We start from the raw sequence: 72,089 nt of genomic DNA, 5'->3' as shown, positions 1-72,089 counted from the left end.
ACATATTCTCGAACTCTAGACAGTACTGGATCTTTACCTGTCCATGTTCTTACTTGCTCTGCAGTCACAAGTGCCGTGTCAGTGTCCTCCAACATCAAAACTCTGTCCTCTGGAGCTGCACGGATAGGTGTGCCTGGCAGTGGAAGACGGCTCAAGGCATCTGCGTTCCCATGGTACTTGTCTGCCTTGTAGACGATGACATACTCATATGCCCTCAACGTCACTGCCCACCTCTGGATCCGGGGTGACACCATCTGTGGAACTGCTTTCATTTCATTGAAAAGAGAGAGAAGAGGTTTATGATCGGTGCATATGGTGAACTTCCTGCCATATGTGTACTTGTGGAACCTCTGTAACCCAAACATTACTGCTAACCCCTCTTTGTCTAACTGGGAATAGTTTTTTTCCGCTGGTGTTAGAGTTCGGGACATAAACCCTATTGGTCTTTCAGTTCCATCTTCCATGCAGTGTGAAAGAACTGCTCCCACCCCATAAGGTGAAGCGTCACAAGAGAGAATGATGTCTTTCTCTGCATTGTAGTGAACCTGCACATCCGACGACAGCATCAGTTTCTTGGACTGTTCAAATGAAACCCCCTGCTCCTCTCCCCACTGCCACTGTGTCTCCTTGCGCAGTAGTTTGTGAAGAGGTGCTAACACTGTTGACAAGTTTGGTAAAAACCTGTTATAATAGTTCAACAGTCCCAGGTAAGCTTTTAACTCAGCCACATTTGTAGGAGCAGGGGCGTCCTGCAGTGCTTGTACCTTCTCCTTGAGTGGATGGAGCCCGGTGGCGTCCACTCTGTGTCCCAGGAACACTGCCTCATTCCCCAGGAAAGTGCACTTACTCCTCTTGAGCCAGAACCCTGCCCTCTCCAATCTCTGTAGTACCTCTCTCAGAGTGCTCAGATGCTCCTGGTCGGTTCTTCCCGTCACCAGAATGTCATCCAGATAGATGGAAACATGTGGAATCCCTTGCAGTACACCTTCGATTGTCCTCTGGAAGATAGCTGGACTAGATGAGCCACCAAACGGTAAGCGGTTATATGTAAACAAGCCCTTGTGTGTATTTATGGTGACATACTTCTTTGATTTGTCATCCAGTGTAATCTGCAAGTAGGCATGACTCATATCCAACTTTGTGATTTTTTTTCCTCCAGCCAGGTTTGCAAAGAGATCCTCTGTTTTGGGAATAGGATACTGCTCTAGTTTGGACACCCGATTGACAGTCAATTTATAGTCTCCACAGAGTCTTACCGAATTGTACAGTTTTAAAACAGGTACTATGAGAGCTGCCCATTCCGAACATTTCACCGGCTCCAGTATGTTCTCTCTCAATAGGCGATCAAGCTCAGCCTCTACCTTTGGCTTCATGGCATGAGGCACTGGTCGTTGTTTAAAAAACCTTGGCGGTGCCTCCTTGTCGACATAAATCTTAGCTGGAGGGCCATTAAATGTGCCAAGTTCCTCCTTGAACACACTCTCATGTTCACTCAACATTTCTTGCAAAGTCAACTGTTTGCCCGCTTCTATTTGATGTACTGCTCCCCAGTCTAATTTAAGTTCTTTTATCCAGCCCCGACCAAACAGGTTTGATCCGGTACCCGATACTATAACTACAGGTAGCTGTTCCACTGTGTCCCTGTGTTGCACAGTTACATTAGCTGTACCTAATGTTGCTACTCGTTCACCTGTATATGTTTTAAGATGCAGGGAGCAAGGCTTTAACTCTGGAACTTTTGCACGGTTCCACAATTTTGAGTACTCTGCCTTGTTCATTATGGTCATGCCGCACCCTGTATCCACTTCAAAGTTCACCTTAGAGTCATTTACTGTCAGTTGCAATGTGATAGGAGCCACTTTTGGAATGTTCTCTAACATGCTATACATTATGAACATGTCCTCTTCTTCCTCAGCTTCCCCGCTGATGTGGTGTGCTCCATGTTTTTTCACTTCTCTCCCTTGGTTTTGCTGTCCTCCCCCTTTTGGTTTGGATTCCTCCACAGGTGATTTAGCCCTGCAAGCTCGTTTTAAGTGTCTTTGTTTCCCACACTTGTAGCACTTTTCCTCCAGAAACCGGCATTCACTTGCCAGGTGATCGCCCTTGCATCTATAATATGCCTTCACATGCTCACGTTGTGGTTTCTGACGCATGTTCAACTTGTGCACAACAACCTGACCTGCAACTTGCATAGCATTAGCCCTGTCTGAACCCTGTATTTCTTTTACATCTCGATTCGCTGTCTCTATGGCTTGAGCAAGTTCCAATGCTTTTTCATAAGTAAGCCCAGTCTCTGATAATAATCTGCGCTGCATTCAGTCATCCATTATTCCGCAAACTTGCCTATCGCTCAGCATTTCCTTCAGGTTGTTCCCATAATTGCAATCTTGTGCTAATTTACGCAACACCACTACATAGTCCATTACACTCTCTTCCTCTTTCCTGTTCCTTGAATTAAACTTGAACCGCTGTACAATCTCACTAGGCTTAGGGTTGAAATGTTCTTTTAGCAAGGCCACTAATTCAACAAATGATTTGTCTCCAGGCTTTTCAGGACTGAGCAGATTCTTCATCAAACTGTAGGTTTGGCTTCCCACTGAACTAAACAGAATGGCTTTCCTTTTTCCAGCATCATTTATTTAATTTGCTTCGAAAAAATAACCCAACACTTCACAGTATTCCTCCCAGGTTTGTGCTTGACAATCAAAAGCGGAAACCGTTCCTACGGTGGCAGCCATGCTCTCTTCCAGCTGGTAGCTAACCGTAGCTCGTAATTTTGTTGTTTAAACGTCCTGGCAGACTTTTCTTCTTTATTCAGGGTCCTTTAGTTTCCTCGTTGCCAAATGTGATAAATCCATGTAGTAAGACAAGGACTCGAAGAGGTGAGGTATTAGGATTAATACGAGTACTTTGTTAAATGACTGCGAAACAACCAGGCAGGCTTGCATCCAGGCATTGCACCTTTGCTGACCTTGACAGGAAGCAAACCTCTGACCTTAGCAGCAGCATTGGCTACAGCACCACCTGGTGGATAACCTTAATCATAACATCCCAGATTACTATATAGTGGATCTCTGGTCTCGACAGGGATCACCTGTGATCTCTCTTGACATCTGGGCCTTGAAATTTGATCTGGGCCCAAAAATTACGAGACCCCACACACTGCGTTAAATTCGTGCTGGGGCCTCGTTAATATGATTCAGGCGTGCAGCCAGCGCTATTCCTTGGCTGCACGTCTGCCTGGGGAAGGAAACCTGTGCGTCGCTAATGCCACATAAAGGCGGCCAGGCCCTCTTGAAGGGGGCGTGGGGGGGTGCACTCTGGCTGCAGACATCAGGGAAGCTTCGCAGATTGAAGAAGATGGCTGGTAGAGGCCCAGACAGGGCACTCAGGTTCTCTGATGCTGTATTGGAGGCCCTTGTCCAGGCGGTCGACAGAAGGAGGAAGATCCTGTTCCCCCCACAATGGGGGGGGGGAAGCCCTCCAGACGACACTTCCGCCACCAGTGCAAAGAGGGTGCTGACGAGGTCAATGTCAGGAGCTTAATTCCCAGGATATGGCTGCAACGCCCCAAAGTTATTAACATAAGAACATAAGAAATAGGAGCAGGAGTCAGCCATTTGGCCCCTCGAGCCTGCTCCGCCATTCAATGAGATCATGGCTGATCTCCTACCTCATCTCCACTTTCCTGCACTATCCCCATATCCCTTGATTCTCTTACTATTCAAAAATCTATCGATCTCTGTCTTGAATATACTCAACGACTGAGCCTCCACAGCCCTCTGGAGTAGAGAATTCGAAAGATTCACCACCCTCTGTGTGAAGAAATTTCTGCTCATCTCAGTCCTAAATGGCTGACCCCTTATTCTGAAACTGTGACTCCTAGTTCTAGACTCCCCAGCCAGGGGAAACATCCTCCCTGCATCTATCCTGTCAAGTCCTGTAAGAATTTTGTATGTTTCAATGAGATCACCTCTCATTCTTCTAACCTCGAGAGAATATAGGCCTAGTCTACTCAATCTCTCCTCATAGGACAATCCCCCCATCCGAGGAACCAGTCTGGTGAACCTCCGTTGCACTCCCTCGATGGCAAGTACATCCTTCCTTAGGTAAGGAGACCAAAACTGTACACAATACTCCAGGTGTGGTCTCACCAGGGCCCTATATAATTGCAGTAAGATGTCTTTACTCTTATACTCAAATCCTCTTGTAATAAAGACCAACATACCATTTGCTTTCTTAATTGCTTGCTGTACCTGCATGTTAACTTTCAGTGATTCGTGTACAAGGACACCCAGGTCCCTCTGAATACCAACATTTCCCAATCTCTCACCATTTAAAAAAATACTCTGCCTTTCTATTTTTCCTACAAAAGTGGATAACTTCACATTTCTCCACATTATATTCCATTTGCCATGTTCTTGCCCACTTACTTAGCCTGTCTATATCCCCTTGAAGCCTCCTTGCATCCTCCTCACAACTTACATTCCCACCCAGCTTTGTAACTGGCAGCAGCATAAAAGGAGAACCCAGCCACTAACCTGTATGTAGTGGATGAGTCCTTTAAATAGTGTTGCTGAAGGGTCCATGCTGCCTGTAAGCATCACAAGTTTACCAAATAGCGAGTCAGGCGGTGAGATAGCCCAATATCAGAAAAGGGTCCTACAACAAGCGTTTTAAATACTTCCAGCATTTTAAATGCTTCCAGCATTTTAAATACTTCCAGCGAGCACTCTGGACACCTATGGAAGAGCCTGATCATGGGCAGTAATCTTCTGGTATGGGATGGATGCCTTGTGCCACTTGCCATATTAGAGGCTTAGGTGCCCATTTTATGTCTGTAAAATGGGCGCGGTGCCAACAGGTTTCTCGGCCCTGATGTACAAATTTAAACTATTTCAGAATTTGTTCCATTTCACTTCTTTGTTTCATGTTTACATTTTTTGTTACCGATGTCTCAGGTAAATAAAGCCATTTGTGTGGTGTTCCTAGATCATTATCAGGCTTTTTGCACCATATACAGGAAAATCTCGTTTAAATGGCATCTAAATATCCAGAATTCTCTATTAACCAGCAAAATTCTCACTCCGAAAACAACACCTCAATAACCGGCAATGTTGCCGAGTCCGAGTCTGGGTCTCCTGCGGTGGCCGAGTTAGTCAGTGGGGGTAGTTCGCCAAACTGCCACTACTCGGCTTCTTGGCGCTGTCGGAAGTCGGAACACCTCAAAACCCCTGTAACAGGAGTCTGACTCTCCCGCGCTGCTGGTAGTCTCTTCCGATCCGCCATTTTACAGGAGTACTGTGTGTCTCCCACGCTGCTGGTAGTCATTGCATTGCATTACCCTCAACTGGCAGTACTGTACTTAATCAAGCATTTTCCACCATCCATTTAACACAACATTCTGTAGGTGAGTACCCAATTACTGTATACTGCACATTTCTTGATTTTTTACATTTTTCTTTGTTAAAAATAGCCTCGGTAGATAACCCTCTCCGGCATCCGGAATTTTTGATCAACCGGCAACACGCCGGTCCCATCGGTGCCAGATACCAAAGAGTTTCCTGTATTCTGATAAATATCTTCTCACAATGTTTTTCCTCTCCTTCTTGCTCGGTGTTCTTTATTTTTTATTGTGCTGTGCGTTTTTTTTAACTTTCATTATCTGAGTTTCTTCTTTCTCGCAGTCTATTTCTCAGTCTCTGCCTAGTTCCATGTCTTTAGCTTTTCTCCCTGACCCTGCAAAGTTCTACCAAGGATATTACAAAGCTAGAAGTGGCTAAAAGATCTCTTGTGGACAGAAAACTGTTTTTTATCCGGCACCGATGGGACCGGCGTGGTGCCGGTTTATCAAAAAGTCCGGATTACACAGAAGTATAGTAAAAGGTACGAGAGCCCTGTACACGGCCACTGATCCAGGCGTCCGTTACATAGCAACAGGTGAAGTAACCCCGGCCACAAGATCCAGGCGTCCCTGTTGCTTATCAACAGGTGCAGGAACCCCAGTTACACAGCCACAGATCCAGGAACGGCCACTAATATGAAGTAAAACTTACCTGAACCTACTCCTGAATTTTGCCGGTTAACAGGGATTTCAGGTTATTTAGGTGCTGGTAAATTGAGAGTTTCCTGTATAAATGTTGGTGTATGTTGGCATATGCATAAGGGCCATAGGAACAGGAGTGGGTTATTCAGCCCCTCGAGCCTGTTCCGCCATTCAATTAGATCATGGTTATAGAATCATAGAAATTCATGGCACAGAAGGAGGCCATTCAGCCCATCATGTCTGAAAAAGAGCTATCCAGGCTAATCCCACTTTCCAGCTCTTGGTCCGTAGCCTTGCAGGTTACGGCACTTCAAGTGCATATCCAAGTACTTTTAAATGTGATGAGGTTTTCTGCCTCTACCACCTTTTCAGGCAGTGCATTCCAGACCCCCACCACCCTCTGGGTGAAAACATTTCTCCTCAACTCCCCTATAATCCTTCTACCAATTATTTTAAATCTATGCCCGCTGGTTATTGACCTTTCTGCTAAAGGAAATAGGTCCTTCCTATCCACTTTATCTAGGCCTCTCATAATTTTATACACCTCAATTAAATCTCCCCTCAGCCTCCTCTGTTCTAAAGAAAACAACAGCCTATCCAATCTTTCCTCATAGCTAAAATTCTCCAGTCCTGGCAACATCCTCGTAAATCTCCTCTGTACCCTCTCTAGTGCAATCACATCTTTCCTGTAATGCGGTGACCAGAACTGTATGCAGTACTCTAGCTGTGGTCTAACTAGTTGGTTGATCTGCATCTTAACTCCATTTACCTGCCTTGGTTCTGTAACCTTTAATACGTTTGCCTAAGAAAAATCTATCAATCTCAGTTTTGAAATTTTCAATTGACCGAGCCTCAACAGCTTTTTGGGGAACAGAGTTCTCGATTTCCACTACCCTCTGAGTGAAGAAGTGCTTCCTGATATCACGCCTGAATGGCCGAGCTAATTTTAAGGTTATGCCCCCTTGTGCTGGGCTTCCCCACCAGATCTACCCTATCAAATCCTTTAATCATCTTAAACACCTCCAGTTGTGAATGGTGGTGGACCATTAAACAACTAACGGGAGGAGGAGGCTCCATGAATATCCCCATCCTCAATGATGGTGGAGCCCAGCACGTGAGTGCAAAAGACAAGGCTGAAGCTTATGAAGCAGCACTTACTCACCAATAACCTGCTCACGGATGCCCAGTTTGGGTTCCGCCAGGGCCACTCGGCTCCAGATCTCATTACAGCCTTGGTCCAAACATGGACAAAGGAGCTGAATTCCAGAAGTGAGGTGAAAGTAACTGCCCTTGACATCAAGGCAGCATTTGACCGAGTGTGGCATTTAATAGTAAAACTGAAGTCAATGAAAATCAGGGGAAATCAGGGGCTGGAGTCATACCTAATACAAAGGAAGATGGTTGTGGTGGTTGCAGGTCAATCATCAGAGCCCCAGGACATCGCTGCAGAAGTTCCTCAGGGCAGTGTCCTAGGCCCAACCATCTTCAGCTGCTTCAACAATGACCTTCCCTCCAACATAAGGTCAGAAATGGGGATGTTCGCTGATGACTGCACAGTGTTCAGTGCCATTCGCAACTCCTCAGATAATGAAGCAGTACATGCTTGCATGCAACAAGACCTGGACGACATTCAGGCTTGGACTGATAAGTGGCAGGTAACATTTGCACCACACAAGTGCCAGGTAATGACTATCTCCAACAAGCAAGAGTCTAACCACCGTCCCTTGACATTGAACAGCATTACCATCGCCGAATCCCCCACCATCAACATCCTGGGGGTCACCATTGACCAGAAACCTAACTGGAGCAGCCACATAAATACTGTGGCAACAAGAGCAGGTCAATGGCTGGTTATTCTGTGGAGAGTGTCTCGCCTCCTGACTCCCCAAAGCCTTTCCACCATCTACAAGGCACAAGTAAGGAGTGCGATGGAATACTCTCCACTTGCCTGGATGAGTGCAGCTCCAACAACACTCCAGAAGCTCGACACCATCCAAGACAAAGCAGCCCGTTTGATTGGAACCCCATCCACCACCTTAAACATTCACTCCCTCCACCACCGACGTACCGTGGCTGCAGTGTGTACCATCTACAAGATTCACTGCAGCAACTCCCAAACCCGCGACCTCTTCCACCTAGAAGGACAAGGGCAGCAAGTGCAAGGGAACACAACCACCTCCAAGTTCCCCTCCAAACCACACACCATCCTGACTTAAAAGTATATCGCCGATCGTTCATCGTCCCTGGGTCAAAATCCTGGAACTCCCTACCTAACAGCACTGTGGGAGTACCTTCACCACACGGACTGCAGTGGTTCAAGAAGGTGGCTCACCACCACCTTCTCAAGGGCAACTGCAATTTTACCCCCTTAATGTGCTCATGTGAAATTCCTATTTCAGCAGAGGTGCTAACCAATTTTAAATACACAGGCCAACATCTATATTAAAATGTCATAGAACACATTCGTCTACTGATTTCATGAACAGTCATTTCTGGGTCCTTGTTTCTTATAAACTGAATATTTACTTTAGACGGCCGACTGCATTCTTGCTCTTACTGTCTAGTCTGTCGCACTCTCTTTACCAATGTTCAGTTATAACCGATGCTTCAACAGCTGTAAGTCTAAGCTTAAAGGAGTCTAGTTTCAGGTCCTTACTACAAGTATTGTCCCACCTTTGGCTTTTTGTAAGTTGAAAAAAAAACTTTCAGCTGTTTGAATAACTTGAATAGCCTATTGCAAACTTTCAGAGGATCCGGTAATACTGGTTCTGTACAATTTCCTTAAACTACTTTAAGAGCTTCATCAGGAATGGATAAAGATAACTTCTGAAGATGTCAGGAAAGATTGTCATCCTTTTGTCAGTTGCTAAAATCATTCTGTATTTGAAAGGTTAGTGTGTGAAGAGAAAGCACCAGTACACGACACACAAAGTTGCATAACAGCATATTTGTGGTAGTTTAGAATGCCAAGCTTTCACTGTTTAAATACTTATTCATCACTGATGCGAGCAGAACAATAGTAGCTGTCTGCCGCTATTGCCATTTTCGGTTACCACCCAGAAAACAATCAGCAATTTAACTTCTTTAGAAGGGTTGCCCTTGTATTTGCTTGTTGTGCCAGAGTGGGACATCACAAAGCCCATTTCTCCTTACAAGTGGAGGAAACTAAAGACATAAAAATGAAAAGAAAAGCTTTCAGCTACACTCAATGTAAAAAAAAAACCTGTCGGGGCACTCACAACAAAGTTAATACGAACCATATGCAACCTCTCCTCAAAATTTAACCCTGGTATCATGCTGCTGAATCTGTGCTGCAAACCCTCCAAGGCCAATATATCTTTCCTGAGGTGTGTTGCCCCAAACTGTACACAGTACTCCAGATGTGGTCTGGCCGAGGCTCTGTAGAGCGGAATCACCACTTCTGCACTTTTGAATTCTGACCCAAGACCAACATTCCATTAGCCTTTTCGATTACCCTTTTGTACCAGGGCACTAGTTTTTAGTGATTTGTGTACATGGACACCTAAATCCTGTTGTTCCTCCATAGCTTTCTAAATTTCTAAATTTGAGGATGACACCAAATTGGGGGTATAAGCAATACTGAGGAGGACTGCAACAAATTACAAGAAGACATTAACAACCTTGCAGAATGGGCATATAATTGCCAAATGAATTTTAACATAAATGTGAGGTATTACATTTTGGTAAGAAAAATAAGGAGGTCACATATTATCTGAAATATGAATCTAAGTGGGGTAGAAGAGCAAAGGGATCTCGGAGTACAACTACACAAATCACTGAAAGTAGCGACACAGGTTAACAAGGCCATAAAAAAAGCAAACCAGGCACTAGGGTTTATTTCTAGAGGGATAGAATTGAAATGTAGGGAGGTTATTGCTAAACTTGTATCGAACCTTGGTTAGACCACACTTGGAGTACTGCGTACAATTCTGGTCGCCATATTATGAAAAGGATATGGGGCACTGAAGAGGTACAAAAAAAGATTTACAAGGATGATATTAGAAATGCGAGGGTATACCTATCAGGAAAGGATAAATAGGCTGGGTCTCAAGAGATGGCTGAGGGGTGACCTAATAGAGGTCTTTAAAATTATGAAAGGTTTTGATAGAGTAGATCGGGGGAGAAATTGGGTTGAGCCGCAAACGGGGCGCCAAGCTCGCCTGGGCGCCAGATTTTGCGCTGCGATCGGAGCAGCAGCGATCGCCGGAAATTCAGCTTGAGCGCCCCAAGAGGGACACGGGGCGAGGCTCGAGGCGCTCCACGTCCCTCTTAGGGCGCTGAAACTGAATATCGCAGCGCAACGTGCCACACGCTGTGGCACGGCGCGCTGCGGTACTGCAGGCCTTCCTCCCATTCTTAAGGAGGAGGGGCCTGCACCAACGCGATGAGCGATCGCGAGTGCCGGCAAAAGAGCCTGGCACCGAGGAGAAGTGCCGGGCTCTCGGAAAACAGCCGGCAATGCTGCGGGGGGAGAACAGGAGGCCGGGGACGGAGGTGCTGGCAGGCGGCCGCCGGAAAAAACGGCCGCCCCGCTCTTAATTTGCGCCACTGCCGCCACAGGTAGGCCCCGTGAACTGGGCGCGATTAGCGAACGGCGCTACAGAGGCCAAATATCGCGATCGGGCCGGTAGCGGGGCGCTGCGCACACCGATGACGTCATCGGTGGCGGCGCAGTGCAACAGGCTAACGCCGCCATTAGCGCCCCAACTAAATATCGCGGGAGGCGTGGCCAGTGGCGCTAAAGCCACTGAGTGCCCTCTTTAGGCGCTAACTGGTGGCGCAGCCCACCGAATTTCTCCTCCAGAGTGTTTCCACTTGTGGGGAAGAGCAAAACTGGAGGCCATCGATATAAGATAGTCAACAAGAAATCAAAAAGAGAATTCAGAAGAAACTTCTTTACCCAGAGAGTGGTGAGAATGTGGAATTTGCTACCACAGGGAGTGGTTGAAGCGAATTGATGCATTTAAGGAGAGGCTAGATAAGCATATGAAGGAGAAGGGAATAGAGGGTTATACTGATAGATTTAGATGAGGAAAGACGGGAGGAGGCTCGAGTGGAGCATAAATGCTGGCATGGACTGGTTGGGCAGAATGACGTGTTTCTGTGCTGTATATCCTATGTAATCCTATCCTATGTAAGCTTCTAGTCTCTCACCATGAAGAAAATATTCTGATTTCTCTTTCTCAGGTCCAAAGTGATCCATCATCAGGTCCTGGAGATTTGTATATCTTAAGTCCCATTATTTTTTCCATTGTCTTTTTCTTACTTATATTAAATCCACTACATTCTTCCACTTGACTTATTTTTAGGCTCCCTTGTTCTGCAGGCATTTTGTCCTCTTTCTCTACTATGAAAACGGATATAAAGTACTCATTTAATAAATCTGCCATTTCCTTATTATTCATTATATTCTCACCTGCATCTGTCTTTAATGGGTCTACATTTCACCATACCACCCTCGTTCTCTTAATATATTTATAAAACTTTTAGGCCTAGAAATTGGGTTGAGGCGACAAACTGGCGCCAAGTTCGCCTGGGCGCTGGTTTTTGCGCAGCGTTCGGAGCTGTAGTGATCGTCGGAAATTCAGTTGAAGTGCCCCTAGAGGGAGACGGGGCGAGGCTTGAGGCGCTCCGCGTCCCTCTTAGAGCGCTGAAACTGAATATCGCAGCGCAACGTGCCGCAGCGCCACACGCTGCGGCACAGTACGCTGCGGTACTGCAGGCCTTCCTCCCACTGTTAAGGGGGAGGGGCCTGCAACAGCGCAAACCCCGATCGCGAGTGCCGGCAAAAGAGCCCGGCACCGAGGAGAACTGCCGGGCTCTTGGGAAACAGCCGGCAATGCCGCGGGGGGGCGGGGGACCAGGAGGCCGGGGACGGAGGTGGTGGCAGGTGGCTACCGAAAAAGCGGCCGCCCCGCACCTCCACCTTAACTTGCGCCTCTGCCGGCGCAGCAAGGCCCCGTAAACCGGGCGCGGGTAGCAAACGGCGCTACAGCGGCGTTCGCTACCAAATATCGTGATCGGGGCGTGAATGGGGCGCTGCGCACACCGATGACATCATCGGTGGTGGCGCAGCACAAAAGGCTAACGCCACCATTAGCGCCCCTGCTGAATATCGCGGGAGGTGCAGCCAGTGGCGCTACAGCCACTGACTGCCTCTTTAGGCGCTAACAGGTGGCGCTACTCATCCAATTTCTCCCCCTTACTGTTTGATATTCCTTGAAAGGTGTTTTTCATTTTCCCTTTTTGCACCTCATCACTTTCTTTGTATCCTTTTGTTGTTTTTTATAGTCCTCCGTCCACTGGATTTCTACCTCTCCTTTCATTTGTGTAAGCCTTTACTTTTAGTTTGATACTGTCTCATACCTCATTTGTTGACCATGCCTGCCTAACTACACAAGTGGAGCCTTTTAGGGGTATGTACTGGTTTTATATTGCACCAAATACTTCCCACTGTTTGTCTGTGGGCCGCATCCATGCCTTTGTCACCTCCAAACCCAGCTATGCAATGCTCCCCTGGACAGCCTCCCACCTATCACCCCCTGTAACCTTGAGCTCATCCTAAACTCTGCTGCCCGTACCCTAACTTGCACCAAGACCAGTTCACCCATCACCTCAAGACCGGTTCGCCCATCAGCCCAAGACCGGTTCGCCCATCACCCCAAGACCGGTTCACCCATCAGCCCAAGACCGGTTCACCCATCAGCCCAAGACCGGTTCACCCATCACCCCAAGACCGGTTCACCCATCACCCCAAGACCTGTTCACCCATCACCCCAAGACCTGTTCACCCATCACCCCAAGACCGGTTCACCCATCACCCCAAGACCGGTTCACCCATCACCCCAAGACCGGTTCACCCATCACCCCAAGACCGGTTCACCCATCACCCCAAGACCGGTTCACCCATCACCCCTGTACTCACTGACCTACATTGGCTCCCGGTCTGGCAACGCCTCGATTTTAAAATTCTCAGCCTTGTGCTCAAATTCCTCCGTGGCCTCACCCTTCTCTATCTCTGTAACCTCCTCCAGCCCTGCAAGATCTCTGCACTCCTCTAATTCTGGCCTCTTGTGCGTTCTCGATTTCCTTCGCTTCACTATTGGCAACCATGACTTCAACTGCCTGGGCCCTAAGCTCTGGAATTCTCTCCCTAAACCTCTCCACCTCTCTAATTCTCTCTCCTCCTTTAAGTCACTCTTTAAAACCTACCTCTTTGACCAAGCTTTTGGTCATCTGCCCGAATCTCTCTCTACATGGCTCGGTGTCAAATTTTGTCTGATAACACTCCTGTGAAGCACCCTGGGGCGTTTTACTATGTTAAAGGCGCTATACAAATACAAGTTGTTGTTGTTTACCCATTAACAGTTCAGCCCAGTTTACTGTGATCAATTCATTTCTCATCCCTTTGATGTTTGCCTTAATTTAAAATGTTGGTTTGTGATCCTCCTTTCTCCCTCGCAAACTTAATATCAAAATTCAATCATATTGGGGTCACTATTTGCAAGATGCTCTCTTACCACCAGATTGTTCACTAATTCTGGTTCGTTATTCATCACTAAATGCCTTGTGGCCTGTTCCCTTATCAGCTAAAACTTGTTATTCTAAAAAAGTGTACCGAATACATTCTAAGAATTCATTACCATTAGTACTTGTGCTGTTCTGCTTCTCCCAGTCTATGTGAAAATTAAACTCTCCCATTATAACCACATTGTTTTTGCTACAAGCTTCCCTGACCTCCGTATTTAAACATCCCTCCCCCCACTCCCAACCCACTACATCACGACTATCGGAGGATCTGCTGACTCCTACCAGAGTTTTACATTTGCAGTTCTTTAACTCTACCCATATTGTTCCCACTGCCTGATCACCTGTACTGAAATCACTTCTTTTTTGCTGTAATTGTGTCTTTTATCAATATTGCTACTGTCCCTTTTTTCCCCAATTTCCCTGTCCTTTCTAATGATCCTATAGCCTGGAATATTTAGCTCCCACTCATGACCAGCTTATAGCCAGGTCTCTGTGATGGTGACTACATCATACCCTTTAAGGTGAATTTGTGCTTCTAACTCACTTGTTTTATTTCTTATGCTACATGCATTTGTGTGCAGAACTCTTATTTGGCTGACTGTTCCCCTAGGATGTGGGTAAAACCATGACAGTGGACAAGTACACTGCAAACATCATTGTTGTGAGGCTTATGTAAACTGTGTTCATAAATAATAGACCACCACTGGAGAAAACCTTGTTAGATTGATTCAGCAAGAAGTGCTCTAGCCTCAAAATCAGAAGGACGTGCACTCCAGGACTTGAGCACATAACTAGACTGACACGTCCGTGCAGAGACGAGGGAGTGCTGCATTGTTGGAGGTATCATCTTTCAGATGAGATGTTAAGCCGAGGCTCCACCTGCCTGTTCGGGTGGAGGTAAAAGAGCCTACGGCATTATTTGAAAAAAATGTAGGGAGTTCTTCTGGTAACACTCATACCTTAACCACCTCACTAAAAATAGATTAACTGGTCATTCATCTCATTTGCTGTTTGTGGGAGCTTCCTGTGTGAAAATTGGATGCTGTATTTGCCAACATAACAATGGTTGAACTTCATAAGTAATTAATTGAGTGAAGCAGCTTAGGACATCATGAGGATGTGAATGGTGCTACAAAAATGCAAATATCTTCTTATCCAGGCTTTCTAATTTTTACTCCTGACAGAGTATACATGCCAAATACAGGTGAATTCTAGACATTAGAATCTCTCAAAAAGACCAGTACTAGTAAATGTAAAGCTTCAATTTTCTATTTCTCATTCAGAGTAACATTTTTGGGGGGAACTAGAGTAATAGTTCACAGTATTCTTTGATTAGGCTTAACATTTTAAGTTATAATTTTGGCACATGAATACTGCTGTAGTCCACAATAAAATAGAATGTTTTAAACATGGACCTAGAAATCCAAGCGCACCTGAATGGATAGGCCCAAGGTGTACACGATATTGGGCCTCATGCCTCATTATTATAGAGCTAGCGAGCTGCCTGGAGACGCCTATTAGAAGAGGAATCGAAGATTGGACCGCTGCGACGCTGGCATTTGAGTATCGCGAGCCAAAACACAAAAGGAATTATACTCAGGTGGTGTCAGTTGTGGCTCAGTTGGTAGCACTCTCCCCTTCTGAGTCTAGAAGGTCGTGGGTTCAAGCCCCACGTAAGGGATTGGTGCACAAAGTCCAGGCTGACACTCCGGTGCAGTACTGATAGAATGCTGCACTGTCGGATGTGCCCTCTATCAGATGAGACGCTAAACCGAGACCCCGTCTGCTCTCTCAGGTGGGTGGAACAGATCCCGGCAGCACCTCCCAAACCCGCAACCTCTTCCACCTAGAAGGACAAGGGCAGCAGGCGCATGGGAACACCACCACCTCCAAGTTCCCCTCCACGTCACACACCATCCTGACTTGGAAATGTATTGCCGATCCTTCATCGTCACTGGGTCAAAATCCTGGAACTCCCTCCCTAACAGCACTGTGGGAGTACCTTCACCATACGGACTGCAGCAGTTCAAGAAGGCAGCTCACCACCACCTTCTCAAGGGCAACTAGGAATGGGCAATAAATGCTGGCCTTGCCAGCGACGCCCACATCCCAGAAATGAATCAAAAAAACTATTTCGAAGAGGAGCAGCGGAGCTCTCCCCAGTGCCCTGGCCAATATTTCTCCCTGATCAATAAAACAGATGATCTGGTCATGATCACATTGCTGTTGTGTGACCTTGCTGTGCGCATACTGGCTGCTGTGCTTCCTACATTACAACAGTGACTACACTTCATTGGCTGTGAAGTGCTTTGGGATGTCCTGAGGTGGTGAAAGGAGCAAGATGAATTCTTTTGAATTCTGGATTTTGTGCTTTGTACAAAGGCACTGGCAATTCCCTGATGTGTTCATAGTGGAAGGCGAACAGTAATGTACAGAAGGTGCAGCAGAATGACAGTGCAGACAGCTTTCCCGCATTTGTTTATTTTCAAATAAAAAGCCAAACATCTATAAGTCAGGGCAGGGTTGATGGATCCAGTGTCTGTCTGTTCCTAAAATCTCTTAACGTTCTTAACCTATTGAATCAGGCATTGGGTGACATTGATTATAAATGGATTTGAAACTACAGACCAGGCTCCATCCTATAAATCAATGACAATCAACTCCCTAGTCCCACTGCTCCAATTAGTTGGACTGCTCAGTGCCAACTGAAGGCAGACAAGACAACACCAGACGACAGCAGTTAGAAGCAAATTTCTCTGAAAACTAAAATAATTACAAAGTTGTTTTTATTTTGTACACCGAGAGTGAACTTTACTTTAAGCACAGTTTAAATCGTTACGCCATACCGTGGGATTGAATTCCGTGGGGGTTCTCCCGATCATCTGCCGGAATTTTCACCAATCAGGAGAACCCTGGTTGAAATAACTCGAGCTTACGTTTTATTGTGATGCGTAAGACTGTCTATTTATGCTGTAAAATAATTTTATGGAGATGCCTGGGCCATAAAATAGCCGAATTATGGAGCGTGCGCTGGGAACAGGGAGTTGATCTGCAATTTTAGATGTAGCCACAACCCCGCCCGTGCAAAATGTATATTGTTCACAATTAAACAGCCCTACTGTGGCGGTTCCACCGGGTATCCCTTACATATATAATGTACATAATTCACTTTAACCTAACTGTATGTATATTACTTACCTGTTTGGGCCGTTGCCCCTTTAACTTACCTGTTTGGGCTGCTGCCCCTTTAAGATGCGTCCTAACACACTGACGTCACGTCACGTGACGCACGTGCGCCGGCCATGGGCCCGGCTCGGCCTTCCATGGTGGCCGCCGGCACAGCCCGGCCTACCACAACTTCGGCCGCATCGGCCAGCCGACGTGAGCGACGCGATCTCCCGCTCCCGCGGCAAGCGCTGGCCCAGCTCGGCCTCCAGCTCCCGCTCCTCACGACTTCGGCCTCAATGGCCAGCCTCAGTGCCGGGTAAACGCGCCGACGTATCGGCGCGGGTCACGTGACCGCCCCAAGCGCGGGCGAACGCGCTGACGTCACGATGCAGTCACGTGATGCCCGAAGCACGGGAAAACACAGCCGAGCATGATGACGTTATCACGCTATCCAGAGGACTGCGGACTCAGTCCTCGTGGCATCCCCGCTGGGGAAAGACCTACTCTACGGTTCTCCTGCAACCATCTCACTTACCTGTTGTAATTCGTCTGCTTCCTGTATTAAAGAACTTATTTATTGTTCTCCTGAAGTCGAACTCGATTATTTAGTAGGCATTCGTCCAATACCTGCTGAGGTCAACCCGAATTCCTACACTACAGTATTTATCCTATTGAAAAAATGATTGATATTTAGCAATTCAAATTGATATGATTCAAGAACATCCCAGTAGCCTGAATAACCAAGCACTTGTGCGCCAACAAAATGGTTACAGGTTTTGAGTCCAAGATTGCCCATCAATCAATCAATAGCCCAGGTCAGGTTTTTCAGCCAGGTTGCTTGACTTAACATAGTAGTAACATATTTTGTACCAGAATTTGCTGGCAAAATGATGGCGAGTTTAATGAGCACGCTGTTATTAATGTGTAAATTGTCCGGCACATCATCAAAAGATACTCTGAGTTGCGAATCACCACAAACTGCTGGTCGATTTGCATCGCTCCGCCACTAGCCTCGCAAAATTGGCAACTCGCCCACAACCTCCCCGTGAGTTTCAAGAGATTGATGCATTTTCACATTAATTGACCATTAAACGCACCACAGAAAGTTAGGACTGGCACTTAACAGAGGAAAGCCCTTTTAATGTCAAGATTTATGTTCATGCAATGCCACTCAACCACTCTGGCCCAGAAAGGGAACAATTGCAACTGCGAAGTCTCATTCCTGCAGGTAGTATATTGTTCTTAGAGATTTTTGAAAACAGTCCCCAGCAAGTTAAGTGAGGAGGGAGGGGTCCAAGTCCATTGCGCTCAGGTGGACAGGGGAAGCCTGGGGCACATGAGGCCCAAGATTTCCTCGTGGGACAAGGAAGTGGAAAAATTTAAACTCACCTGGGCCTCTGCTGGCCCAGATATTGCATCTACAAGGATGCGCTGCAGCAACTCGCCGAGGCTTCTTTGGCAACACCTCCCAGACCCGTGACCTCCAACATCTAAAAGAACAAGGGCAGCAGGTGCAGGGGAACATCATCACCTCCAAGTTACTCACCATCTCGACTTGCACATTTATTGTCGTTCCTTCATCATCACTGGGTCAAAATCCTGGAACGTCCTACCTAACAGCACTGTGGGAGTACCTTCACCACACAGACTGCAGCGGTTCAAGGCCCACCGCCACCTTCTCAAGGACAACTAGAGATGGGTAATAAATGCTGGCCTTGCCAGCGATGCTCACATCCTGACAATGAATTTTTTTTTTTTTTTTTTTTTTTAAAAAGCTTGTTGTCCAATACACAATCCTGCTCTCACCTCGAACCTCTCTCACCATCACAGCCTTTCATGTTCCTCTCTATTTTAATTAATGCTTCAATGGTTCCTGTTGCTATGAATTTTGCTATGTTGTTCCTCCTATTTTCCAAAAATAAAATTCCAGTTACTCGTCCTGCTTCCACTCCTCACTGTGTTGAAATGCAAACTGTTGTACGGTCTCTAGCCTATAACCCCTTCTTTTCCAAGATCTGAAAAAAAGTGTAAAATTCCTCCTCTCCTTCAGTCTTTACATCTTCCTCCAATCTACAGACTTGTAAAAACCAAACTCGCTGTCATCTAACCACCACTACCTACAGCATATCCCATCTTCTCAAGCTTGGTGCTGTCCTGCATTATGGGCCTTGGCCCTGCACCCAGGTCTCACATTAATAAAAATATAAAATCAATGTTCCACACATGCTAATAAAATTATACCTGACAAAGTGATTTGCAAACATGGATTCGATGCGGAGTTTTATTTCATGGTTCTTCAATACAATTTGTAACATTCAAAAGAAGACCATACGTTCTTGTCTCATGACAAGTTTTGTGCAAATAATAAAGAATGTACTGAGAAAGCTCATGTATTTATTTACAGGAATTATAACACAAAATGCTGGTTAACATAACTGCTCTTTTTAACATGAGTTCTGACGAAGGTTCATCGACCTGAAACGTTGACTCCGTTTCTCTCTCCACGATACTGCCTGACCTGCTGAGTATTTCCAGCATTTTCTGTTGTTGTTTAAGATTATGTTTGACTTGTTGCCATCCTAATACCAATTGTCACCAATGGATTTCAGCCAGGCATCATTTGCTTAACAAAACCTAGCATCCCCTAAAATACTAGACAAGCGAAAGCATCATACCCAAATGAATCTCTCACAACTTTACTGTTACTGGATCAAGTTACAGTATTTAAAAAAAAAAATTCTTATTGGAAGCGATCAATAAATATGTTTCACTTTTAAGTTCCACTAGAGGAAAAGAGGAACCAATCTTAGAAATACTAAATACACTTATTTCACAGTACCCAGAACAACCATGGGACATCACGGCTGGTTAGTCGATAGCAAAATACTGCGGATGCTGGAAATCCGAAATAACAGAAAATGCTGGAAAAACTCAGCAGGCCAGGCAACATCTGTGGAGAGAGAAATAGAGTCAACGTTTCGGGTCGAAACCCTTCTACAGAACTGAGAGAAAAGGCAGGAAAATGGCCGACCCGAAACGTTGACTCTATTTCTCTCTTCACAGATGTTGCCTGGCCTGCTGAGTTTTTCCAGCATTTTCTGTTGTTATTACGGCTGGCGAGTCTCCTGGCTGGAGAAGACAGGTTTTGGATGGGGCCAGTCATTTACCGAGTCGACAGACAGACACGAGACAGCTCTGAATAAAAGAAAAAAAGACTTGCATTTATATAGCGCCTTTCACGACCTCAAGACGTCCCAAAGCGCTATACAGCCAATGAAGTACTTTTGAAGAGTAGTCATTGTTGTTATGTAGGAATACAGTTAGGCTGTTGGAATTTAAAGGCACGAATGCAATATTAGGGCTTAGATTGTATTCATTAATTCCTCAAACTTTGCTTGTGGTTTTTATAATGCTTTGCTGCATTTTAATTACCTCTTACTCTTTAGGACTTTTACTCTTCTGAGGCGAGATGCTTTGCTCTTCTCAAAGCTTTGCATCGGATAATCCAGCCAGGAACCAAATTGCGACCTGCATTGTGAAGTTAGCACCTTAACTACTATGTTACAACACTGATGAATTCTCAAGTGTGCTCCCAGTCAACCCTACAGTTGAGATCGGCTACAGTGCATCAACATTGCAAATAATGCGTTTCAAATATCAAATTTATATTTAAATGCCTTTTCCTGCTCTTTGATTTTGCCAGCTCTAGTGGAGTACAGATTAGGTTCTTGTTTGAATGAAAGAGAACAGCATTTCCAACCTCTCCCCAATGCACTGAGAGCAGCTCAAAGTGTCAGGAGTCTAAAGATGAACCCGCACCACATCACTAGTACAGATTGTCCTGTTGCATTTCGAACAGGAGAGTGCTGACGATTTCTGCCTCTCTGATAAACAGGGCCTGCAGATAAGGTGCCCACACATCAATCTGTACACGACCACGTTCTTGGAGTATGCGGAGAATGCCTTGCTGCAGGTGCTGCACGCTTCATCAGAGCTGACTGGATTCCGCTCTGTGGAGAAACAGGCCACACTTTATTTTTAAAGCAGTTTGAAGATTTCTTTGCACCAAACACAGTTTAAGGTAGCAGCATTCCTTTCACGCTCAATTCTGGTCTCCGGCAAATCGAAATTCTATCAGCGGTGATATCTTTATACTGAGGCTGGTTTAGCAGGAGAACATTTCAACAAGTACAGAAAGTTAAACATTATCTTTTTGAAAATTTCAATTAAAAAAAAACAATAAGCTCCAACAGGAATACTTCAACTTATTATAGATCATTCCATTGAAAGGAAATCAATTCCCACGTTAACTCTGCAGAATACAATCTGCACGAAGTTATTTGCTCTAATAATCACAAATTCATAATTCAGATCAATCCATTTTTTTCTAAAGCAGCTCAGAGTTTATTCAGTTAGTTAACAATTTCCTCTTAAAAAAAGCCCTTCAAACTAATTGTAGACAAACTGCTAAAACAATGTACATGCCAGCCAAGAGTTTCACATCTGTCACTGTGATTTTCAGAGTATGTTTTTGTCTCTTTGCTACCTTCCACTCCTGTTCTCAAGATGTTAGCTCCTTTCTGGGGTACTGTTGGTTTCATTATCTTACCGCTTTAAAAGAAAATCACTGAAAAACTTTCTGAAATAGTTCAGCCTGTTTATCTGGTGAACAGCTACACTATATAGAAAATATAGGGACAGAGTGATCTCCTGGACGAGTTTCGATTGCCTAGATGGGTCGGAGAGGAATTTCCCAGATTTTTTCTCCCAAATTGGCCATTGGGTTTTTTATCTGGTTTTTCGCCTCTCCCGGGAGATCACATGGGTTCGGGTGGGATGGAGAGTGATAGTATATTTGAGGTTAGGGTCAGATCAGCCATGATCTTATTGAATGGTGGAGCAGGCTCGAGGGGCCGATTGGCCTACTCCTGCTCCTATTTCTTATGCCGAACTTCCATTCATATAGTGCCTTATCAAGTCCTCGGGACGCCCAAAGCACGACAATTAATGAAGTACTTTGGAAGTGTAGTCACTATTGTTATGCAGGCAACTGCAGAAGCCAATTTGCAGACAAGATCCCACAGATAAATGCCCAGATAATCTGTTTAATGCCGGTGCTATTTGAGGGAGGAATGTCGGGCAGGACACCGGGAGAATTTGCTGCTCTGCTTCGAATTGTGCCATCCCCCTGAGCAAGTAGATGGGGGCCTCGGTTTAACGTCTCATCCAAAAGACACCTCCGACTATGCAGCACTCTGTCAACTGCACGGACAACCTGGGTTATGTGCTTAAACTCATAGTGCGATTTGAACCCACAACCTTCTGGCTTGGAGGTCACACAGTGCTACTAAGCCAGCTGACATTGCCTTGGGGTGTCTGGCTCCATTAGACTGCTACTCTAATGGGTGCTACACAAGTGCGAGCTATTGTTATTGTCACAGCATTACAAACTAGCTCAGAGCCACTGTTCACATACAGTACCTGGCACATAGTCAGCGTTGCTGCCACCTGCTGACTGTGGTTTGTCTTGTCTTTGCCTGGCAGTGAATGATGGGAAAGTGCTTAAGGCGGAAGCCAAGGCGCTGTCCAGACTCTGTGATAGCCTCTGCTCATGGGAAACCGTACCTGTCAGACACGAACAAAAAGCAAATCACACTTAAAAGAACTTAGACACAGAATTTGAATGCCTACCAGCATATTAGGTATTGAAACAGAGAAGGTTTCAAGATGACAAGAGGTTTTGATAGAGTGGATAGAGAAAAACTATTCCGTGTCGAGTGGGTCAATAACCAGAGGTCATAGATTCAAAATCAATTGGCAAAAGATCGAGAGGGGAGATGAGGAGATTTGTTTTCACTCAAGAGTTGTGGAGATCTGGAACGCTCTACCTGAAAAGGTGGTGGAAGCTGATCCCATAAATAATTTTAAAAGGGTGTTGGACTTGAGGATGAGGAACTTATAGGGTTACGGACTAAAAGCAGGGATGTGGGACTAAGTACGTCTGCTCTTTCAAAGAGCCAGCACAGGCACGACGGGCCGAATGGCCTCCTTCTGTGCTGTAGGTTTCTATGATTCTATGATTGAGCAGGGTACTGGAAACCAGTAGCCTGTGCTAGACAGATGAGGCAGCACGTGGATAATAATGCAGTGAGCCAAGTACAGGCCACAGTGCTCTTTTATAAAATATAATCAGTCTTTTCCTAACTTAATTTTTTAAAATTTTAGACTTAATGGCACAATGTCTCCGTTCAGTTCACAATGCAGAGATTACACACAAAATGGTATTACTGGGATTAAAACAATTATTTTTATCATTGTAGAATATAGTTGCAAAAAACAAACGCAACGTTAATCAATACTGAAAGAACACTATACTTTTCTGGGTAAATTTACATTATTAGCTATGTTACCTGCGTTAGAGGCATTTATTATTGCTTCTCTCGCTCGAAATCTCTTTCCTGACTCATTAAGGGGTAATTTTGACTTTGCGCACTAGTGTAAAACAGGTGATAGCGAAACGGCAGCCTGTTATACATTGCAGTGATAAACAATCCTTATTTCACAAGCACCTAAACTGAACGGGTGAAAAAGATTTAACTCCAATACTTTCTGGCCACAAAGTTTTGCCCCATCTCCCTTTCGTTTTCATCATTTAGCGTTGCTGCCCAATTAGGAAGATACATTATCTGCACGATTAGTAAACGGTTACCAATGAAAGTGGCTTTCTCGATGAAATAAAGAATTGATGCATCAATAAATCCTACCCTGGATAAATTCTGAAACTACTCAGAATGTGAGTCCTGTGCCCAGTTCTGGGAGGTCTGCAATAGACCCTGACTGCCGGGACGAGGGTCTCTCAGCTGCTGCTAGAGGCACCAGTCAGAAGGTCTGACGCCTAACGCTTGCTCTGGGGAGAGGCGCGGGGATGGGAAGAATATGAAAAACACCTTCAGGAAATTTGTGGCACCTTCAATCTTCAGGGTGCTTCCAAGATCCCCACAGTCAGACCCTCTGGTCTCTGTCACCAGGTTTTGTTTTTTTAAGGTGCCTCTCCACTTGGGCACCCCATGGGTTCAGACAAAGGAAATTGAGGCGGGAGGCCAGGAACGCCCTCTCCTGTCTCATCAGCGCGTGCCAGCCGTGGCTCAGTGGGTGGCACCCTGGCCTCTGAGTCAGAAGGTTGTGGGCTCAAGTCCCACGCCAGAGACTTGAGCACAAAGCTCCAGGCTGACACTCTAGTGCAGTGCTGAGGGAGTGCTGCACTGTCGGAGGTGCCGTCTTTCGGATTAGCCCTTAAACCGAGGCCCCGTCTGCTCTCTCATGTGAATATTAAAGATCCCATGGCACTATTTTGAAGAGGAGCAGGGAAGTTCTCCCCGGTGTCATGGCCAATATTTATCCCTCAATTAACATCACTAAAATAAATTATCTGGTCGTCATCACATTGCTGTTGGTGGGAGCTTGCTGTGCGCAAACTGTCTGTCGCGTTTCCTACATTACAACAGCGACTACACTTCAAAAGTACTTCTGTAACTGTAAAGCGCTTTGGGACGTCCTGAGGTTGTGAAAGGTGCTATAGAAATGCAAGTCTTTCTTTCTACATTGGGCCTACACTTACTGCAGCCGCAGGCCCAGTTGTGACCATTTGGGGAGGCCCTGAAATCCTGGCACAGTGCATTGGGAATCATAGAACTTTACATGGGCCTACTGGCCTTCCTTATCTGTAATTGTGAACTTGTGAGACTGTCCAGATTTTTACGTGGATCAATGGATCGCCCATGGCACTGCTCACGGGTAGCCTGGAGCCTGGTTTTTAATGTTTAGCTGTTAAGGTGGAGTTGTGTTTATCTGGCCAAGTCATTTTAAGGCCATAACTTCAGTACCTCAATGGGAAAGTAGGATAAACAGGCAAATCAGGTAATTTTAGCAATTCTTGAGGTCAGTTAGAACTTATGTGGAGAGACTGAAGAAGATGGGGTTGTTCTCCTTAGAGCAGACAAGGGTAAGAGGAGATTTGATAGAGGTGTTCAAAATCATGAATGGTTTTGGTAAGAGTAAATAAGGAGAAACTGTTTCCAGTGGCAGAAAGGTTGATAACCAGAGGGCACAGATTTAAGGTGATTGGCAAAAGAACCAGAGTCGACATGAGGAAATTTTTTTATTTTTACACAGCGAGTTGTTGTGATCTGGAATGCACTGCCTGAAACGATGGTGGAAGCAGATTCAATAGTAACTTTCAAAAGACAATTGGATAAATGCTTGAAGGGAAAATAATTACAGGGCTATGGGGAAAGAGCAAGGGAGTGGGACTAATTGGATAGCTCTACCAGAGTCGGCAAAGGCACGATTGGCTGAATGGCCTCCTTCTTTGCTGTATTATTCTACGAACTTAAGTGTACCTGCTTTTAAATTCTGGCTACAGGTCAGAAGAATCCAGCATTAAATGACCAGCTTTCTTTCTCTTTTTAAATATAATGGCCTGTATTTTCCGATTGCAGGCCTCCCGCAGGCCTGCGATCTGGAAAAATCTGCACCCTTACCCGAGGGCTCCCGGGACGCGCACAGTTCCGATGCTGGGCCTCTCCAAACTTGAAGTGCGCAGGGCCCAGGTATCCCAGAGGCACAGGTAGTTCGCAGCGTCCCTGGGATCACGTGGGCCATGGGGAGCCAATCACAGAAGGGAATCTCCCTTCATTCATTTGACAGGAAGACCTGTCAAATATATGAATGGAGATCAATGAAAAAATAGTAAAACTTTTTTTTTAATTACATTTTTAAAATGACTTGAAATTACAATACAAAAATGTAATTTTTTGAAAAAATAATTAAAGTATTTTACGGGGCTAAAAATAAACATACCTTTTTTTAAAGTATTTTTTAAAAGATAAATCAGTGAAAATCTTTTAAAACTTTTTTTCTACTCTTATCCTGGTAAAAGCCTTTACAGCTGCTTTTACCAGGATAAGGGTAGAAAAAAAGAATTTTTTTTTTTTTTTTTAAACCAGGTGTAAGAATTGTAAGGGTTTTCTGCGGGCGGAGGATCTCCAAAAAGCAGAACTATCCGCCCGCAGAGGCCCTTCTCCAGGGCAGCCGGAGGATCTGTCAAGACCATTCTTGACATCGGAAATGCCGGTTTTCAGTGCATGTGCTGTGCATGCCTGAATCCGGCATTTCTGACGTCCCTACGGGTGGGTACACAGTGCGTACACACCCGTAGGGATCGGAATATCTGGGCCAATATTTTGCATCGGTAACAAAGTATAACACTTCGAAGACAGACACAAGCGCTGAAGGCAATTATTATCTATAAATGGATGCACTTCTGTGCTGGAGGTGATGGTGTAGGATCTAAATCAAAGGGCAGAAAAAACAAAGACTGTCGCTTGACCACTCAGTTAGTATGTGACAAAGCCATACAGATCTGGAGGGACCAGGTATGATTCCTCATCTGTGCTGGGTTAGCTGATCTTAGCTGTGGTAGGGATATTACAAGTGGATCTTTGCATCCATGTGCTAAGGGGAGAGATGTAGAATCAGCCAGGGTTGCTGCTCCTGACTACTGTCCAGCGACCTTGCTGGCAAGTGCACAGGTGTAGATGCAAGGTGACAGCATGATCAGATCAGCAACAATGGCCTCAAACTAATAAACACAGTACAGGAAACTCTTTGGTATCCAGCACCGACGGGACCGGGATGGTGCCTGTTGATTAAAAATTCCAGGTGACGGAGAGGGTTATCTACCGAGGCTATTTTTAAACAAACAGAAATTAAAAAATCAAGAAATGTGCAGTATACAGTAATTGGGTACTCCCGGCAGCGCGGGAGAGTCAAACTCCTGTTATTGAGGTGTTCGGACATCCGACAGCGCCAAGAAGCCGAGTAGTGGCAGTTTGGAGAACTACCCCCACTGACTAACTCGGCCACCGCGGGAGACTCGGACTCGGCAACATTGCCGGTTATTGAGGTGTTGTTTTCGGAGTGAGAATTTTGCCGGTTAATAGAGAATTCCGGATATTTAGGTGCCGTTTAAACGAGAGTTTCCTGTACAATGAATAATTTGAGACATGATATATGGTAAGTGGAGCACGCTTGGGAGGAACAGGTGTCTTTGGACCTCTGGCTCCCAAAATTCTCCATCACTTGGGGTTTTCCTCGTTTCAGGTTGTGGACTAATTCCATAGCATTTTACAGCACAGAAACAGGGAATTCAGCCCAACTAGTCTGTGCCGGTGTTTATGCTCCACACGAGCCTCCTCCATCAGCATATCCTTCTATTCCTTTCTCCCTCATGTGTTTATCTTGCTTCCCCTTAAATACATCTATGCTAATCATCTCAACCACTCCCTGTGGTAGCGAGTTCCACATTCTAACCACTCCCTGAGCAAAGAATTTTCTCCTGAATTCCTTATTGGATTAATTGTTTGATAGAGATTGATTGCTATGATTAGTCAACAACTCCATTATCATGTATCGGGTGACTACCAGGATGGTAGAAGGCAACCTAGATGGACCCTGGTCTTTTATCGTCGAGAAATTCCCATGTTCCTGTAATCTCTCAACTCACACATGAGGAATGGTCAGTTACAGGAGGATAACTGATACTGGTGAAACTGAACCCCAAGTCATAATCAATACCTTCAGGAGAAGATAATATCTGCAAAAGTAATACCTTAAACTGACACAAAGGAGAAAATGAAAGATGGTTATACCCAAATCTTGCCCAGGCTTTTGTGGTTCTTTCACTTCTGCTTTGAATCTCTTTCCAGCACCATCTGACACAGCAGTAGAGTTCCAACTAGTGCAGGCACTTATTTGTCCCGAGGCAGGATTCATGGTTACATCTTGCATGGAGTCCGATTTTCTCTTCACTGCAGACGAGGCCACAAATCCAACTCGTGTTCTCCCCACGATGGCGCGGTCTGGTATTGTGGTGTGCAGCAGGAAATGGTCCAGCCTTGCTTTAAGAGTCGAGTGAGGGACTGGCTTGGAATGCCGGCTGAAGGGGATGCTGGTGAAGGGATCATTTGGCACTCTGCCCCACACAGCTTCGCACTGACTGTATTTGTCCAGCGTGCTCTGGTCAATCACCTTACCACAGGGAAGCAACATAGGAAGGACCATGATCTCGGAAGTGATGGGGTCCAGAAATTCTTCTGGAATGTTCTCATTAGTCATCGGAGGTCCGCTTGTACCCGGCTGCAGGCCGTCACTCGGTGTGTTGCTAGATGGCGTGATGGGAACATTTTCCTGCTTGACAGTTGGAATCGGTCGCCCAGCCTTGTATTGCCGATAAACTTTGAAGACATTTTCAATAACTTTACGAGGGGACGACCTAGATGGTTGTCCCCAGACGTCCACCCTTCTTAAACAAGGCAAACTGCCTCCTGACACATAAGTGATGCAAATCCTGAGGTGGTTTATATTTGTCAATGAAAATTGCCCCTTATTCCACAAATCTTGCACCAAAGTACTGCCGTCGACAGCAGAAGGCTCGTTAAACTCAATAAAAGGTGGCCTGGGCTTAAAGGCTTTGTGCCTGAAGGATACTTTTTGGTTTTTCAGCATGGCCTTCCCAACCAATGTAAATACATCGTTGTCAGAAAAGGCCTGGCCTGCCATCCGAGAGTTTTGTGTGGAAATTTCATTGCACGTCACACTCTTACTACATGTGGTACATGTGTAAATATCCAATCCCAAAGAGTTTTGCAAGCCAGCCGAGACATCCAGGTCAATCCTACACAGTTCCACATTAAACGGGAATGAAATGGTAACGTGCAGAGGAGGTTTGATGAAGTACTCAGCACGGAATCCGCATTTTCTTTTCACTGGGTCCGCAGATATCAGATTGCTCACTTCATAGCCGTCGGCACAGACCTGGGCAAAATGTAACAAGAGGATAAAAGGTGGAAATCGATTGCCACTTTACACCCGTTTGATTCAAAACTTTCTTCCGTTAATTCATCAACACAGCGCGGGTTTGGGCTACAGAGCAGGAAGGGGCAGGCCCGATTTCCCACTCCAGTCAGATTCCATATACGGCAGCACGGAGCAGGGTGGAACTGGGCAAGGTTTGTGCCATCTCTCTGTAAGGGGAGAGGAGGGGAAAGAGAGCCTCATCACCAGGTCGCCATTCTTGCCTCCCTGCTGCCAGCCAAAGGAACTGCTGGTGGGGATTTGGAAGGGGATTGTCCACCTCTCCCCTCAGCTGCAGAGGGACAGGACCCAGTGAGAACCTGAATGCTGATGGGCGAGTGGCCTTCAATGGAGGATAAATACCCTCAGTAAAAAAAATAATAATAATAGAGGTCCTTAAAATTATGAAGGGGTTTGATAGGCTAGATGTAGAGAAAATGTTTCCACTTGTGGGGAGTCCAAAGCTAGGGGCCATGATTACAAGATAGTCACTGATAAATCGAATAAAGAATTCTGGAGATATCTCTTTACCCAGAGAGTGGTTAGAATGTGGAACTCGCTCCCACATTGAGTGGTTCAGGCAAATAGTATCGATGCCTTTAAGGGGAAGCTAGATAAGTACAAGAGGGAGAAAGGAATAGAAGGATATGCTGATGGGGGTTAGATGAAGTAAGGTGGGAGGAGGCTCGTGTGGAGCATAAACACCAGTACAGACCAGCTGGCCTGTTTCTGTGCTGTAAATTCTATGTAATATGTAATGTCAAACCCATTCACTGTAACTTACTAGGTGGTCAGAAATCGGGATTTAATGAACCTCCATTTTAATCCCTCGGCTTTCCTTCCCACCTTTTGGTGCACTACTTCTTCCTGAAACAGAGACCCTGACGTCCACAGCTGCCTTCACAGATGCTGAGCTCAACTCTGAATTTCTCCTCCACTTGAAAAAGAATGCTTCACTGCTCTGAGTGCCCCATCTAGTGGTGAACAGAGAAGGTGAAGGGGAAATCTGATAGAAGTCTTCAAAATTGCAAGAGGTTTTCATAAAGCAATGCAGGAAAAACAATTTCCACTGGTCAGTGAATCGATGACTGGAGGGCATAAAATTAAAACGAATGAAGGGAGATGTTTTTAAAATGCAGAAGGCTGTCACTATTGGAATGTAATACTACGTAATACCCTCCCAGAAACAGGGATGAAAGCAGAATCCATAATAGCTTTAAAAGGAAAGTGGATAACTATTTCAAAAAGAAAAATGTAAACCGGTATGGCGAACGGGCAGGAGAATGGGACGAAGTGGAGGGCTTGGGCGCAGATGCCTTGTTCTATGCTGTAAAATACTATGGCCCCGATTTTAACTGCCCACACCAGGCAGAAACCCCTCCGATCCTGCTTCCGTCCCGCTGTGTCACCTTATTAACCTGCTCTTTTGAGCAGGACACTCGCAGGAAGGAAGCAGAGTCCTGTTTTAAATATGCAGATAGTCAACAGGTAAAACTTTCCGGGAGCCGATCCTGGCCCATAAGAGGCCTAGAAGATAAGTTTGAAATGTATTTTTCAGGTTTCCCTGGGCCTCCCTTGCATCAGGCTGCTGCCCGCCACCCCCCACCCACCATGGCATCAGTTTGCTCATGATTCCACTAAACGCAGTAACTTGGAACAGAGGGAAATGAAAAGCAGTACAAGTTCATCATTGTCAAGGGGCCTTTTGCCTCAGAGAAGCTGTATTCTAAAGCTCAGGTCCAGAGGTTTTTGTGTTTCATGTACGAGGACACCCAGATCCCTCTGTACCGCAGCATTCTGTAGACTCTCTCCATTTAAATAATATTTTGCTTTTTTATTCTTCCTACCAAAGTGGCTAACTTCACATTTTCCCCCATTATACTCCATCACAGAGTTGCCTACAATTCAGCACAACTGTTGCTAAATTGGTAATCTCACTCAGGCACCCTACCAGAATGGCTGGTGCATCCTCTTCTGAGACTGGGTTTAAAGCAGAACATAAACAACTTTGTGTTCCAGTTATATAGTTAATTTAATAAATGAAATAGTTCTATACCTACAAATCCATTTTGGAACCCTGCCCTTTTTTGTTGTTGAAGAAACAGTTACACAGAGTCTACAGCGAGTCTGCAGCACAGAAGGCGGCCATTCGGCCCAACTGGTCTATGCCAGCGTTTATGCTCCATACGAGCCACCCTACTTCATCTCATCCTATTAACATAATCTTCTCTTCCTTTCTCCCTCATGGGCTTATCTAGCTTCCCTTTAAATGTATCTACGTGGCTCGCCTTGACTACTCCCTGTGGTAGCGCTCCAATTTCTGCTTTACTTTGAATACTATCATGGGATATTTTACATCCACCTGAACAAGCAGATGGAGCTTCATTTTAATGCAAATTTCATCAGCCAGTCCCTTAATCCGTAATCACTGACAAGGGAAGAATTATTGTACAAGTGAAGGCTGGAAGCAGTCAGGGCTGTTTTTCACCTGCCACCCCACCCCCACCCCCACCCCCTAACCTGTTACAGGAAACTTTGTGCTATCTGGCACCGACGGGACCGAGCTGTTGCCGTCCCATCAAAACTGCCAGACAAACCAGCGCTAATGTTGAAACATACGGAGATTTTGAGCTCCGTATCTGGCAACAAACCCTGTTGCTTAGCAACAGCTTCTAAACAGTCGGCTGTACCTTGCAAGCGTCTCTGTAGCTTAGCAACAGCTTCAGCGAGACCTTGCAGAGCCTGACTGGTGAAATAAAGCAACGAAAAGAAAAAAAACCTAATGAAACGGCTCCTGATTTCTGCCGGTGGCTCGAGCATTCAGGACAGCTAACCTCCAGATAAACCAAAGTTTCCTGTAACTTTAAACAAAAACCCTTGTCTAAGCAGAGCTGTTTTGCAAACGAGTAGGAAGGTGGACTTTGGGTTTCTTTGCAAATTCAGCTAATTACAGTAGAAAAAGACCAGTTACCTTATTGCACTGAATCCTTGGGTTGAAGTGTGGGAGGCAGAAGTTTATCGTCATTCTCTGCAGTAGAATCAAGAGCAAGTTCTGGCAGAAGTTTCTTCTGTAATAGGGGGAAATAAATCAATAGTTAACCAGTCAGGATTGGATTCTAAACCTGTGCACAGCTGCAGAGTCAATGATGTGACAACTACCTTGATCTTCAGAAGACGATCAATTGTAAACTTGGATCAGCAGCGCACTGAGATGGAGTGAGTTGGGGCTAGGACACAATCCTGGTATCAGATGGTGTTCCCATATAAGCTCACGCTGTTTGTCACCTTATCCCCTCCATTGCATCACAGCCTTATAGTACACTGTTAAACTTACAGCAGCTCTCCAAAGGACATCACAGCCTTATAGTACACTGTTAAACTTACAGCAGCTCTCCAAAGGACAAGTGATCTGCTGCAAGTGATCAGCTATCACTCAGATCTGCGCAGAAAGTGAGACCTTATACAAAATTGCAGCACTTGATGCGTATAGAAGTTTGTGAGGATTGTATTGGGATGTTGTGCCAGGTCACTTGCCCTAACACAAGACATGCTAAAGCTGCCAAGTTTCTTTTCAATCACTATTGAAACCACTTCAAACTTGACTGCAACACGACTGCATTTTAGATCACAATCCATTGGTTGAGACAGATTGATTGCAACATGAAGCCAACAGCCAACATGCTTAATGGAAACGCCCTGAATAAAATTGAGGATCTGGAGCAAATGTTCCCTCGAACTTTTTTTTTTACTGAGCGGGCCACGAACTCCTTTGAGCGCGACCTTTTTGTCCGTCGGCTATTTTTACAACAACAACTTTTACACCAACAACGGCAGCAACAGCAGCCACTTAAAAGCATACATACACTAATACATTGCCACCCCACCATCTCAAATCATGAGACAACCAGACAAGTTTAACATAACTTCTCTGCTTTTGAATTCTATTCCTCTAGAAATGAGCCCCAGTGCTTTATTTGCACTTTTATGGCTTTTTTAACCTGCGTTGCTACTTTTAATGATTTTAATGAATCTATACCCCTTGATCCCTTTGCATCTCTACTCCATTTAGATTCTTATTTTCCAAGGAGTAGGTCGCCTCCTTATTCCTCCTACCAAAATGCACCACCTCACACTTATCTATATGGAAATTAATTTGTCATTTACATGCACATTCTGCAAGTTTGTTTACGGTAAAATTAACATCACTTTCCCATACTTTTTCCAGCTTCAAACAACTTTTCGAATTAAAAAATAATTCTCATATTTTTGTTTCTGACAAAGGCAACTGTTGTTGTCCCCAGGCAGTCCGAATTCTTCAGCAGACAGATGTGCTAATTGGGTTGGCCTGTAGAAAGTGAGGTGCCTCAACATTTCTCAAAATATAAACCTGACGCCAGAATTTTGATTTTCAAAAGTAAGCTCCAATTTTCCCCACTTTTTGTGTTATTAAGGTTTTTATTAACTTTCATCAGCATCAAGAGTAAAACCATAAATCCAGCCCTGGTGCAATATTGGATTTAGTAAAAAGTAGCTGATTTAAAAGTAAGTTAAACTTGTGTTAATCACTCTTCTTCCCTGTGCCAAAATGCTTCACCTAATGATTGAAGGTCTGATCTTACAAACCCATCTGCAGTACGATCTTTTTATTTTAAAAAGCGGATTCACGTACAGTTCAAAATTCACACAAACTCGTTTCTCATTTCCTCTCCTAAAACATGTCACTGCCATCTGACAGCAACAAAGTCCCTTCTTTTGCTGTTGGGTAAAACTCGGCACCTCGCTCACCTGTAAACAGGTTTAATAAGATGAGGTACACGTGGTTATCTTATTGCGTTTGCAAAGATAATCCAGAGACCGTCAGTGAGTTCAGTTCATGCTGCTTTTAATATGACTGCCACACACACACACACCTCCAGGCACAAGCAATCGAATACCTATACACAATACAATGATCACAGCACTATCAAACTCCATGTGCTCAGGCCAAGGCAATCGAGTACCTATCACCAAATGTCAGACATAACATATCTACCGCTGATTTTTAAAGCTTCGTCTAGCCCCATAGCGGTGGCTGGCTGCACCAAGACGGCCCTGCTCCGAAGGGCCCCACGGAGTTTGTGTAACACAGGCCCCTGGAACCGTGGCATCAAAGGAAAAGGAGGGACATGCTGCCCTCATCACCATGGCAACCGGCTGACTGCGGCTCCTCTGCAGCTTCTGCCTGCAGAACGTGGAACTTCTCAGAGGGCCACACAACTAACCCCTCACCCACTCCCTTATCCTTCTTAGGCAGTCCCTCGGAACCGAGGATGACTTCCTTCCAATTTAAAAATGAGCTCGCATGTGACTGATTAGTCCAATGCGGGACCTACAGTCTCTGTCACAGGTGGGGCAGACGGTGGTTGAAGGGGCGGGTGGGTGGGGTGCTTGGGTTGACGTGTGCTCCTTGCGCTGCCTGCGCTTGCTCCCAGCGAAGAGACTCGAGGTGTTCGGCGCCTTCCCGGATGCTTCTCCTCCACTTTGTGCGGTCTTAGGCCAGGGATTCCCAGGTGTCGGTGGGGATGTTACACTTTTTCAAGGAGGCTTTGAGGGTGTCCTTGAAGCATTTCCTCTGCCCACCTGGGGCTCTCTTGCCGTGCCGGAGCTCCGAGTAGAGCGCTTGTTTTGGGAGTCTCGTATCGGGCATGTGGACAATGTGACCCGTCCATCGGAGCTGATTGAGCGTGGTCAGAGCTTCGATGTTGGCCTGAGCAAGAACACTGACGTTGGTGCGCCTATCCTGCCAGTGGATTTGCAGGATCTTGCGGAGGCATCGTTAACACTGCCAACTCCCTTATCATGTGGCCGCTGCCCCAACTCTGCTGTTAACTTTCCAATTGGGATCGGCTCTGAGGTCGCAAGACTCGCAAACGGCTCTGTCTGCATTCCGGGCCATTGTGTATTGGGTCCCTCCCCCCGCTCCAGCTGTCCGGCAGTCCAGTTCTATGCACGGCATTTAATTTGAAGTGGGCGCAAGCTCAGGAACGTGTGCGCAGCCACGCACCTTAAAGACAACAGTGATCTAGAGGTGTACGTTAGGGAGGGATATGTAATGATGCCTCTAACATTGCACTAAGAACATAAGAATTAGGAGCAGGCGTAGGCCATACAGCCCCTCGAGCCTGCTCCGCCATGCAATAAGATCATGGCTGATCTTCGACCTCAACTCCACTTTCCCGCCCGATCCCCAAATCCCTTGATTCCCCTGGAGTCCAAAAATCTATCGATCTCAGCCTTGAATAAGCTCACCGACTCAGCAGCCACAGCCCTCTGGGGCAGAGAATTCCAAAGATTCACGACTCTCTGAGTGAAGAATTTCCTCCTCATCTCAGTCTTAAATGGCCTACCCCTTATCCTGAGACTATGCCCCCTAGTTCTAGACACTCCAGCCAGGAGAAACAACCTCTCAGCATCTACCCTGTCAAGCCTCCTCAGAATCTTGTATGTTTCAATGAGATCACCTCTCATTTTTCTAAACTCCAGAGAGTATAGGCCCATTCTACACAATCTCTCGTCATAGGACAGCCCTCTCATCCCAGGAATCAATCTAGTGAACCTTTGTTGCACCGCCTCCAAGGCAAGTATATCCTTCCTTAGATAAGGAGACCAAAACTGTGCACAGTACTCCAGGTGTGGTCTCACCAAGGCCCTGTACAATTGTAGCAAGACTTCCTTACTCTTATACTCCAACCCTCTTGCAATAAAGGCCAACATGCCATTTGCCTTTCTAATTGCTTGCTGTACCTGCAGGCTAACTTCCTGGGTTCCTTGTACAAGGATACCTAAATCTCTCTGAACACCAACATTTAATAGTTTCGCACCACTTTAAAAAATATTCTGTCTTTCTATTCTTCTTACCAAAGTGAAGAACCTCACATTTCCTCACATTATACTCCAGCCGTCACGTTATTGCCCACTCACTTAACCTGTTTATATCCCTTTGCAGGCTCTTTGCATCCTCCTCAAAACTTACTTTGCCATCTAGCTTTGTATCGTCAGCAAACTTGGATACATTACACTCAGTCCCTTCATCCAAGTCATTAACATAGATTGTAAATAACTGAGGCCCCAGCACTGATTCTTGCAGCACCCCACTAGTTACAGCCTGCCAACCGGATAATGACCCGTTTATCCCTACTCTCTGGTTTCTGTCCATTAACCAATCCTCTATTACCCCCAACCCCACGAGCCCTTATCTTGTGTAGCAACCTTTTATGTGATATCTCATCAAATGCCTTTTGGAAATCCAAATCATAATCATAATCAACTTGATTGTCATTGTTAGTGCACAAGTGCAGTACAACGAAATGTAGGCTTGCGGCTCCCGAGAGTGTACATTTAGATTAAGACATTTAAACATTCAACATACATTTGGCTTGTAATACATTAACATATAAACATAACCATAATAAAGTGTGTGATAATAATAATAACTTCCGGGAAGTTATGTCATCACTTCCTGTGAACTATGAACTGTGTACATACCTCACTTCCTGTCATATGTCACTTCCTGTTGGACTGGTATAAATACTGGACTGTTCAGTATTGTAAGAGGCTTCTACCAGAGGCATGGTAAAGACCTCTCTTGTATATAGTGTGTTTATAAGTTACTTAAAGCTTACTTTAAAGTTACTTGATGGTAAGACTCCTTTTTCTTACATCAATTTAAGTAACTTAAATATTTACACTTACAAATACTAGACCTTCAGACAAACTCGGAGTTAAGGATCCAGGGAACCACCCATCATGGAGAGAATCCTTAGACCTATTCGTCTGGACTTGGACCCAAATACACCAGCAGCTGGCAGGGTATGGAAGCATTGGTACCGTACTTTTGAGAATTTTCTGGATGAATGTAAAGCGGATGCTCCTACTAGATTGAGGATACTTATCAATTATGTGACCCAGAAAGACTTTGCCCGCTCCAAGAGCTCCCGTCACCTAAGAATCCGGCTTCTTTACGTCGGGCTCTCGGTCTGTTTGCATACTACGCTAAATGGATTCCTCATTTTTCGGACAAAATCCAACCCTTGCTGCATGCTAGATCATTTCCACTGGGAACAACGGCTGTTGCAGCCTTTAACCTTCTCAAAAAACAGTTGGAGAAAGCGGCTCTTCACTCCATCGATGAGAATCTCCCTTTCGTGGTTGAATGTGATGCCTCGGAGGTGGCGATCTCGGCTACTCTGAATCAGGAAGGTCGTCCTGTAGCATTTATGTCCAGGACCTTACAAGGTGCCGAGCTACATTATCCTCCGGTTGAGAAAGAAGCCACAGCCATCATAGAGGCAGTACGGAAGTGGAACCATTTTCTAGCTCGCCAGCACTTTACATTGATCACGGACCAACGATCAGTCGCCTTCATGCTCGATAATCGAAAACGAACCAAAATTAAGAATAATAAAATACAACTTTGGAGGATGGAACTGGCCTCTTTTGGTTATACCATTCTCTATTGGCCTGGCAAGGAGAATGTGGCCCCGGACACCCTCACACGGGCATTCTGCTCCACTATGTCATCCTCTACTCTCATGGATGTCCACAATGGATTGTGTCATCCTGGCGTTACGCGCATGCTACATTTCGTACGATCACGGAATCTCCCTTTTTCCACTGGAGATGTAAAGAAAATATGCTCCGAATGCCGGCTTTGTGCGGAATTAAAACCTCAGTTCTTCCGCCCTTCAGATGGTATACTCATACATGCAACCCAACCGATGCAACGACTTAGCATCGATTTTAAGGGCCCAGTGCCCTCTTCAACTCGGAACACATATTTGCTCACCATGATCGACGAATATTCACGTTTTCCGTTTGCCTTCCCCTGCTCCAATATGCTGGCGTCCACGGTAATCTGCTGCCTTGAGCAGGTATTTTCTCTCTGCGGCATGCCGGCTTATATTCACTCAGATCGGGGTCCATCCTTTATGTCGAGGGAACTCAAGGACTACCTCTCAGAACGGGGAATTGCTACAAGCAAAACAACACCATACCATCCCATCGGAAATGGGCAGGTAGAGAGGTATAACGGTATCATCTGGAATTCCGTATGTCTCGCTTTAAGATCTCGGGGCCTACCAGACCAGCAATGGGAAACAGTGCTTCCGGATGCATTGCACTCTATACGGTCCCTGCTTTCTACAGCCACAAATACTACACCTCATGAGCGGTTCTTTGGATTCCAGCGTCGCTCATCTCATGGGACATCACTCCCATCATGGCTAACTACTCCTGGACCTGTATTACTCCGAAGATACGTTTGGACGTCTAAAAATGACCCTCTCGTAGACGAGGTCGAACTAACCGATGCCAACCCCACCTATGCAAACATACGATATTCCGACGGCCGAGAATCTACCGTATCATTACGGGATCTGGCTCCCTGCCCACCAGGACCTAGTGGGACATCGGGTGATGGCATTTCACCAGGAAACTCTTGGGACCTATCGGGTACCCCTCTCCAGGATCCTGATCGGACACCAACTAGCTTGGTGCCGGTAGAACCCCGTACTCAAAGTTGCGACCCTCCCAGTACCGCGCATGAAAGTACTGATCCGCCACAGACCAGCTCTGCACCTCCCTCTGAACAGAGGCAGTCCGACTTTGAACCTATTGGGGCTCGTACACGAAGCCATGATCTCCCCGACCCTTCACAGGGCAATCCAGGCCACACAGACTCTGACCAATGGCCAACCGCATGTAAGCGGACCAGCGACCCTCTACGACGGGAATCCAAACGGGTGCGACTCTTCCTCGTTCGGCGGCTGCGGAACAAAAGGTAGACCACAGCCTCCTAATCCTGCAGGAGGGAAGAATGTGATAATAATAATAACTTCCGGGAAGTTATGTCATCACTTCCTGTGAACTGTGAACATACCTCACTTCCTGTCATATGTCACTTCCTGTTGGACTGGTATAAATACTGGACTGTTCAGTATTGTAAGAGGCTTCTACCAGAGGCATGGTAAAGACCTCTCTTGTATATATCACAGAAATCACAGAAACCTCACAGTACAGATAGAGGCCATTTCGGCCCATCGAGCCTGCACCGACACATACCCCTCCCAATCCCCGTAACCCCTACACCAACACATATCCCACCCTATCCCCGTAACCCCACGTATTTAATCCCCCTAACACTAAGGGTCAATTTTTTTTTATCATAGCCAATCAACCTAACCTGCACATCTTTGGACTGTGGGAGGAAACCGGAGCACCCGGAGAAAACCCACGCAAACACGGGGAGAATGTGCAAACTCCACACAGACAGTCACCCGAGGCCAGATTCGAACCCGGGTCCCTGGCGCTGTGAGGCAACAGTGCTAACCACTATGCCACCGTGCTGCGTGTGTTTATAAGTTACTTAAAGCTTACTTTAAAGTTACTTGATGGTAAGACTCCTTTTTCTTACATCAAAGTGCATTGGCAGATGTGCAGGCTTTAGAGTTTATTTGTGGAGTTCAGTAGGATGACAGCCCTGGGAAAGAAGCTGTTCCTAAATCTGGTCGTACGGGTGCAAATGCATCTGTAGCGTCTCCCAGATGGCAGGAGGGCGAACAGACTGTGGCTGGGGTGGGTAGGGTCTTTGATGATGGACCGTGACCTCCGTAAACAGCGTTTCTGGTATATGTGCTCTATGGTCGGTAGCCAGGTGCCGGTAATGCGTTGGGCAGTTTTGACTACCCGCTGCAGGGCTTTCCGGTCATAGTAGCTACAGCTGCCATACCATACGGTGATACAGTTCGTCAGGATGCTCTCTATTGTGCAGCGGTAAAAGTTAGAGAGGATCAGGGGTGACAGGTTACATCCCTTCAGCCTCCTTAGGAAATATAGGCGCTGCTGGGCCTTCTTCACCAGAGAGGAGGTATTGAGGGACCAGGAGAGGTCTTCCGTGACGTGGACTACATCCGTTGGTTTCCCTTTATCTACCCTGCTAGTTACATCCTCAAAAAAAATTTGATAAATTTGTTAAACACGATTTCCCTTTCATGTTGACTCGGTCTAATCACATTATGATTTTCTAAGTGCCCTGTTATCACTTCCTTAACAATGGATTCCAGCATTTTCCCTGACAACTGATGTCAGGCTAACTGGCCTGTAGTTCCCTATTTCCTCTCTCCCTCTTTTAATTTGCTACCTTCCAATCTGCTGGAGCCGTTCTAGAATCTAGGGAATTTTGGAAGATCACAATCAATGCATCCACTCTCTCTGCAGCCAGCTCGTTCAGAACTTGAAGGTCTGATTGAGACGTGACTAAATATGGATGTACACTGGTGGGGGGGGGGCGATGAATTTACAGGGGTATATATTGCACCACAGAGACTGGGAGAGGGTATAGCTTGATATGATAACTGAAATAGAGAAATCTGGATTGGATACAATTGGAAGCACAGCTGGTTGAGGTAAGTGATGTTATCCCACCGGTCAAGGAGACTAGACCTGAACTTTTACACCGAAATAAGGAGAGCGTGTGAGGGATAAAAGGTCATTCTAAAGGGCATGTCTAATTTATCAGGGATATATTTGCAAGTCTCGAATTGCAATAAAAGGAGTGAAATGTGTTTCTGGGCATGTTACCCACCTGCAACAAATCTCAACACAAACTGCTTGATTGTCACCCCATCCACCACCTTAAACATTCACTCCCTCCACCACCGGCGTACCGTGGCTACAGTGTGTACCATCTACAAGATGCACTGCAGCAACTCGCCAAGGCTTCTTCGACAGCACCTCCCAAACCCGCGACCTCTTCCACCACCTAGAAAGACAGGTGCATTGGAACACCATCACCTCCAAGTCACACACCATCCGGGCCTGGAAATATATCGTTCATCATCACTAGGTCAAAATCCTGGAACTCACTCCCTAACAGCACTGTGGGAGTACCTTCACATCCGTACCCAACCAGAATTGTTTCCACTTCAAAGCACACTGCTTCGCACAATATTGAAGACTGCACCACAGAACAATGCAAGTGCCAATTACTGTTGCAGAACTCCGGTTGAGGCCAAGAACCACACCAGTAAAAGCCCCCAAACAAAATGATTAAATATCTAGGTGAAGAAAAAATAATGAGCGCAGCCCACACGGATTTCAGAAAGGAAGATCAGTTTAACAAACCCAATACGTGTTCTTTTAAGTGGCAGATATGGTGGTTAGGGGAAATGCAGTAGGTGGCAGATCTCAGCAACATTCAGTCACAGAGGGAGGGAATTTTTCAGGGGATCAGCGGGCGCATTCGGTGGCGGGTTGGGTGGGAAGAATTTCTTGACAGCGGGTCGGGACCCTGCTGTCAACCCGCCGCCACACGCCTTTCCCAGATGTCGGGTCTGTCAGCGCTGAACAGACCCAACACACGGCGGGGGAGGCAATTCAGGTCATTATAACCTTGTTAACAGCCCATTAATAAGTATTTTGCGCTCACCTTTACATTTTATGAGGTCGCCCACGGGGTCCACGCTGCTTGGGGATCACGTCAGGTAAACAGGTTGGGAGTTGTATGATCATTTTATAACTTGACAGCTGCAAATGAGCTATAAAAGCTCCCATCTCACAACTCTTCACTTTCCAAGCTCAGAAGCTGTTGCTTACTGCATTTGGAAGACAGATTGAGCTTTATGCAGGTTGCAAGTGTTTGGAGTAAACTCTGTATCCAGTGTCACCTCATTGGAACAACCTCTCTCACCAGTGACAGATTGCTTCTGTCATCTCAACTTCACCTGCCATCTATTACATCAGCTTCGGTGCCCTTGAAACGATCTCACCTTGGTCCTCAGAATCTCACCACGATCAGCCCCAACACCAGCAGTATCAGGCACACCAGCAGCACCAGCAACAACACCAACCTTCTCCGCAATCAACTGATGCTGCACAGGACATGAACACCCGACCACATTGCTGTCCGGGAGGCCAGGGATAGCCGCCTCATGGCCAAATTTACTTCATTTGATGCTGTACACCCTGGCTGCCACATGATGCGCCGGGTTGGCACCACCCCATACCAACATCATAAAGCATCCCTGCAATGTCCAAGCCATTCCTTTCACAATTATCACCATTGCGGGGGATACCGTTATACCTGACCATTCACTGCAACTCACTAAGACACTTCCAAAGATACACACAAATCTGTCCACGAATGCAAAGTGTTGAAAATAAAGATTTCAATGTTTAAGAGCACATGAACATTGGGGAAAAAAAACACACAAGTGCCTTGCCTTGAGTGTTGTTAGTTGGTATGATTGGACTAGGATGAGGGTGAGTGTGAGGGGTGGCTAGTGAGATGGGGAAGTGATAATGTAGATGGAGAGGGATGGGTGGAGGTGCAAGGTAAGTTGGTGTGAGTAAGGAGATGTGCAGGAGTAGGGTAGGGAAGGCAGAGTGACGGAGATGTGATGAGTGGCACAGCAGGATGAGGTTGAGTGTGGCTTTGCAGTATCGTTTTGTGATCTACTGAGATCATTGAAAGGCTTGCGCCACTGCAGCCTGGTCCTCCTGATGACATCCCTGCTTGTGTCCTCCTGTGCAATGTGCAACCAGGCTGTGTTGATCTCCTGGGGAGGTCTCTTCCGCCCATTGGAAGGGAAGAGAACCTGCCTGCGTGCAGCCCTGCAACTTTGTGCAGTGCTTGTCAGTGTTTGCAGCACCTCAAAGCAGAAATGTCAAAATTAATTTGCGCATGGTAAAAAGCAGGGAAGTCTTGCTTCAGTTATACAGGGTACTGGTGAGGCCACACCTGGAATACTGCGTACAGTTTTGGTTTCCATATTTAAGAGGCAGTTCAGAGAAGGTTCACTCGGTTGATTCCGGAGATGAGGGGGTTGACGTATGAGGAAAGGTTGAGTAGGTTGGGCCTCTACTCATTGGAATTCAGAAGAATGAGAGGCGATCTTATCGAAACATATAAGATTGTGAGGGGGCTTGATCGGGTGGATGCGGGGAGGATGTTTCCACTGATGGGTGAGACTAGAACTAGGGGGCATAATCTTAGAATAAGGGGCTGCCGTTTCAAAACTGAGATGAGGAGAAACTTCTTCACTCAGAGGGTAGTAAATCTATGGAATTTGCTACCTCAAGAGAGCTGTGGAAGCTGCGACATTAAATAAATTTAAAACGGAGATAGTTTCCTAGCTGATAAGGGAATTAAGGGTTATGGGGAGCGGGCAGGGAAGTGGACGTGAGTCTAGGTTTGGATCAGCCATGATCCTATTGAATGGCGGAGCAGGCCCGAGGGGCCGTATGGCCTACTCCTGCTCCTACTTCTTATGTTCTTATGTTATATTCTTATGTCCCTTTAAGGAAACCGGCTAATGGTGCATCATCGAATAAGGTCATCAGACCCACTTCCTTCAATTGGCCCGGGAAACGCGCTGGGCAGGCCTAACAAGCCCAATCAGGGGAAAATCATTTTCAACAGCGGGCTGGAGCCGGCAGCAAGTTCGGGACCCGCCGAGGTTGGTAAAATCCAGCCCAGAGAGTTTGTTGCAGGTGTAAGATTAAGCCTTTTATGTGACACTTTTTCAGCATAAAAACTTGCGTTTAGATTGGGTGTTTTTAACATATAAACCACTCACGTTTGGGTTAGGCAACTTTATACATATAACCAGCTCACACTCACAGAAATCAGGTTAGGCATCAACACATAGAACAGCTCAAAACTGGAAAATGGTCAAGTTAGGGCTACCCATAAAGCAGGAGTGTATAGCTAACAAAAGATCCTCCCAAAAGTTGTTGTTCGAAGCCTGAGAAAGAGTCACTGAGAAAAATCAGACCTTGTTAAACCAAGATACAAGAGGCCTAACACATTCCAGAGTCTGGAACAAGTGAGATGAGAAACAGGCAGCTGAGAGCAACCACTCAAGTGTAGGTGCCAGCCTCACTAGAAGACTGGGGTTATAGTACCTCTATTAGGCCTCCCAAATCCGTGCCCATCTTTCCCACAACTCCATGTTTGAATCCCTCCAATCAGGATTCCGTCAAAGCACTGAAACGGCCTTTATCAAAGTCACAAATTACATCCTATGTGACTGTGACCATGGTAAACTATCCCTCTTCATGCTTCTTGACCTGTCTGCAGCTTTTGACACAGTTGACCACACCAGCCTCCTCCAATGCCTCTCCTCCATCCTCCAGCTGGGTGGGACTGCCCTTGATCTGGTTCCATTCTTATCTATCCAGTCGTAGCCACAGAATCACCTGCAATGGTTTCTCTTCCCACTCCCGCACTGTTACCTCTGGAAACCCCCAAGGATCTATTCTTGGCTCCCTCCTATTTCTCATCTACATGCTGCCCCTTGGCGGAATCATCTGAAAACACGTTGGGTTTCACGTCGCAGATGACACCCAGCTTTACCTTACTTCTCTCGACCCCTCCACCATCCCTGATTTGTCATACTGCTTGTCCGACATCCAGTACTAGATGAGGAGAAATTTCCTGCAATTAAATATTAGCAAGACCGAAGCCATTGTCTTCGATCCCCGCCACAAACTCTGTCCCCTAGTCACCGACTCCATCCCTCTCCCTGGCAACTGTCTGAGGCTGAACCAGACTGTTTGCAACCTTGGTGTTGTCTTTGACCCCAAGGTGGGCTTCCGGTCACATATCCGCTCCATCACCAAGACCGCCCACTTCCACCTCCATAACATCGTCCTAGTCCGCCCCACCTCAGTTCATCTGCTGCTGAAAACCTCATCTGTGCCTTGGTTACTCTAGACTTGACTATTCCAACACTCTCCTGGCTGGTCTCCCCATCTTCCACCCTCCATAAATTAAGCTCATCCAAAACTGTGCTGCCCGTATCTTAACTCGCACCAAGCCCTGTTCAACCAATACTTCCTGTGCTCGCTGATCTACATTGGCTTCTAGTCCAGCAATGCCTCCATTTTGAAATTCTCATCCTCGTCTTCAAATCCCTCCACGGCCTCACCCCTCCCCATCTCCTCCAACTCTACGAGATCGGTGCGCTCCTCTAATTCTGGCCTCTTGCGCATCCCTGATTTTAATCGCTCCATCATTGGCTGCTGGGCCTTCAGCTGCCTAGGCCCAAAACTCTGGAATTCCCTCCCTAAACTTCTCTGCTTCTCTCCCCTCCCTTAAGACGCTCCTTAAAACCTACCTCTTTGACCAAGCTTTTGGTCATCTGCCCCAATATCTCCTTATGTAGCTTGGTGTCAAATTTTGGTTGATGACGCGCTTGTAAAGCACCTGGAGACGTTTTACTATGTTAAAGGCGCTATATTGCAAGTTGTTGTTGTATGCTTGAATTCTTGTAGAGACTCAGGACGTGGAATGATCCGTGCGGTTACTTCCTGTACCCGAGGAAAGAACGGGGTAATATAGTTTCTTTCTTTGTCAAGCTACTGTCGAACATTGCGTATACCAAGACCAATGTCAAGACTTGTCGTTACGCAATAAACGGATGAGTTGTAACCAAATTTGGTGTCAGGTTCGAATCATTCTTACACAAGGGCGAGCCGAGCTGGTGGCACTGAAATCTGCACTTCTGTCAGAATAGGCTGTTACAAATTCGAGAACAGCCTGTATAAAAAGGATGCGAAACAGGTAATAAACCATGGGCCATCCTTAGCTCCCAATGTTACTACTGCCGAAGTAAAAGTCGGCATTGCATACAAGAAAGAAAAAAAACTGATGGGTTTTGCAGGCTGGGTGAAAGGAAAGGAACTGCACGTCCTAGACTGTCCATCTCAGTTTCTCCGCAAGTCTCTCTGTTTCTTTATCTCTGTCCCCTCTCCCGACAACACCACTCAACAACAACTTGCATTTATATAGCGCCTTTAACGTAGTAAAACATTCCAAGAAGCCACGCAGTAGTGTTATCAGACAACATTTGACACCGAGCCACATAAGGAGATATTAAGACGGGTGAGGTAGGTTCTAAGGAGTATCTTAAAGGTGGAGAGGTTTAGGGAGGGAATTTCAGAGCTTAGGGCCTTGGCAGCTGAAGGCATGGCCGCCAATGGTGGAGCAAAGGAAATCGGGGATGCACAAGAGGCCAGAATTGGAGGAGCATAGATCTCGGAGGGTTGTAGGGCTGGAGGAGGTTACAGAGACAGGGAGGGATGAGGCCATGGAGAGATTTAAAATAACGATGAGAAGTTTAAAGTCAAGGCATTGTGGGACCGGGCGTCAATATAGGTCAGCGAGCACAGGGGTGATAGGTGAACAGAACTCCTCTCAGTCCTGCTACTAGGTGAAGTGATTCTTGCAGATGCAGATGGGAATTCTTTTGAGGAGCTTGTGAATCAGCCTTTTTTTTTTTAAAGTGAGAAAATTAATTAAAACTTTTCTCCTGGTTATAGATTACTTGCTGCTACTGGGAGAAATACATTTTATTTTAAAAAAAATTTCCAATAGCAAATAAGAGAGTAGATTTTAATTAAATTCGGCAAATGTTGCTTTTTTTAAAGATTTTATAAAATGCGATACCCATGTTCATTGTTGAAGAATGCAGCAATTAAAAATCATAATTACTTGGCAACAACAACTTGTATTTATATTCCCAAAAGCCATCTTTCAAAAATAGTGTTTGTGTCCTCAGTATTTTTATTTGTTTTCCCCCTTCAGTAAGAGTGAAGGATTGTAATGTATACCATCAACCTGTAGTTTCTGCTACTTTTCTAGGTTGTCGAATACTGGCTCAGAAACGATGTCATTTCTCCTGGGATATGGAGCCACTATTCTCCTCTCAGGCATCGAGCATAACCCTGCATAACTGACTGGACCCTGGAGCACAATCCTAGCATATCCATTTAGAGCATGTTTTAATTTACGTAGAACGCACCACTGTACATTTAAAGAAAATCAGAAAACCTTTAATAGGTTATGGTTCCTGCACATTACTGGTGAGATTTCAGTACCTCAGGAAAACATTGAAAAGCAAGGTTCAGAGCCTTCCAACTTGTTAATCTCGCCGCCACACAGTACCCTGTATTTTTATATTAGTAATGAAGTAAAGATACAGATAGAAGATTACAGTTAGAGTGTAAAATATACAGACTATTCCTTATCAGACCACATCTAATGAGAGCACATTTCAGAGGTTTTCCCCATTATATCACATCAAGTCATAAGAACATAAGAATTAGGAGCAGGACTAGGCCATAAGGCTCCTCGAGCCTGCGCCGCCATTCAATAAGATCATGGCTGATCTTCGACCTCAACTCCACTTTCCCGCCCGATCTCCATATCCCTTGAATCCCGAGTCCAAAAATCTATCGACCTCAGCCTCGAATATACTCAATGACTCTGCATCCACAGCCCTCTGGGGCAGAGAATTACAAAGACATTCCAATGGCACTAAACAGTAAGCAGCTCCTTTTTCCTTTTACTCCAGTGGGATAGTGTGATTGCTATGTGCTCGAGCATAACGGTTAGCTGCCTGATAAAGGTTGATTTCACATGATACAATCCCTTTCGCCAAAATTCTGACAGGGCTAGACAGACTGGATGCAGGGAGGACGTTTCCCCTGACTGGGGCGTCTACAATGAGGGGTCACAGTCTCAGGATACAGGGTAGGACATTTTGGACTGAGATGAGGAGAAATTTCTACAGAGGGTGGTGAACTTGTGGAATTCTCTACCACAGAAGGCTGTGGAGGCCAAGTCACTGAATATATTTAAAAAGGAGATAGATTTCTAGACACAAAAGGAGTCCAGGGGTATGGGGAGAGAGCGGGAATATGGTATTGAGATAGAGGATCAGCCATGATCATATCGAATGGTGGAGCAGGCTCGAAGGGCCGAATGGCCTACTCCTGCTCCTATTTTTCTATGTTTCTACCTTGTGATAAAAATTTGTATTACAGATCACAGGAGGTTTTGCTTGCAAATAGCCCGTGAGTGTGGAACGGGACCAGACCATCATAAGACCACAGTACAGGAAGTCTGTAGGGAACATGCTGCAGTACTCCTACAAATCTACATGGTTCCAATCTGCCTTAAACCCGAAGCTCAGAAGTGTACCTCCAATTGCATTTTTCAAACGGTGTTCTTGGGATGAGTGCGAGACCAGCAAGGCTCTAAACTGACCTCATGTAGGAGACACACACCAGAACAAGGGGACTTCTTCCCATCACTGCAGGCTGGATTCAAAGCCAGATTCTGGTGGTGAAATGACAGTGCTAGCCCAAGGTGTCATCCGATACCCATTCCTGGCTATCAAATTATAACAACTTTCTTAAGTGTATAATGCTCCACCTTATTACTGCTTTTCACTTGGTGCAAGCTTACAGATTTAGCAGTGACAGCACCATTTAACAGAAGATGCAGAAACAAGACAAGGCCCATTTACAATTTTTTGCTCACATTAGGTAAAAAGACTTGCATTTATATAGCACCTTTCATGATCTCAGGATGTCCCAAAGTACTTTACAGCCAATTAAGTACTTTTGGAGTGTAATCATTGTAGAAAATGCGGCAGCCAATTTACGCACAGCAAGCTCCCACAAACAGCAATGTGATAATGACCAGATAATGTTTTTCTTTAAAATGTTGATTGAGGGGTAAGTATTAGCCAGGACACCAGGGATAACTCCCCTGCTCTTCTTCAAAATAGTGCCATGGGATCTTTTACATCCACCTGAGAGAGTAGACGGGGCCTCGGTTTAACATCTCATCCAAAAGACGGCACCTCTGACAATGCAGCGCTCCCTCAGCACTGCACTGGGGTATCAGCCTAGATTTCTGTGCAAGTCTCTGAAATGGGACTTGAACCCACAACCTTCTGACTCAAGAGGCAAGCGTGCTACCCACTGAGCCACGGCTGACACTCTTGCAATGCAGCCACAGACAGAGCCGTAACATTTTTTTTAAGATTCTCTGCAGTTTCAAAAGAACTCCACATCAATTCAGGTGCACATGGGAAGAATGGCAGTGTACCAGTCAGTATTCATGCAGTGTACCCCAGCAAGTATCAGCGCCTTTGGAATAAGAAGGGAGAAAATGAACACAAAACATTGAAAAAGAGGAAAAGGAAACTAAAAAAGTCTTCAAACCTTGGTTTTCAACCAAACAGCTAATTATTTAGAAACATAGAAGATAGGAGCAGGAGTAGGCCATTCGGCCCCTCGAGCCTGCTCCGCCATTCAATGAGATCATGGCTGATCATCCAAATTCAGTACCCTGTCCCTGCTTTCTCCCCATATCCCTTGATCCCTTTAGCCTTAAGAAATATATCCAACTCCTTCTTGAATATATTTAATGAATTGGCCTCTACTGCCTCTGGGGTAGAGAATTCCACAGGTTCACCACTCTCTGGGTGGAGAAATTCCTCCTCATCTCTGTCCTAAATGGCTTACCCCTTATCCTTAGACTGTGACCCCTGGTTCTGGACTCCTCCGCCATCGGGAACATCCTTCCTGCATCTAGTTTGTCTAGTCCTGTTAGAATTTTATAAGTTTCAATGAGATCCCCTCTCATTCTTCTAAACTCCAGCGAGTATAAGCCCAATCGACCCAATCTCTCCTCATACGTCATTCCTGCCATCCCAGGTATTAGCCTGGTGAATCTTTGCTGCACTCCCTCCATGGCAAGAACATCCTTCCTCAGATAAGGCGACCAAAACTGCACACAATACTCAAGATGTGGTCTCACCAAGGCCCTGTACAACTGCAGCAAGACATCCTTGTTCCTCTACTCAAATTCTCTCGCTACGAAGGCCAACATACCATTTGCCTTCTTAACCGCCTGCTTATCTTCAGCGACTGGTGCACAAGGACACCCAGGTCTCGTTGCACTTCCCCTTCTCCCAATCTACTGCCATTCAGATAATAATCTGCCTTCCTGTTTTTGACACCAAAGTGGATAACCTCGCATTTATCCACGTTATATTGCATCTGCCATGCTTCTGCCCAATCACCCAACCTGTCCAAATCATACAGGAGTTTCTCGGCATCCTCCTCACAGCACACACGCCCACCCAGCTTTGTGTCGTCTGCAAAGTTGGAGATATTACATCTAGTTCCCTCGTCTAGATCATTTATATTGTGAATAGCTGGGGTCCAAGGACCGATCCCTGCGGTACCCCACTAGTCACTGCCTGCCACTCGGAAAAAGACCCGTTTATTCCAACTCTTTGCTTTCTGTCTGCCAACCAGTTCACCATCCAAGTCAATACCTTGCCCCCAATCCCATATGCCTTAACTTTACACGCTAATCTCTTATGCAGGACCTTATCGAAAGCCTTTTGAAAGTCCAAATACACCACATCCACTGGTTCTCCCTTATCTATTTTACCGGTTACATCCTCAAAAAATTCCAGCAGATTAGTCAAGCACGATTTACCTTTTGTAAATCCATGTTGACTTTGTCCGATCCAGTCACTGTTTTCCAAGTGCTCTGCTATTACATCTTTTATAATGGACTCTAGCATTTTCCCCACTGCCGATGTTGGCTTACCGGTCTATAATTCCCCGTTTTCTCTCTACCACCTTTTTTGAATAGTGGGGTAACATTAGCTACCCTCCAATCCATGGGTACTGTTCCAGATTCTATCGAATGTTGGAAGATGACCAGCAATGTATCTACAATTCTAGGGCCACTTCCTTAAGTACCCTAGGATGTAGATTATCAGGCCCTGAGGATTTATCGGCCTTTAATCCCGTCAATTTCCCTAACACCATTTCCCTAGAAATACTGATTTCTTTCAGTTCCTTTCATCAGACCCTATGTTTCCTGACATCTCTGGGTGTTTATTTGTGTCCTCCTTTGTGAAGACAGAACCAAAATATGTATTTAATTGGTCTGCCATTTCTTTGTTCCCCATTATAAATTCCCCTGATTCTGACTGCAAGGGACCTACGCTTGACTTCACCAAACTTTTTCTCTTCACATATCTATAAAAGCTTTGAGTCAGTTTTTATATTCCCTGCAAGCTTACTCTCATACTCTATTTTCCCCTTCTTAATTAATCCCTTTGTCCTCCTTTGTTGAATCCTAAACTGCTCCCAATCCTCAGGTTTACTGCTTTTTCTGGCCAATTTATATGTCCTCTCCTTGGATCTTATGCTATCCCTAATTTCCTTGGTTAGCCACAGTTGAGTCACCTTTTTTGTTTTATTCTTATGCCAAACTGGGATGAACAAATTCTGTACTTCATCCATGCGGTCTCTGAATGTTTGCCATTGCCTATCCACCGTCATCCCTTTGAGTGACATTCCCCAATCAATCCTACCCAACTCGCGCCTCATACCATCGTAGTTTCCTTTATTTAAATTCAGGACCCTAGTCTCTGAGTCAACTACTTCACTCTCCATCTTAATGAAGAATTAACATAGAAGATAGGAGCAGGAGTAGGCCATTCGGCTCTTCGAGCCTGCTCCGCCATTCAATGAGATCATGGCTGATCATCCAAATTCAGTACCCTGTCCCTGCCTTCTCCCCATCTCCCTTGATCCCTTTAGCCTCACAAAATATATCCAACTCTTTCTTGAATATATTTAATGAACTGGCCTCCACCGCCCTCTGTGGCAGAGAATTCCACAGGTTCACCACTCTCTGGGTGAAGAAGTTCCTCCTCATTTCAGTCCTAAATGGCTTACCCCTTATCCTTAGACTATGACCCCTGGTCCTGGACTCCCCGGCCATCATAAACATCCTTCCTGCATCTAGTCTGTCCAGACCTGACAGAATTTTATAGGTTTCGATGAGATCCCCTCTCAATCTTCTAAACTCCAGTGAGTATAAGCCCAATCGACACAATCTCTGCTCCACCGGGGAGCACGGTGGCATAGTGGTTAGCACTGTTGCCTCACAGCGCCAGGGACCCGGGTTCGAATCCGGCCTCGGGTGACTGTGTGTGGAGTTTGCACATTCTCCCCGTGTTTGCGTGGGTTTCCTCCGGGTGCTCCTGTGGTGTATGTGCCTTTAAGAGCAATTATGGTGTATGTGCCTTTAAGAGCCCCAGGTGTGCGTGCCTTTAAGAGCCCCAGGTGTGCGTAATGCCAGTAATTGCCACTTGGGCTATATAAGCCTGTGTATTGTGTATATCCTTTAGAAACCCCCCCCAGACTTGCTTAGTAAATACCTATGAACCAACTCCTGTCTTCAGTGTCTTTATCTACACACGGACACTACAGTGGCGACGAAGTGGAAACGGACTTACCTGCAATTCGGCAGCACCTCAAGGACATCGATTCCTCCAGCGTCCAGAAGACTCAAGGAAGTAAGAGAAACTGTGGTTTCACCAGCTGGCCAAGCTGGTGACAGGTACTGCGCTAATCCTTCCTGGGCATCAGGCTGGAGCTCCAGCGACGGGCTCTACAGCTGAGACAGGCAGCGAAATCGGAGGCAAGCAATAACGGACTGGGAGGGTGCACTCGAGAGACGGCCGGCGCGGCAAGCAGGTCAGCGTTTAGACCTCCGTCGGGAACGAGTCTCCAACAGTGAATAAACGGAAACCACAGTAAAACAGCGTTGTTATCGGTAGCAGCGGCGGGAAAGCGCGGGAAGCGCCATATCGTTGCTACAGAGAGGAAAAAAAAAAGCGCAGGAAGCGCCATATCTTTTCTGAAATGCCTAAATCTGGTAATATTGAGGCTTTTGATGGCGAAATAGAAGATTGGACCACATACGTGGAAAGAGTAGAGGTTTATTGCACTGCAAATGGAATAGCAGATGAAAAAAAAGCTTCAGTACTTCTGAACTTAATGGGCGCGAAGACATACGGGCTGTTACGAAATTTAATCACTCCAGCCAAACCAAAGGACAAGACTTTTAAAGAAATTGTTGATACCCTGCAGGAGCATTTAAACCCAACACCGCTGCTGATAGCGGAACGATTCAAGTTCTTCAAGAGAAATCAACACAAGAATGAAAGTAACGCTGATTACCTAACCGAATTAAGAAAGCTATCAAAGTACTGCCAATTCGGAGCAGGACTATCGGATTATCTTCGAGACAAATTTGTTTGCGGTCTCTTAAGTGAAGGAACACAAAAAAGACTGCTTTCTGAAAAAGATTTAACATTGGACAAAGCTTTCAGTATGGCTGTATCATACGAAGCAGCAGCAAAAGGAGCTGCAGAGATACAACAAGAGACACAGGACTTCGGCACCCATAAAATGACACAGGAGTTCGGAAGATGTTATCGCTGCGGCAGATCCACCCATAACCAGAGGGACTGCTGGTCCAAGGGCAAAGCATGCAGGCAATGTGGTAAGATTGGACACATTGCACGGGTATGCCAATCTGGACAAAATAAATCCACTGACAGAAAACAAAAAATCAATAAAGAAAAGTACAGGAAGGTACAAATGATGACGGACAATAGCTCCGAAGACCAGAATAGCGATAGCGACTCCGGAAACAAGAGACTAAGCTGTCTCAAATTACATAATGTACTTGCCAAAGAGGATTACCAAACCATTTGGGTTACCCTCACAATAGCAGGGTCCCCAGTTAAAATGGAGCTAGATACAGGATCAGCTCTAACCGTAATAAATCGACGAGATTACGAGAGGCTATTTTCGCATATACCTCTAAAAGACACATCCATTATCTTAAAAACATATACGGGGCAGAAAGTCTACCCCAAAGGAAAAATAAGGGTGCCTGTGGTATACAACGGCAAAGAAATACAAAAGTTGTATTTATACATTCTACAAGATGGTGGTCCACCGTTGTTGGGACGTGAATGGTTAAGGAAGATACGTTTAGACTGGCACTCCATTCAGGCACTGACGGTGACCAGTAAGGAAAAAAACAATGATGACATCATACCTGAACGATTAAAAGACATCTTGGCCAACGCCAAAGAAGTGTTTCAAGAGAAACTAGGAACCTTGAAAGGCATCACCGCCTCAATAAAAGTGGAAGATACAGCAATTCCAAAATTTTTTAAGGCAAGACCGGTGCCATACGCAATACGTCCGGCAGTCGAGGCAGAGCTGAAGAATTTGGAAAAGGCAGGCGTATTATCCAAAATAGATTGGAGCGAATGGGCAACACCCATCGTTCCAGTCATGAAAAAAACATTGAAAAATAACTCTGAGGAACAGAAAAAAATTCACATCTGTGGGGACTTTAAGGTGACTGTAAACCCGGTCCTTCACACGGTACAGTATCCTCTTCCGAGGATAGAAGATATTTTCGCCTCACTATCCGGAGGGAAACGTTTCACAAAAATTGACTTGGCACAGGCATATCTACAGATGGAGCTGGAGGAGACCTCTAAAAAGTATCTCACAATAAACACACACAAAGGCCTGTACCAGTACAATCGACTTGTTTTTGGAATAGCATCAGCTCCAGCTATCTGGCAAAGAGCTATGGAGCAAGTCCTGCAAGGGATTCCGGGGACTCAATGCTACCTAGACGACATCCTTATAACAGGAGAAAACGACAACGAGCACCTTGCCAATTTGGAGCAGGTGCTCACTAGGCTGAAAGAACGGGGCCTACGAGCAAATCGCCCCAAGTGCGAATTTTTCCAAAATCAGATATCATATTGTGGCCACATAATTAATAAGGGTTGCATAAGTCACCTAAAAAAATTGAAGCAGTTATAAAAGCCCCAGCACCTGAAAATGTTTCACAATTAAGGTCATTCCTGGGATTAATAAATTACTATCATAAATTTTTACCAAACTTATCAACTATTCTACACCCTCTTAATGATCTTCTACAGACAGGAGTGATTTGGAAATGGAACGAAGACTGTAAACGTGCCTTCCATAAATGTAAAGACTTAATCACATCCGAGAAAATTTTGGCTCATTACAACCCATCACTACCAATCAGACTGGCGTGCGATGCATCCCCTTACGGCATAGGAGCGGTATTGTCCCATAGATTCCCTGATGGCTCGGAACGGCCGATAGCTTTTGCGTCACGCTCATTGAACTCAGCTGAGCGTAACTATGCCCAGATAGACAGGGAAGCACTCAGCCTGGTATGGGGAGTGAAGAAATTCAACCATTACCTACACGGACAAAAATTTACCTTGCTGACTGACCATCAACCCCTCATCTCCATATTCAACCCTAAAAAAGGTGTCCCCATTATGACGGCACAAAGACTACAGAGGTGGTCCCTTTTTCTAGGGGCACACCAATACAACATTGAATACAAAGGGTCAAAACAGCATGGGAATGCTGACGGTTTATCACGCCTACCGTTGCCAACGATAGAAGAGGCACCTACAGTAGACCCAGTAGAGATATTCCACTCTACCATAGTGGAATGTCTACCGGTGACAAATTCTGCCATTGAAAGGGAGACAAGAAATGACCCTACTCTCTCACGGGTCTACGATTTAACAGTGAAGGGATGGCCAGCACACGGCGAACCACTGTTGCCAGCATTCTCGCAAAGAAGAGAACAGCTGTCAGTGTGCCGAGGAACCTTGATGTGTGGATCCAGAGTGGTGATTCCACCCAAACTCCAGGATAAAGTGCTAAAGGAGCTTCACGAGGGGCATCTGGGTGGAGTGAAAATGAAGAACCTAGCTAGGGCGTTTGTATGGTGGCCAGGTATCGATGGAGACATCGAAGGCATGACCAAGAGCTGTCTAGGATGCCAGAAGGTCCAAAATGCTCCGCCACAGGCCCCTCTACATCCATGGGAGTGGCCCTCATCTCCCTGGCAAAGGGTGCACATCGACTTTGCTGGTCCATTTATGGACTCAATGTTCTTAATCGCAGTTGATGCACACTCCAAGTGGCCGGAGGTAATAAAGATGTCCTCCACCACCACGGAAAAAACCATCACAGTATTAAGGACCATATTTGCCAGGAATGGGCTGCCGGAGCAGATATGTTCTGATAATGGACCGCAATTTGTGTCCGAAGAATTCAGAAAGTTCTTAAAGAACAATGGGGTAAAGCACTACACGTCCGCCCCATACCATCCCGCCACCAATGGATTGGCTGAAAGGTTTGTCCAGACCTTCAAGAAGGCCATCAAGGCCATGGGTAATGAAGACATAAAACTTCAGCACAAGGTGGATAACTTCTTATTTGCATATAGGAATGCAACGCATATGGTTACTAACCAAACTCCCGCCATGATGTTCTACAATAGAAACCTAAGATGCCGGCTGGATTTGGTCAAGCCCAACATCCGAAGGGACGTGGAGAACCGGCAGTTTCAGGGCATGAATGAAAGGCCAACTAGGGCCTTCCAGATAGGCCAACCGGTTTTGGCCCGGGACTACCGTACCGAGAAATGGCAGCCTGGAACTATCTGCACACGATTAGGACCACTGATGTATACCGTGGACATCGGAGACAGCATAATAAGGCGCCATGCTGACCAAATCATCAAGTCATCCGAAAAGGGACAACCTACACCACCACTCTATACATCTAACGATGAAGTAGAGATACCCATATCTACCTCCGATCCGGTGATACTGGAGCCCGATGAACCTGACACTGGCCTTCAAGCCGAATCAGCCTTGCCAGAAGAACCTACTACACCACCAGAAACTACTACACCCCCGAGGCGTTATCCGGACCGAGTCAGGAAGCCTCCTGAGAGACTAACTTATAATTAATTAATACAGCAATGTATATTATTTTGCATATAACATGTAATTAATAATTACTTAAAATATGATGTACTAGTTAGCTAGAAGGGGAGGAATTGTGGTGTATGTGCCTTTAAGAGCCCCAGGTGTGCGTAATGCCGGTAATTGCCACTTGGGCTATATAAGCCTGTGTATTGTGTATATCCTTTAGAAACCCCCCCCCAGACTTGCTTAGTAAATACCTATGAACCAACTCCTGTCTTCAGTGTCTTTATCTACACACGGACACTACAGCTCCGGTTTCCTCCCACAGTCCAAAGATGTGCGGGTTAGGTTGATTGGCTATGATAAATTGACCCTTAGTGTTAGGGGGATTAAATACGCGGGGTTACGGGGATAGGGTGGGATGTGTGTTGGTGCAGGCTCGATGGGCCGAAATGGCCTCTATCTGCACTGTGGGGTTTCTGTGATCTGTGATCATACGTCATTCCTGCCATCCCAGGTATCTATCATATTATGATCGCTCCAACCCAAGTGGCCCCGTACAACAAGATTGCTAATTAATCCTCTCTCATTTCTTAATACCCAGTCTAAGATGGCCTGATCTCTAGTTGGTTCCTCGACATATTGGTCCAGGAAACCATCCCGTATACACTGCAGGAATTCCTCCTCCACAGTATTGCTACTAATTTGGTTAGCCCAATCTATATGTAGATTAAAGTCACCCATGATAACTGCTGTGCCCTTATTGCACGCGTCTCTAATTTCCCGTTTAATGCCATCCTCAACCTCGGCATTACTGTTTGGGGGTCTGTATACAACTCCCACTAACGTTTTCTGCCCCTTGGTATTTCTCAGCTCTACCCATACAGATTCCACATCATCAGAGCTAATATCCTTCCTTACTATTGTGTTAACCTCCTCTTTAACCAGCAATGCTACCCCACCTGCTTTTCCTTTTTGCCTGTCTTCCCTGAATTTTGAATATCCCTGGATGTTGAGTTCCCAGACTTGGTCAACCTGGAGCCAGGTTTCCGTAATCCCAATCAAATCATATTCGTTTACCTCTATTTGCGCAGCTAATTCATCCACCTTATTACAAATGCTCCTCGCATTAAGACACAAAGCCTTCAGGCTTGTTTTTTTAACGCTCTTAGACCTTTTAGAATTATTATTTACTGTGGCCATGTTTGATTTAAACCGTTGATTTCTCTGACTGCCACTTTTGTTTTTCTCCTTCCTATCTTTTACTTTTATCCTTGTTTCCCTTTCCTCTGTCTCCCTGCTCAGGTTCCCAACCCCCTGCCATTTTAGTTTAAACCCTCCCCCACAGCACTAGCAAACACTCCCCCTAGGACATTGGTCCCGGCCCTGCCCAGGTGCAAACCGTCCGGTTTGTACTGGTCCCACCTCCCCCAGAACCGGTTCCAATGTCCCAGGAATTTGAATCCCTCCCCCTTGCACCATTCCTCTAGCCATGTATTCATCTGAAATATCCTTCTATTTCTACTCTGGCTAGCACATGGCACTGGTAGCAATCCTGAGATTACTACCTTTGAGGTCCTATTTTTAAATTTACCTCCTAACTCCCTGTATTCAGCTTTTAGAACCTCATCCTATGTCGTTGGTACCTATATGCACCACGACAACTGGCTGTTCACCCTCCCCTTCCAAAATGTTCTGCAGCCGCTCTGAGACATCCTTGACCCTTGCACCAGGGAGGCAACACACCATCCTGGAGTCTCGTTTGCGGCTATAACATAATTAGCAGACCGGCCAAATGCAATTGTCCCATCAGTACACAGCTTCTGGCACCAGTAGATTCCCACAAAAATACTTCATCACAAATCAGTGAAATGAGTTTGACATAGAACAAGTAGTCCAATTTTTTTTGTTTTTAATTGCATTAACCTCAGAAATTGTGCTCAGCTTTAGAATATATTAATTCTGGTCTGAAAAATAGATCATCCACTTTCTGGAAAGCGCCCTCAAATTCAATCCAGTGAATTGTACAGTTTCTGATGCAGGTAGGAGAGTTTCTCGGAGCGAGTTCGTTTGAGCAGTGGGAACCACTCCCAGTAGGGCAGCTCCACGACCACATAGCCAGCTTGAACGAGCTGCCTCCTCTTCATGCTGTGCAACCCCAAGAGGATACGGGAGCCGTAGCAGTAGTGATTGCGGTTGGATACCTGAATGGCGAGTTTTCGGACCTCCGATGGCCCCTTGAGCTGGCGAGCAGATTCTTTTGCTGGAATTTTTGCGTTTGTCAATGAGCTTAAGAGACTGTCTGTTAGGGGCACCCCATTTCGAAATACCTTTAGATTCAACCCTGTATGGCCTCGATCTTTAACGGCAACTTCGGATTTGGCCCCATTTTTAATAGCCTCTACGCCTTCTCCCCCAGTCGAGCTGTCCGGCTCACTATTTAAAATCGACCCACCGGTTCTGCGTTTCGCGAGTTGAGAGATTAACTGGTCTGTGACCTGGACCCCGCTGAACTTGAACCCAAGTTTCTGTGTCTCTTCGTTCGACGCTTCCGCGTTGAATGGCAGCGGCTTTCCAGCGGGGTCAAAGTGCACCTCAAGGTCAGCTGACCTGGTGTGAGGCAAAATCAGGTGATTCTTTACAAACTGAGGGCCACCCAGCATGATCTGCAGCAAAATGGCGGCTTCGACCATCTCGGGCTTCGCACAAATGTCCTGCCGGGCAAAATTCCAGAGCATTTCCGTAACTTCTTGCTGCAACTGCAACGGGAGGCGATGGCCGCGGTAATCGGGGCACTCGATGGCCACTGCTCCGTCAAGCGTGAAGAGATCTTTCTTCAGTTCGAACGGACTCCCTTCGATTGCTAGCTTTACAAACTGCGGGCTCAAAGCGACGTCGACGAGGTCGTGAGGGAAGCGCTCCATAAACGCCAGCGCCAGCAAGGCGGTGAGCAAGTGCTCCGGGAAGCGCTGAAACTCGTGCATTTTACGGTGCAGCTGCTCCGTTAAGCTGGAGAAAAATTCCTCGCTGTTTTCAGGCTCGTAGTTCAAAACGGAAAAAGACCAGAGGTACTTGGCGACGTCTTTGCTCCTGCAGTACTGCACCTTTGGAGGGACCTTGGCAGCGACGGCGTCCAAGAGACGCTCATCTCGGTAGCGCAACGACGCGCACGCCAGCACAATATGCATGACCCCCTGAGTGCCGACATTAGGAATCCTTTCCGGCGCCACCTCTCCTAGTCGCTTTAAGAAAGGCAAGTGGTCCACGTGGGTGTAACGGAACATTTTCATCACGTTCACCAAGCTGTAATTGCTAATGTCTTCCATCCGTGCCGCGACTTTGTCGCCAATTCTTTTCATCAGCTGCTCAGAAAACCCATTTTTTGACTTAAAGAAGCCCAGGCAGACAGCTCCAACTTCCTCCATGTTCATCTGGTCCAGGTGCACGGAGAGCAGCATTTCCAGCTTTTGCATCAGCTCGGCAGGCGCCTGGCGGCTTTCCCCGATGACGTAGAGGAGCTGAACCAGCTGGGGCAGGGTCAGCTCCTTCCACCGCAAGCCAACGTAGCTAAAAACTATCTCCATGTACTGCGGCGCGCTGCGCCCCAGGGAGCGCCACAAGTCGGCAACCAACAAGAGCTGGTCGAACTCCATATCCCACACGCGGCGGCAGAACTCCGCCTCGAAGGCCTTCAGGAACTGGGAAGAGGCAACCCGAAGGCGGACAATGGCCTCGAAAAGCCGGAGGAGCTGCGGCAGAGTGAACGCGCCCTGGCTGTCGACGCTGTACCGGCAGAGCATTGCAAAGCGGGAATCCTCCCTCACCGCTGTGCGCTGCTCGGCCGGCAACCAGCTGAGCCGCCAAAAGTAGTCCGCGATGCTCTCCGGGGTCAGGCTGCTTTTCAGGAAGGAGACGTCGCGTAGAATCTTCTGCCCCTCTTCCACGGGGAGCGGCTCGCTCTGCTCCGAGCCGCAGAAACAAAGAGCCCTATAGGCACTGCCAAGTTTCTGAAAGCCCCGAGGGTCTTCTTTCGTATCGTAGACCTCGACAACGTCCGACTCCAGCTTTTGCTTTGACGCCACAGGCCATTGGGCAACACTGCGTTGCTCCTTGTTGGACTTACTATAAACTAGGTCCAGCAGAGTGTTTCGGACACTGGACAGTCGGCGAGAGCAGGTCACCGTGTAGGTGTTACGCACTTGCTTGATTCCCAAATTGGATGGAGCATTTTCCAATAAAAGGGAGAAAGCATCAGTGTAATCATCCGTCTCATTGGACACACTCGACCCTGCCCGGCTTTTGGTGCTGCTGTACGCTGCCGGCTTGGAAAATACTTTATAGTCCGGCAACGCCGAGATTTCGTTCGGCAAGCAGAGGATGGTCCTGCCAAACCTTTCGCCGCGCTCTTTATTAACGGCCTCTTCCTTTCGTTCAAGTTTTGTCGCTTCAGTGCGCCCAGTGCTTTTTGAATACGCTCGCCGGCTGCAGATTCTTCTGGGAAGCATCCGGCAGATGACTGCGGCCATGTTGGTGAACAGTGTGGGGCTCAGCTTGTCTCCAGTACTGCAAAAAGGTAGAAGAGTAAGTGACTTTGATGCTTTGAGAGTTTCCAAGATCACTTGCATGCATAATTCAACGGGAAGCTACTGGTAGTTTGTGCAACTAACTTTAACATCCAACTAGTCCTGTATTACAAACACACACAAGGAAAGGGTTCCTGTAGAGTAAATAGTAATTAGACAAAACCCACTCACCACTAAGTCTGGGTTGACATCCAGCGGGATGCTCACGTCCAGTGGGTGTGGGTGCCCCCCCCTCATTGAAGAGGTTGTGGGAGCCCATAAAACCCTCCGTCGTTTAGAACAAATCACCCTATCAGTTTGATACAGTTATGGTTACGGCCATGGGAGGAACGCACAGGTCGGGTCTGTCAGACTGTTAACCAGCCTGCGAATCCTTGCACTACTTCACATGGTTTTACTTCACAAGAGGAGTTGACAATGCACAAACATGTTCTTCTCCAAACCAATGTTACAAAAGATTAACGTTTCTCAGTTGTGGATAACCATGGGACAGTAGACAACTGTACACTGGAAGACATCTGATATATGTGTTCGCAGTGTTTTGTTTTTGTATGTGTGTCAGCTGTGGTTCAGTTGGTAGCACCCTCGCCTCTGAGTCAGAAGGTTGTGGGTTCAAGTCCCACTCCAGGGACTTGTGCACAAAACTCTAGGCTGCCACTCCAGTGCAGTACTGAGGGAGTGCTGCACTGTCGGAGGTGCCGTCTTTCGGATGAGATGTTAAACCGAGGCCCTGTCTTTTATCTCAGGTGGAGGTAAAAGATTCCATGGCACTATATCGAAGAGCATGAGGAGTTATCCCCCGTGTCCTGGCCAATCCCTCAATCAACATCACTACTGTTTGTGGGAGCTTGCTGTGCACAAATTGGCTGCGTTTCCTACATTACAACAGTGACTACACTTCAAAAGCACTTCATTGGCTGTAAAGCGCTTTGGGACATCCAGTGGTCATGCAAGGCGCTTTTCCTAAGGAGGCTGAAGGGATGTAACCTGTCACCCCTGATCCTCTCTAACTTCTACCGCTGCACAATAGAGAGCATCCTGACGAACTGTATCACAGTATGGTATGGCAGCTGTAGCTACTATGACCGGAAAGCCCCGCAGCGGGTAGTCAAAACTGCCCAATGCATTACCGGCACCCGGCTACCGACCATAGAGAACATCTACCAGAAACGCTGTTTACGGAGGTCACTGACCATCATCAAAGACCCTACCCACCCCAGCCACAGTCTGTTCGCCCCCCTGCCATCTGGGAGATGCTACAGATGCATTCGCACCCAAACGACCAGATTTAGGAACAGCTTCTTTCCCAGGGCTGTCATCCTACTGAACTCCACAAATAAACTCTAAAGCCTGCACATCTGCCAATGCACTTTATTATGTTTATGTTAATGTATTACAAGCCAAATGAATGTTGAATGTTTAAATGTCTTAAACTAAATGTACACTCTCGGGAGCCGCAAGCCTACATTTCGTTGTACTGCACTTATGCACTAACAATGACAATAAAGTTGATTATTATTATTGTATTATTATAAATGTAAGTATTTCTTTTTTCAGTCTCTTGCATGCGTCTAACTTAATAAACAGTAGTCTATTATTGTGGCAAATCAAAATAAGCGAATTAATTGCAGCTCTATCAAGCAACGTCCGGGAGATCTGATTGAACCTGATGCACAGCACAACCTACTCTGCCACTGGACAAAAGGCACGGCACCATTAACAGTAACGGTGTCTCAAAGAACTGTACCATACAACGTTCACTTACTGTAGCACACCAGCCGCAGACGCAGTGTTAGCTACTGTAATTCACTAAGAAAGACAAATACAGAATCATCTAAAAGCCAGCACTCAAGGGCACTATAATAAAGGAAACATTTACAGAACATTCACAGAAAATCGCTTTGACAGCTTAGCTGACAAAAATAATATACCGAGTACCTCGGCTGTCCTATTCACAGTTGCCACTCTGAAGGCACAGAAACAGCATTGCACAAGCTACTACGATAGCAAAATACTGCAGATGCTGGAAATCCAAAATAACAACAGAAAATGCTGGAAAACTCAGCAGGCCAGGCAACATCCGTGGAGAGAAAATAGAGTCGACGTTTCGGGTGAACCCTTTGTCAAGACTGAAGAAGCACAGGAAATGAAATAGATTAAGAGGCTAGGCTGGGAGAGAACAAAAGAGACGTGAAGAGACATTAAGAGGTATTCAAAACGAGACGAGATGGTGATAGGACTAGTGGAGACAAAAGACGGCTCTAGATTAGGTGTGAAATGCGCTGGCAGAATGAGAGACAGCTGCCATGTGGGAGAGAGAAAAAAAAGGGGGGGGGGGAAAGGCCAAAACAAAGGTGTGGATAAAAAATATAAGTAAAAACGTAATGGGGGCCGAGGTTATGATCTGAAATTGTTGAACTCGATACTGAGTCCGGTAGGCTGTAAAGTGCCTAATCGGAAGATGAGGTGCTGTTCCTCAAGATTACGGTGAGCTTCATTGGAACAATGCAAAAGGCCTAGGACAGTTTTTTTTCTCTCCCCCACATGGCAGCTGTCTCCCATTCTGCCAGCACATTTCACACCTAATCTAGAGCCGTCTTTTGTCTCCACTAGTCCTATCACCATCTCGTCTCGTTTTGAATACCTCTTAATGTCTCTTCACTTCTCTTTTGTTCTCTCCCAGCCTGGCCTCTTAATCTATTTCATTTCCTGTGCTTCTTCAGTCTTGACAAAGGGTTCACCCGAAACGTTGACTCTATTTTCTCTCCACGGATGTTGCCTGACCTGCTGAGTTTTTCCAGCATTTTCTGTTGTTATTTTGCACGAGCTACTGGTAAGTTTGAAGAGCGTTTGCTTGCCATCTCCAGAAGCATCAGATAAGTCTACAAAGAACCTTTTGTCAGTTTTATTTGATGTACCCCATAACCTGAGCCCAAGATGGTGGGCAGCCAAGACCATTATGAAGCCAGCTGTTCGGAGCTGTTCCCGAATGTCCAGGGCTGACTCGGCCTCTTAGTTTCACTTCCTCCCTTCTCTGTGGGAGACAAGAGTCGCTGGCGTCCACTTGCTAACTTCTGACGACACTGCCGAGACTTGGACAGCAACATGCAGAAAATTGTAGGCATGATACTTTGATTGAACAGAGGCTTAACTTCAGTACCCCCTAAAAAAAACAAACGGCAACCTGCTTCGTTCAGTGATTTCTCAGTTACTCACCTCTTTGAACAGTAAGCGTGCGTAATGTCGCTGCATTCTGTTAGAAGAGGCACCCAAGAGAAACAAAACTGGCCTTGAGCAGTTACTGAGCCTTTGCAGGGTGAAGAAGCTCAGAGTACAGATTAGCTGCTGTCACCGAAGCATCCTGTATTAATAACTGTAACTACGGAGCTTCATTCAGCTCCCTATGATTATGATTTAGGACTGAGAGGAGGAGAAATGTCTTCATTCAGAGGGCTGTGATTCTTTGGAATTCTCTAGCCCAGAGGGCTGTGGATGCTCAGTCGTTGAGTATATTCAAGGCTGAGATCGATAGGTTTTTGGACTCTAAGGGAATCAAGAGATTTGAGGAAAAACTTTTTCACCCAGAGGGTGGTTGGAATCTGGAACTCACTGCCTGAAAGGGTGGTAGAGGCAGGAACCCTCACAACATTCAAGAAGCATTTAGATGAGCACTTGAAACGTCATAGTATACAAGGCTACGGACCAAGTGCTGAAAAACAGGATTAGAATAGATAGGGATTGATGGCCGGTGCGAACACGATGGGCTGAAGGGCCTCTTTCTGTGCTGTATAACTCTATGACTCTATATGGCGATCCGGTGGGAATGTGGAGTTGAGGTCAAAGATCAGCCATGAACTTACTGAATGGCGGAGCAGGCTTGAGGGCCGTATGACCTACTCCTGCTCCTATTTCTTATGTTCTTGTGCATTGGGGCACGATCTGCAAGATCTGTATGAGTGTTCAGACTGCAGACACTGCTCGATGGCTTCAGGCGGATATTGGTGTGTTGGGGGATTGGGTTCGTGACTGGCAAATGAGGTTTAATTTGTAAAAGTGCCGTGTTATGCATGTGGATACTGGGACAATTGGAATTTTCAAGCCTTAGGTCAATAGATTTGGCTAGCTTAGGGTAGCAAGGTATTCACAACATTGTTCTGAAAATGTGCTGATCTTGCCAGAATATTGCAAACCATCATGAACTTAAAAAAGGCAGAAAATCCTTCTAATATCTAGAAACCGTCAAAAATTCTGAACCTTCTTTGTAGCTTTGAACCTTCACTTAACTTAACACTGTATCATGGGAGATTGAAGAGAAAAAACATGCACGAGCTGTTTTTGTCATTCAACAATTCTCAGAATTTTAAGATAGCATAACTAAATTTTTGAGCTCATTGAGATGCAGGAGTGACATCAGTAACCTGTCCGCTCTGATAAAGTACTGAAAGCACTCCCAACTGAAAGCTCTCACTACATCTTTCCAATGTTTCTTCCAGTTTCAAGTAAATGTTAGCACTCATACTTTATACATTGGGACTAACATTTCCACTCAGCATTCCACCCCCTCCCCACACACACTGGAAGACAAATAGGTCACAGTTCAGATTACTTTCCAATATATTTATTTGTATTCCCTGCAAAAGTTAGCTTCCGTAGGCAAGCCCTCATTTCCTAAGAACTGAAGCCTGACCTTAATCGTGAAATATTTGGGACGAGCAGTAATCCCATATACCACTGGGATATGCACCAGAAGTAGCACAGGATATCACCATACATTCCCGAGCTCAGAATCATTGGAAAACACCACGCAAATAGATTATATAACACAGGCTAGAAACTGCTAATCAAGTTTATTATAAGAGGTAAAATTATACAGAGGCAAGAATAAATTAACAGATTAGATAACACATTACTTAAACTTCCATGGTGTGTTAACTGGTTAAGAAATTCTTAGTCTTTTGCCAGAGTCCCTAAAACTGTACATTAGAAAAACCTAATCAGGGACATTTCAAGCTCCGTGGAGTCTTGGCTCGCTCCAGTGCCGCTGACATGTGTTACAGGCCAAGGTCCATCTAGTTCGCATTTTACCATTCATGGTAGTCACATGATTCAATGGTAATGGAGTTGTTGACTAATCCTAGCAATCAATCGCTTTCAATTAGTCTACAACAGACCCAGACATGACACAAGGTTAACCCCAGTGGTGGAGAGCTTTGGGAACCATAGGTCCAAAGTCATCGGTTCCTCCCAAGCATGCTACACTTACCGCATGTATTGTCTCAAATTAGTCATATACTGTATTGCAGAATGTTATTTTCTGAAAGGAAGCTATCTAATTTGCATTTGAATGAATCTACACTAACTGCTACCACTATCTCCCTAGGGAGTCTGTTCCAGAGTGAATGGTTTCTGTTTCGACTCGCCTGACAAATCACTCCATGCTTCCACAATTCTCTGAATAAATAATTTCTCTTACCCTCTTTTCTCAGTAACAATTTTAAATTGATGACCCGTTCATCACTGACTCCCCCACCATCAACATCCTGGGAGGTCACCATTGACAGAAGCTTAACGGGACTAGCCATACCAAAACCATGTCTACAAGAGTAGGCCAGCAGCTGGGTACTCTGCAATGAGTGGCTCATCTCCTGACCTCACCACCATCTAAAAGGTACGATGGAATACTCAACACTCACCTGGGTGAGTGCAGTCGCAAGAACTTGACACCATCCAGGAAGGAGCCATCCACTTGATTGGCACATAATACCAAGCACTGGCACATTGTGGCAGACATATGTCCAATCTACAGGATGCATTGCAACAACTCACCAAGGTTATAGCGACAGCACCTTCCAGCCCTGAGACTGGAGCAACCGAGAAGGACAAGAACCGCAAGATCATGGAGGCACCATCACCTTCAAGTCACACACCATCCTGTCTTGGACATATATCACCTTTCTTTCATCGTCATTCGGTCAATACCCTGGAACCACCTACCTAACAGCACTGTGGCAGCACCATCAACACAAGGACTGCAACGGTTCAAGGTGGTGGCCCACCACCTTCTCAAGGGCAACTAGGGCCATAAATGCTGGCTTTGCCCACATCACTCACATACTGAGTAAGTGGATGTTTAGAAAAAAAACTGGGTAATCAATCTAGTCAGTCCCAACCAGCAGGCTATTCAACTGTGCATTGCATCATACGTGCCTCCCTTGCCTTTCCTCTAATACCCACCCAGGTGGTTAGGAGCAGGAGGCCTGGCTCCACCACTCTCGAGGCTGTCCTGAGTCAGTTGATCTCAGTATGGGGTGCTACCAATGTCCTCATTCAATGCTCCCTTTAATTTTATTTTTGGGTGCACGGCCCCTTTATGGTCCGGTGGTTGTGAAAGGAGCTATATAAATGCAAGTCCTTTTTTTGGTGGAAGCAGATTCAAATAACTTTCAAAAGGGAATTGTATAAATACATGAAGGGGAAGTTTTTGCAGGGCTATGGGGAGTGGGACTAATTGGATACCTGGCCCAGGCACGGTGGGTTGAATGGCCTCCCCATGTACTGTATCATTCTCAGGGGCCTTGCTGGCCTGTGTGTCTCACTCACTGCCCCCAGTCAGCGCCTCCTGCACATGCGCACAGCCGCCTCTCCACCAGCCAGTGCCTCCCGCACATGCGCAAAGCCGCCTCTCCGCCCCAGCCAGCGCCTCCCGCACCTGCGCACAGCCGCCTCTCCACCAGCCAGTGCCTCCCGCACATGCGCAAAGCCGCCTCTCCGCCCCAGCCAGCGCCTCCCGCACCTGCGCAAAGCCGCCTCTCCATCAGCCAGCGCCTCCCGCACATGCGCACAGCTGCCTCTCCCTCCGCTTTTGGTTGTAATCTACCAAAATTCTCTAGATTCTGGAGAGGTCCCAGCGGATTGGAAAACTGCCTATTCAAGAAAGGAGGGAAGCAAAAAGCAGGAAACTATAGGCCAGTTAGCCTAACATCTGTCATTGGGAAAATACTGGAATCCATTATTAAGGAAGTAATAGCAGGACATTTAGAAAATCATAATAAAACCAGGTTGACTCTGCTTGATTCTATGAAAGGGAAATCATGTTTGACAAATTTACTCGAGTTCTTTGAGGACGTAACAAGCAGGGTGGATAAAGGGGAACCAGTAGATGTAATGTATTTGGACCTCCAGAAGGCATTCGATAAGGTACCACATAAAAGGTTACTGCACAAGATAAGAGCTCATGGGGTTGCGGTAATATATTAGCATGGAGAGGGGATTGGCTAACTAACAGAAAACAAAGAGTCGGGATAAATGGGTCATTTTCCGGTTGGCAAACTGTAACTAATGGGGTGCCACAGCGATCAGTGCTGGGGCCTCACCTATTTAAAATCTATATTAATGACTTGGATGAAGGGACCGTGTGTACTATAGCCAAATTTGCTGATGATACAAAGATAGGTGGGAAAACAAGTTATGAGGAGGATACAAAGAGTCTGCAAAGGGATATAGATAGGTTAAGTGAGTGGGCAAACATTTGGCAGATGGAGTATAATGTGGGAAAATGTGAGGTTACCCACTTTGGTAGGAAAAATAAAAAGCAAATTATTATTTAAATGGAGACTACATAGTGCTGCGGTACAGAGGGATCTGGGGGTCCTCATACATGAAACACAAAAAGTTAGCATGCAGGTACAGCAAGTAATTAGGAAGGCAAATGGAATGTTGGCCTTTATTGCAAAGGGAATGGAATGTAAAAGTAGGGAAGTCTTGTTACAACTGTACAGGGCGTTGGTGAGACCACACCTGGAGTACTGGGTACAGTTTTGGTCTTTCCTATTTAAGGAGGGATATACTTGCATTGGAGACAGTTCAGAGAAGGTTCGCTAGGTTGATTCCTGAGATGAAGGGGTTGTCTTGTGAAGAAAGGTTGAGCCTATACTCATTGGAGTTTAGAAGAATGAGAGGTGATCTATTGAAAAGTATAAGATTCTGAGGGGGCTCGACAGGGTAGATGCATAGAGGATGCTTCCCCTCGTGGGGGAATCTAAAACTAGGCAGCACAGTTTCAGGATAAGGGGGTCGCCCATTTGGAGATAAGGAGGAATTTCCTCTCTCAGAAGGTGGTGAATTGTTGGAATTCTCTACCCCAGAGAGCTGTGAAGACTGGGTCATTGAATATATTCAGACAGACAGATTTTTGAATGGTAAGGGAGTAAAGGGTTATGGAGATAGTGCAGGAAGGTGGAGTTGAAGTGCAGGAAGGTGGAGTTGAGGTGGATGATCAGCCATGATCTTATTGAATGGAGCAGGCTCGAGGGGCCGAATGCTGCTCCGAGTTCTTAAGCCAGCGTCTCCCTCCGCCAAGAGGTCTGAGGTGCCCCCCGGTGACCGGGATCGTCCGGCCTGGCCTCACTTCACCTTCACCGGCCCCGGCCGCAGCCTGCGTATCTCCCAACTCCCGCTGAGTCCCGACTTTGCTCACGCCGCCTCTGGCTTCACTTACCCTCGGTCACAGCCTTACTTCTCGGCAACCGCCGCCATTCTCCAGAGGGCAGGCAGGAAGCGGTGGGGCCATCAGAACGGAACAACCGGAAGGACAAAAAGCGCAATGGCAGTTCAAAACAGAGACTCAGCTCTGTGATGAGAAAGGCAGAGCAATGATAGGGCAGCTTTTAATTCATATTCAGTGCATTTGTCTTCAAATACAGAGTTTTGTTCATGTGTGATTCCAGTGAATGGTTTTCACAAATAAAAAAAACCCCAAATGCTGGAAATAGCAGGTCAGGCAGCAGCTGTAGAGAGAGAAGCAACAGTTAATGTTTCAGGTCGATGACCTTTCATCAGAACTCATGTGTGTTTATCTAATTATTATTCCCCTGTGCCATTGCTTATGGTAGCGTGGCTTTCATGTACCCAGGATAAAGCCTGTACCCGCTTTTCTCACTGAATTCATCTCCACACCCCAAAAGGCAGAAGGGGGTAGTGAGACAACTTTAACCCAGACAGGGCTTTTAACACAAATTAAATAATTTAGTAAGTTTAAATTGAGCTTTTTTAAAACTGCTATTGGGGAAAAAGATGTTTTAAAATGTGAAGCAAAATAATTAATTTCTAAGCGACAAATAGTTTGCAGTCAAATTGAGAAAACTTCTTTTCCGTTTTAGATGAAAGTAAATTCAATGCCCGTGTTCTTTGCAACCTGCAAAATGCTGGATAATGCAAAAAATAAAGTGTCAAAATTCTCCCTGGTGAGGAGGGAAGGAATGGAGCATGATGGGCTGAGTGGCCTATTTCTATGCTGTAACACTGCGATGGCCAGTATGGCTTGGTTGGGTGAACTTTGCACCTTTAATAATTGGGTCAAAGATGCCAGTATACTTCTACTGAGGAATAACAACAACAACTTTTATTTATATACTGCCTTTAACGTAGTTAAACTTCCCAAGTCATTTTACCGGAGCGTTATCAAACAAAATTTGACACCGAAACCCATAAGGAGCTATTAGGGCAGGTGACCAAAAGCTTGGTCAAAGAGGAAGGTTTTAATGAGCGTCTTAAAGGAGGAGAGAGGTGGAGAGGTTTAGGGAGGAAATTCCAGAGCTTGGGGCCTCAGCAGCTGAAGGCACGGCCACCAATGGTGGACCAATTAAAATTGGGGGTTGCGCAAGAGGCCAGAATTGGAGGAGGGTTGTAGGGCTGGAGGAGATTACAGAGATAGGGAGGGGCAAGGCCATGGAGGGATTTGAAAACAAGGATGAGAATTTTAAAATCGAGGCACTGCTGAACCGGAAGCCATTATACGTCAGCGAAGACAGGGGTGATGCGTGAATGGGATTTGGTGCGAGTCAGGACACGGGCGGCAGAGTTTTGGATGAGCTCAAGTTTATGGAGGGTAGTGGGGAAAATGCTAGAGTCCATTATAAAAGATGTACTAGCAGAGCACTTGGAAAACAGTGACAGGATCAGACAAAGTCAACATGGATTTACAAAAGGTAAATCATGCTTGACTAATCTAGAATTTTTTGAGGATGTAACTGGTAAAATAGATAAGGGAGAGCCAGTGGATGTGGTGTATTTGGACTTTCAGAAGGCTTTCGATAAGGTCCCGCATAAGAGATTAGCGTGTAAAGTTAAGGCACATGGGATTGGGGGCAAGGTATTGACTTGGATAGAGAACTGGTTGGCAGATAGAAAGCAAAGAGTTGGAATAAATGGATCTTTTCCCGAGTGGCAGGCAGTGACTAGTGGGGTACCGCAGGGATCGGTCCTTGGACCCCAGCTATTCACAATATATATTAATGATCTAGACAAGGGAACTAGATGTAATATCTCCAAATTTGCAGACGACACAAAGTTGGGTGGGCGTGTGTGCTGTGAGGAGGATGCCGAGAAACTACAGGATGATTTGGACAGGTTGGGTGGTTGGGCAGAAGCATAGCAGATGCAATATAATGTGGATAAATGTGAGGTTATCCACTTTGGTGGCAAAAACAGGAAGGCAGATTATTATCTGAATAGCAATAGATTGGGAGAAGGGGAAGTGCAACTTGACCTGGGTGTCCTTGTGCACCAGTCGCTGAAGGTAAGCATGCAGGTGCAGCAGGCAGTTAAGAAGGCAAATGGTATGTTGGCCTTCATAGCGAGAGGGTTTGAGTACAAGAACAAGGATGTCTTGCTGCAGTTGTACAGGGCCTTGGTGAGACCACATCTTGAGTATTGTGTGCAGTTTTGGTCGCCTTATCTGAGGAAGGATATTCTTGCCATGGAAGGAGTTCAGTGAAGATTCACCAGGCTGATACCTGGGATGGCAGGAATGACGTATGAGGAGAGATTGGGTCGATTGGGCTTGTACTCGCTGGAGTTTAGAAAAATGAGAGGGGATCTCATTGAAACTTATAAAATTCTGGCAGGACTGGACAGACTAGATGCAGGGAGGATGTTCCTGATGGTCGGGGAATCCAGAACCAGGGGTCACAGTCTAGGGATAAGGGGTAGGCCTTTTAGGACAGAAATGAGGAGGAATTTCTTCACCCAGAGAGTGGTGAACCTGTGGAATTCTCTACCACAGAAGGCAGTAGAGGCCAATTCATTAAATATATTCAAGAAGGAGTTGGATATATTTCTTAAGGCCAAGGGATCAAGGGGTATGGGGAGAAAGCAGGGACTGGGTACTGAACTTGGATGATCAGCCATGATCGCATTGAATGGCGGAGCAGGCTAGAGGGGCCGAATGGCCTACTTCTGCTCCTATCTTCTATGTTTCTATGTTTCTAGAAGATGAGGGGTCAGCCAGGAGGGTGTTGGAATAGTCACAATTAGAGGTAA

At 45.9% G+C, this 72,089-nt stretch overlaps 2 protein-coding genes across 3 annotated transcripts; both read right to left on the bottom strand.

Annotated features, from left to right (window-relative positions):
* Positions 1-19,018: 19,018 nt before the first annotated feature.
* ubox5 (U-box domain containing 5) lies at positions 19,019-69,356 on the bottom strand. 2 transcript variants are annotated; one of them, XM_085975513.1, is made up of 5 exons: positions 69,268-69,356; positions 31,650-31,746; positions 27,475-28,639; positions 22,247-22,390; positions 19,019-20,775 (listed from the first exon to the last, which is right to left on the bottom strand). In XM_085975513.1, the coding sequence occupies exons 2-5, from the start codon at positions 31,701-31,703 to the stop codon at positions 20,567-20,569; spliced, it is 1,572 nt and encodes a 523-aa protein (XP_085831639.1). In that variant the 5' UTR covers positions 31,704-31,746; positions 69,268-69,356; the 3' UTR covers positions 19,019-20,566. The 2 variants fall into 2 exon arrangements, with proteins under 2 accessions (XP_085831639.1, XP_085831640.1); XM_085975514.1 differs by having other exon boundaries at positions 19,019-19,960.
* On the bottom strand, positions 58,083-69,354 carry fastkd5 (FAST kinase domains 5). Its single transcript, XM_085975512.1, has 2 exons — positions 69,268-69,354; positions 58,083-60,750 (listed from the first exon to the last, which is right to left on the bottom strand). Exon 2 carries the CDS (start codon positions 60,711-60,713, stop codon positions 58,197-58,199), a length of 2,517 nt encoding a protein of 838 aa, XP_085831638.1. The 5' UTR covers positions 60,714-60,750; positions 69,268-69,354; the 3' UTR covers positions 58,083-58,196.
* Positions 69,357-72,089: the final 2,733 nt, after the last annotated feature.

The sequence above is a fragment of the Somniosus microcephalus genome, chromosome 2, assembly GCF_052327205.1.
Source record: "Somniosus microcephalus isolate GS21.2 chromosome 2, FLI_Smic_1.0, whole genome shotgun sequence".
NCBI lineage: Eukaryota > Metazoa > Chordata > Chondrichthyes > Squaliformes > Somniosidae > Somniosus > Somniosus microcephalus.
The sequence above is the reverse complement of the archived record's forward strand: the minus strand, read 5'-3'. Positions and strand labels throughout refer to the sequence as shown.

What these genes read in the sequence shown, in the direction of transcription:
- ubox5 (XM_085975513.1), bottom strand. Translation starts at nt 31,703, where the DNA reads ATGACGATAAACTTCTGCCTCCCACACTTCAACCCAAGGATTCAGTGC. An exon ending in CAAGGATTCAGTGCAATAAG is followed by an intron (nt 28,640 to 31,649) that starts GTAACTGGTCTT and finishes CATTTTGCCCAG; the next exon opens with GTCTGTGCCGACGGCTATGA. An exon ending in CAACGCTGACTATGTGCCAG is followed by an intron (nt 20,776 to 22,246) that starts GTACTGTATGTG and finishes GTTTCTCCACAG; the next exon opens with AGCGGAATCCAGTCAGCTCT.
- fastkd5 (XM_085975512.1), bottom strand. Translation starts at nt 60,713, where the DNA reads ATGGCCGCAGTCATCTGCCGGATGCTTCCCAGAAGAATCTGCAGCCGG.